The 60948-nt window shown below is 37.4% G+C and overlaps 1 protein-coding gene across 1 annotated transcript; it reads right to left on the reverse strand.

The window, feature by feature from the left end:
- Positions 1-51215: 51215 nt before the first annotated feature.
- Positions 51216-59235, reverse strand: LOC146761544 (uncharacterized). Its single transcript, XM_085542616.1, has 3 exons — positions 59173-59235; positions 53745-54014; positions 51216-52488 (listed from the first exon to the last, which is right to left on the reverse strand). The coding sequence occupies exons 1-3, from the start codon at positions 59233-59235 to the stop codon at positions 51316-51318; spliced, it is 1506 nt and encodes a 501-aa protein (XP_085398742.1). The 3' UTR covers positions 51216-51315.
- Positions 59236-60948: the final 1713 nt, after the last annotated feature.

A 60948-nucleotide genomic window follows, 5' to 3' on the forward strand; every position in this document is an offset into this window, starting at 1 on the left:
CTTCCTCTTAATATTACAGGTGAAAGCAAAGGTAGTAAGTAAATAATCAGGCTGTGGTGAGACTTCAGATAAGTTTGTAGCTGTTAAAAGTGAGGGTGGCAAAAATTAACCTAGACGTTATTGGAGCATTAGTAACTATTTTGAGCCACTGTTTCAAAGGAATTTACCAGTCTTCTCTTAACTCTCATGGGAATCATGACAGTGATTCTTCTACTCAATGACCATTTCATAAGCACCTTTCACAGCTTAAGGTGAAAAACATAGTCATTGAAAACAAAATATTCCTACATTTTTCACCTCAAAATGTGGGATCTTTAACAAGTTCTGCTATGAAGTAATGTACAGATAGAGGTGGATTTTATTTTAATTATTTTGTTGTTACAGCTCTTGTCTAAAGATACCAATAAAGATACCAACAGCTCAATGGAACTGCAAATATTGCACATCCAAGCAAGGGCTTCTAATTGAATCTCCGATCTAAAATGCTAATTTCTATGCTAAGTAGCTCAAAAATAGTAGGTATTTTTTGTGACTGAGGGTTTTTATATTTAACAGGGGAAAATAAATGTCATTTTATTATAAAGACAGGCTGAGAATTTTGTTTTAAATAGTATATATAGGGATACTGCTAGACTGTGTAGGGACTGGGACAGAAAGGGCAAGACCCAGCTAGTGCTGTCAGAAGTGTGGAAGGAAAGCACTGGGCCTGATGCAAGGGATACATGGGACTCCCAGGCCTGGTAAAGCAGCACAAGACAGGCCTGGTAAAGCAGCACAAGACCATACAGCTAAGGTCTGGCCAGCATGCCCTGTCACAACACCTGTAGTAGTGCAGAACTGATCCCAGAAAACCTACCTTGTCAGACAGATGTTGAAGAGTTGCATGTCAGCAATGGTCCAGTATCAGTGTTATTTCAGGCATTGGACTTAATGATCCTTATAGGTCCCCTCCAACATGTGGTATTCTACAACTCTATAGCTCTATCATATGCTGTTTTTCGTGAAATAGTCTTTCAACATCGAAGGGCAATGCTCCATTTTAACCCAAATATCTCCAGCTATGGCTAGTCTTTGCTGATTGGAAGGAAGCAAAACAGAATAACATCAATCTAGCAAATTAGGAACTAAGAAGAAAAACACCTCCATTAATTACAGAAGTAGCCTAAGGTGACAGGCTCAGATACAGATGAATAAATGTTGTAGGTGGATGAAATCTATCCACTATGACTAAAGAATTTATACAAAACATTTCAAAATTCTGTTTTAATGCAGTTTATTTCATACTTGACTATGTTCATATTAATACCTCAAAGACTTTGTGTAAAGGATCTCATAGAGAAATCAGTCCCACAGTCATAGTGGGTGTTGTTCATGTTCTTGCATAGAAAAGAAAAAATGCAGGCAAGGAAACTCCAGCTTTTTATTATTATTGTTCCATGTGGTTTCTGTAATAAACTGCAAGATTTAGACAGACTACATCATCTTCTGGAGTGAAGAAAGTGGGGCTTCCTCTTTCTATTGAAGGAGTCTAGGCTGACTGAGTCCTTGATTGAATGCATTTTATTTAAATGCCTTCAGTGAGAGAGGAATATATATATAAACCTGTATATTTGTATAAATCTGTGAACTGCTTTCGAAGAAGTGAGGTGAAAGAACAAATGAGCCTTGCAAATTCAGTAAGACGTTAACTATATATTGTGGAAATATAATACCAGTGCTTGCAGCCAAATTGCAAAAATCCTTTCCAGAAAAAAAAATAAAAATAAAAGAATTTAGAGGAAACAGACCAATAAAAGCTCATTTGAATGAATGAACTACCACCAATTTAACAGTATGTAGAGCAAGAAAATAAACCAAAATGTGGTCAGTTCATATGACTGAAAATAGTACATCAGAATGAGATATAACTATAAAAATAAAATTTCCTTTTGAAATAAATTGAAAGGCTAGTAATTATTACTAAGGTTAGTAATTATTACTAATCCATACAGTCTGACTAGACTTACCTTGAATTTGTTGATGGGCAAGGCACAGAGGCTGGGTATGCTGATTCTGGTATTGGTAGTGCTAAATCAGTTCTTCTACGAAAACACAGTTTTATTCTCTGAAAAAACTCTCTATCAAAGACAGCAATTTTATTTATTTATTTATTTGTTTGTTTGTTTATTTTTGTTTATTTATTTATTTTTGTGATACAGATCATAATTCAGTGTCAGTTCTTTCAGGTTTGGAAGGAAAATAGAACTGTTTTTTTTATTCCCATTATTTACTTAGCCTACACAGTACTACCTGCAGTGGTAATAGAAAGCTGTCACCATTCTTAAGAACCTTACAAAGAATTGCTGACAAAACCATTCGTGGTCTAAAGCAGACACTGCAGATTACACAGCACCTTTTGCTGTTTCCATCAGGAAACTGTTGCATAGAGAAATTGTTGTCTGAAAACTACATCAAGATGGAATTTTTTTCTAAGATCATGACTAAATGGAGCAAAATTCCAGTTCCAATAAGTACCTCAAATCCAAGAATGAATCACAGAATCACCAAAGTTAGAAAAGGCCCACAAGATCATCCAGTCCAACTGACCACCTAAAATAGGTATCGTGAAAGTACTTCCAATATATCTAATTGAAATTTCTCTCACTGTAAGTTGCGACCATCGCTTGTTGGCTGGACATTTCTGAGGAAATTATGGCTTCTTGATCTTTCTAATGCCCCATTAAGTATGACTTTCATCCACAGAACAAACTCTTCTCCCTCCCTCTTCTCCCTCCCTTCCTCCCTCCCTCCCTCCCTCCCTCCCTCCCTCCCTCCCTCCCTCCCTCCCTCCCTCCCTCCCTCCCTCCCTCCCTCCCTTCCTTCCTTCCTTCCTTCCTTCCTTCCTTCCTTCCTTCCTTCCTTCCTTCCTTCCTTCCTTCCTTCCTTCCTTCCTTCCTTCCTTCCTTCCTTCCTTCCTTCCTTCCTTCCTTCCTTCCTTCCTTCCTTCCTTCCTTCCTTCCTTCCTTCCTTCCTTCCTTCCTTCCTTCCTTCCTTCCTTCCTTCCTTCCTTCCTTCCTTCCTTCCTTCCTTCCTTCCTTCCTTCCTTCCTTCCTTCCTTCCTTCCTTCCTTCCTTCCTTCCTTCCTTCCTTCCTTCCTTCCTTCCTTCCTTCCTTCCTTCCTTCCTTCCTTCCTTCCTTCCTTCCTTCCTTCCTTCCTTCCTTCCTTCCTTCCTTCCTTCCTTCCTTCCTTCCTTCCTTCCTTCCTTCCTTCCTTCCTTCCTTCCTTCCTTCCTTCCTTCCTTCCTTCCTTCCTTCCTTCCTTCCTTCCTTCCTTCCTTCCTTCCTTCCTTCCTTCCTTCCTTCCTTCCTTCCTTCCTTCCTTCCTTCCTTCCTTCCTTCCTCCCTCCCTCCCTCCCTCCCTCCCTCCCTCCCTCCCTCCCTCCCTCCCTCCCTCCCTCCCTCCCTCACTCCCTCACTCCCTCCATGCCCCCCTTCCTCCATACCTCCCTCCCTCCATACCTCCATACTTCCCTCCATCCTTCCCTCTCTCCCTTCATTTTTCCTTGTAAATGTATTTATGAATATCTTTCTTGGACACTAAAAAACTGAATATGAGTCCTATGTTGAAAATGAATACAGGTTGAAAAATATATAGCAGAGTGAAAAGTGAAGTAGTATCCTTGTTCTGTTCTTATCTTTTTCTGGGCAGTTATTTTTGGTCACCGTGGAAGAAATATTGGTCTAGGTGGGCCTTGTATTGACCCAATACATCTGTCCTTATGTTCGTTATTATGAATTTAACAGTTTTTATGAGTTGCCTTTAGTTATTGTTTTTATTATCTCAGTGCTTTTCTCAGAGTTTTCTTGCACTAAACAATAGAGCTCAAAGTAAAGTATGACTTGTTCTGAAGGCATTTATTCTGTCTCACCTCATACCACGACTTCTATTTGTTTTTGTTTTTTTTTTCTCATGGTTTTTGTTGGTGGTGGTGTTGTTTGTTTTTTTTTTTAATTTCAATCACTTTATTCAAATTATATTTAGCCTGGCAGAAAGTTAATAATCAAAGAATTCTCTTTTTACTTTATTTGTTAAAGACAAAAAATACTGCTTCATAGCCTTTTTGTTTGAAATATGTCTCTAGAGAAATAAAATGTGTAAATGTTCAATTTCTGTTAAGTGAGTGTATAAACTTTCTTATTCACATTTAATATTTTAAATGAATAAATACATTTTTAAAATATTACTGAATTAATCTATTATTTTTTAGACTTCACATTAAAGTATGCCTTGTGTAATGCTAATCAGAATAGAAAATAATTATCAAGTGGTACAATATTTGCCTGGGATAAGATTAATTTTCATTAAAAGAATAATATTTTCTATTCAAAATATGTTCACAACTTTTCCAATAAAATGAAATCTAAAATGCTACGTTTTTTGTTTTTTGTTTTTTATCTCTGCTATTCTTATTCCCTTTTGCTGCAACACAAACAATGAAATTTTATTGCCTCTTGAAGTTTATTTAAATTTCTAGAAATATTCAACAACTGTGCTTTGAAATGTTCTGTATTAGACCAAATGCTTAGCCAAGGTCACTTTCGATTTGGAAAGTACATCATTCTGGATCTCACCCAACTTCTTCCACCCACAGCAGATAATTATATTTCTTATTTCAGGAACATTAAAAGAATAACACAAAGTTGACACATAATTTAATGAAAGACTGTATACTGTCTAGAGTTTGAAATAATAGTATACTGTGAATCTTCCCTCCACAAGGCATCTTTCTCTGTCTGTCTCTCTGTTATCATGATTTTGCTCTACTGCTTCCAATATCTTGTTCCATTTGCTATATTAATTTAATTCTAATCACTACTAAGTTCAATGTCTTGTTTTGTTCTTCTTCCTGTCATTGAAGTTTTCTTCCTTATACACTGCATTAATTCTCTCTTTCGAATAATCACAGAATCATAGAATAATACAGTGCTTTGGGCTAGAAGGCATCCTAAAGATCAGCTAGTTCCAATCCCACTGTCATGAGCAGGGCCACCTTTCATCAGGTTTCTCAAAGCCTTGACCACTTCCAGGTGTGGGTCAGCGCCCACTTCTCTGTGCAATTTGTTCCTGCACCTTACCACTCTCTGAGCCCCATGTCTCTGAGCACTGAAGAAGTCCTGGGCCAATGTGATTGAAAAATGTAGCCTCATGTCTTACCTCATTTAACAGCATAAACTATATGACAACATCTGAATGACTAGAAATTGAAGTGTTTCTGATTTCTTATATCAAGGAGCTTATTATGACCACAATGAGTAGTATTAGATTCAGATAAAACTCATATCTTCCACTTTTACTGTATGCTCTAGATCCTAGCGAAAGATGGATGTATGTTTGGGATTTAAAGCACACTGCATGGCTGCCTTTTCTATATAGATTATCAAGATGGCAAGATAAACTATCAGGATGTTCACAACCAGCAAGGGGTAGGATGTCAAATAGAATCTGTATATCCTTGGTGCACAAGTAGAAACATAGAATCATAGGATCATTAAGGTTGGAAAGGACCATAAGATCATCTAGTCCAACTATCAATTCACCACCACCGTGGCCACTAAGCTATGTCTCTCAGTGCCACATCAACCTTTTTCTTAAAAATCTCCAGGGATGTTGACTCCACAAATTCCCTAGGGTGGTAGATTATGTTCTCCTCTTGGCAAGTATATGTTCAGAAAATTATAGCACACATAGGTGAGGATGCCCTTCCCAGATGATGGTATAAAATCACTCAAAAATTTTCATTAACTCCAGCATATTTTTTGTTCCAAGGATTACTTTCTGCACAGGGAAGTTAAATACAGCCATTCAGAACAAAGGTTCAGACTACTGTTCATGTAGTTCATGAACTTATATGCTGATGTTACATGCTGGTAATAAATATATACTCTCTAAAAGTCAGTGTCAGTGCTGCAGCTCCAGTTGTTCCTCTTTTTTCAAGATATATTTTTATATAAAAATAAAAGCAAAAATAAAATAAAATAAAATATAAAAAATATAAAAAATATAAAAAATATTTTAAAATATATAAAAATATATAAAAAAATAAAACAAAAGCAAAGCGCTATACTTTATGGATGCTATATTATTCCTCCCCTCTCCCCCCCCCCCCCCCACACACACACACACAGAAAAAAATCAGTATCACCGCCTATCAAGAGATATGACATTTACTGAAGTTAAAGGATTCTTAAAAGACAAACGTAGTGTGGTATTGGGACACAGCATTTCTAAGGAAGCAGACTTCTATCATATGGAAGGCTTAGAGAGCATATTAAGTAAAAAACAGAACAGAAGAGATGAAAACAGTGGATCATTCTCATTATTTTAAAACTAGAATAGAGAATTTTCTCCAACCCAATATCTGAGTGTACACACGGATCACACAGTCATATCCTGATTCCGCATAGAACTTAGTTCTGCATACACACCATCACTTTTGCAAGAATATATATATTTTTAAGAAAATTATGTTCATAGGTTAGACAGAACTGAGCAAATGTCTCTTCCTTGCAATCAGGGGGCATATGCTCAGAAATCAAAGGAGAAGAAATCTTTGTTCCTCTGCTCCCTTCTTAGTGAGTGAAGCAGGCAGGTTTTAGCACTAGTCACTTGTCTTGAGGAAATGGTAAGTTGGATGTGATGAAATGCATAGAACAGCCATTGTGCTGTACAAGCAAAAGGCTAGAAGAACTGCATATATCTTGCCCATATATTAGCTAGCTCACATCATTTCTATTCCCAGAATTAACACTTTCCTAACAATAAGATTTCCTGATAGTCTCAAGCAGTGTTTGTAGAAGATGCCAGGACAAGACTAAGCCCAGTGAATGTTGCATGACAGTCAGTGATGAGCCTTAAAAGCTTCCAAAAGAATTCCTGGCCTTCACCTCCAGTATTCTTTCTTAAAGAGTGTGTTCTCCCTGTTCTTGTGGCCACTGTTGAGTGTAAGGAATAGCTCAATCTCCAGAGGCTCAATCAGGGGTTATGGCTGAGTCATCACACAGGAAATTCTGATTCCTTGCTCACATAGGACTAAGCAAAGTCTGACTTAAAAAATGTAAGTTTTTGTCTCTGTTCTGGTCAGAACCCTCAGCAAGAGCTAAATCGGTTACCAATTTCACTGGCATTTAACTTCTTTCTAAAATTTCCTGGGGGTGCTTAGAAGTATTTTCTCAGCAACATTTTCTTTGATAGATATATCTTTCTTGCCCTGATCCTTTAATTAAAAATATATTTCTGTTTCAATCCTTTCCATGATAGTTAAAAAATAATAATAACTTTTATAACAATCTACAATGTATATTCAGCTTTCCACATGGACATCAAAGGCTAAAATATCTTTCAGTGTGTTTCACTTTCAAAGATTTTACCTTTTCAAATACACATGGGCCTGATTAGAGCCCTTGAGTTAAATATCCCTAATGGCAGAATGGGCACATTTAAAGGGTTGAAGTACCATAATCTGGAGGAAGGAATCACAAAGGAATCTGAAAGTAATCTGTAATATAACAACAGTGAATATTGTTCTTGAAGAGTGAGTCTACTGAAATATTTCCCCTTACTTGAAGGCAAAACATTTTTATAAAAGAAGTCGTGAATACCAAGGCTATCTTGAATTTGAGCTGAAAAACAACTTCCTCCGTCACGGAAGTATCCTTCACATTTACACTGTCTCATTCTCTGCATTCATAGGGAGGCTGTAAGAAAGAAGTGGACAGACTCTTCAGCAGCGTCTGTTGTGACAGGAAAAGGGGAAATGGTTTCAAACTAAAAGAGGGAAGATAAGGAGGAAGTTTTTTTGCAATAAGAGTGGAGAAGCACTGCAATAGGTTGCCCATGGACGTTGTGGGTGCCTCGTCCCTGGAGGTCAGACTGAACGAGCTCCGAGCAATCTGATCTAGGTGTAGGTGTCCTTGTTCATTGCAGGGGAGATGGATTGCATTGCCTTTAGAGGTCCCTATCCAACTCCAACAACTCTATGATTGTAAGATTTTATAAAGTTCATCTCCTAATGCAGTCTCTTACATTTTGTGTTATTGCCTGCATCTTATGGTGACAAAACAGAGATCCTGCTGTTCAGCAAACAGACCCTTTGTAACACCTGCATTTCTCTACGACCTGCCACAGTGATTGATTACACTCTGCTGAAGTAAGCTCTATTTATTCTAGAACTAAGGACATTGCTATACTGTACCTCAACAGCCTCCATCCTTTACAGCTCTGTCTTAGCAATTCCAGAAAGTTAAAGTGTTTCTATAAATACATTGATCATTAACCCCGACAAAGGTTTCAGTGACTAGATCTCATCAAAGCAGGTAAACGAAGAAACAGTAAGTGTCAGATACTGTATACTTTTGTATGAATACTGCCAAGTGGTGACCTGAACCAGAGGCTGAGCAGCAGCTTTATAAGGCGTGGCTAACCCAGGAGCTGAGGTGCAAGCAATGCACCTGAATGCAAGGGGGTGGGGAGAAGGAGGGGGAGGGGAGGGAGGTGGGGGGGTGAACTCTCCTTCCCTATCATTTAAGGGTTAGCAGGCAAAAGAGTAGCTTCTGTGGACAGAGGTTGCAGTATTTCCAAGCTGCCTCTGGTTACTGGAATGGGTGAGCTACTTTTTCTTCTTTCTTATCTTCCTTTGTTCTATAGAACTTGTATCTCAGTAAAACATGCTTTCTTCACTTTTCTTTGCTCTATAACTTTCTTATATGTTATGATATGATGTAATGATATGAAAGTAATTTTTCTTTTACCTGGACACTATACTTTTTGACATGTGTTAGTCTCTTTTTAGTTTTGATATTTTTAAAGTTCTAATTAATGAGAAGAAAGTTATCAAAAATACAAAGTAAAAATTTCTCAGTAAAACTAGTGGAAATTCTTTCACAGTACCATGTAAAAACATGGTTAACAATGGCAATGTTAAGCCAGCAATCCACTTGATTACTGCAGCTCCACTGTGATGACACTTTTAATAGATGATCCCTTCCCTTGATGTCCTTCATTTATAATGATATAGTTCCAGTTAAGATTGATGAACATAATTTCTCAGAATTAAGAAATGCTTTTTCTTTCATGTAAAACACTCAAAGATGTTCTCCAAAACATTTGAACATTGAAAATGAGAACTGATATATCTGTAAAATTCATAGTGACTAATTCAGAGTTTGAAAAAATATTCTCAAATAGCAGTCCATGCTGCTGATGTTAAGAATAATCTTTTCAAAGCAGACAATTTACCAATGATTTAGTGAGAAAAATTCTCATGGCTAGTTAGCTTCAAAATAAATTTTCCCTAGAGACTTATTCACCAAGGGTTTCTCAGTCCTGAAGCTAGTGTCATTTGCCAGTAGCATATGAAGGTCAATCCTAATAGAATGATTTTGTTTTATTCTGTTAGTTAGAATGATACTTTTTGAGGCTGACAATCAATCTGAGACAGTTTTTGACTAATAAAGAGTTTCCTAGATGTATGGCTTCCCAATTTTAATAAGGCAAGGGGGCACTTTGTTTTTATTACAGATACTTATTGTCTGGTATGTTAATGAACCTGCTTTGAATCTATTGGATCTGTCCACTTGACTGGTAAAAGGACTGAAGCTTTCAGAGTTCAGTTTTGGAGATCAGAGAAGATGGTATAGTAGCCAGTGTCTACCAACTGGATGATTTTTATGTGTGCAAAAATGTATCCATAAAGAAGATTGTCTAAATTCTTGCAGAATCTAAACTTAGATTCAGCAGTTAATTCAAAGAGTAATAGAATCATACTTAAGAACTCATCAGACTGATGAAAGATAAAGATTAAGCAATTTCATAAAATCAGTTCTTCTTGTTGTATTTCAGAATGAGACTAAAAGTAGTTCGTGAATGGGAGAGAACAAGTGTGAACTGATACTGATGCAAGGGATGCTGGACAGATGGGTGAAGCACTTATGCACGTCTAAAACAAGCAGTCTTGATATGACACCTCAGATTTTCTTGTGTAGGAAAGAAAGGAGTAATACAGGGCTAATACCTCCCCTTCTTTTCCTTGTCTATCTAGACAAAGGTTCCAACTCAGTATTTCTTAAACTCTGCAGTTAGGGTATAATGTAAGTTTACAAGCAGTATGAGCAGATGAACAATTATCACTGCATAAAACTGGAATAGCAGTTATAGTTATCATCTATTCTATATTGTCCATGAGTAGGTTTTGCTTCTACAGTAAATATGCAATAACTTACTCCAAAACCCTATGGGCAGGAATAAACTGAGATTCCAGGTGTCACTACCTGTCAGAAGCACAAGTCAAAGCTATTTTTGGAGCTATTCAGAGAATAAAATATCAGCAGGAAGGTAGAATTTCAGTGAGACAAGCTGAAATAAAAAAAAAAAACTTCACTTTCCTTTCTAAGACTTCAGATAAGCCAAGGAAAAGCAAGATGAGACTTATCTGTGGTGGCTTGTTTAGGGCTGAATCTGTGTTGGTCTTTGAGCTGTCTGACACACAAGCCTCCATTTGTCTCAGACCCTTGTCCAATACACATGCTGACTGTGCAAATGGGTCATAGCATCTTCAGCAGGAGCAAGCAATCCTGTAATAACTCCAAGTAAACAAAAACAAAATAATACTATATCTTAAGAATGCATCTGATGTCTGTGTTGCCTTTCAGAACAATTGTAGGAAAATGTTATTCAGCCATCAGTGAAGAGCAACAATAACTTAGCAAAATATAATTGCTTCAAAGCATTAGAACAATATTACACCACAGCCGGAATAGATGAGATATCTTTTAGAGTTGACATTACTGCTAAACTTAAAGGAAATTCACTTCTAACTTAGTTAAAGATATAAATACTGTAGGGTATTGGGTAGGAGGTGCCTGTGTGCACCAGGGGTGGAGTCAGGGAGGTCACAAGTATCTGGGGTGGTCACATGTACCAGTCAGTATATAAGGTTTGTTGTGCAGCATTAAATTTGGACTTTTGACGTTACACACTGTGTGTGAGTCCCATCTGCTCCCCATGCACGGAGGCATGGTACTTTCACTCGGCAGCCTTAATTTGTCACCAGATCGACAGGCAACAAATACTTTGTGCTACTAATTTAAAAAATATGTCTTGAAATGTTTCATAGTTTCATAGCCTCGTGCGGGTTGGAAGGGACCTTAGAAATCATCGAGTCCAACCCCCGGGATTCGAGCCTCTGTGTAGTAGAGCGGCACTTCTACCACTTGCACCACAGGGGGGATTCGAACCCCGGGCCCCAGTGTTGCAAGGCGGCATTCCTACCACTGCGCCACCGAGGCACAATGTTGCTCTTGAGTATTCAAAAATCTAGTAGTGAACTGAGAGACAATGCTTTCAGCAGTTTGTGTATAGTACAAGGGCTGCCCTAAAGTGTTGCCTCTAATTTTATTATGTTGGCCCATGACATCAGAGGCAGATGTTGGTGGTATGAACCTTCCTGCCAACATTCCACTACATTTTGCTGCTGTGTGACAGATGGCAGCAGAGGAGCTGTCTGACAAAATGGAATCTTGATTGGAAGTGCACGTGAGGAAAAGGTGTGGAACTAAATTCCTCCACACATTGTAGCTGACATTTTTTTCCTACTAAATAGTATTATTGTGTCCTTTCTATCTGTCATAATTTCCATGGAAATAAATAGGAGGCATATTACTGATTAGGCTTTAAGTGGTCTAGAAGTCTCACTAGATTATACTTGTAGGTCCCTTCCAACTGAACTATTCCATTATATTAAAATTCCTTCTTCACAAAATAACCTCAACCTCCTCATTCTGTCAGATGACCCCATGGGTAGCTCCCAGTCAGTACCTGCGGAGAAAAGATCAGATTGATCTAAGCTGTATCTAAAAGCACTGCAAGAAATTCTCATATAAGCGTCCTTTAAGAATGCTTCTAATGAAAAAAATTATTAACTTGAATGAACAACAGGGAAAGCTCCCCATGGCCAGGGTCTGCTCTAGGGAAATAACCTCTGGACTTCTTCCATAGCTGCACAAATGCGAGGTGTTCAGAATCAGAAGATTTACTCACTACATTTGTTTTCTTATTCTATTGTATTGAAACAGTTATCTTATTAAGCCACTTGTTTCAAAACCTTCTCAGCAGGTTCCAGATGGAACCTATTCCACCTCTTTTCCTGTCTTTGTCTTCACCTCACACTCCACTCTGTAGTGATGCAGAATGGAAGCATTCTATTCAGATCAAGGAAATAGATGGACAATTGCAAGGTCAGTTGCTGGAATTTATCTTTTGCTCTTCTTTTACTAATTCTTACTGGATGTCTCTACCAGTACTTTCTGGGTGTGCTCTTCTCTCAGACGATCAAAGAACTCAGCAACCAACAGGTGTTCACATCCTTTCCAGTGACAAGAAACTGAACAAAGAGACGTGCTTCCAGATGACCCCTGCTTTTGTGCCTTCTCTCATCACAAAGAAGTGCTTCAAGAGCCATTCATCCATGCAAACTGGTACCCAAGACATGACTCCATTTCAGAGCATCTGACAATAGACATTGTTGCCTTTAGCTGTCACCAGGTGCTTTCTCTCAGGTAGAGGTAAAAATGAATAAAAACTGAACTGGAAAAAACAAACAAACAAAAAAAAAACAACAAAAAAAAAACTTCTACTTTGTATGTCCACCTTGATACAACATGAGAAGCTGTATCTCTGGACTCTGAGCATACAGGATGTCTGAGAAAGAGTCACAGACTTTATTTCAGAAGAGAACAACAGCAATCCTGGTCCTCTTAAAGGCAGTATGAACAGCCCCACACTTCCCTGGAAGGAAGTGAAGGAGAGAAAGAAGTAAGAAATCAGAAAAAAAGAGATCAGAAAAGTTGTTTTAATGTTTTTCTTACTGTTTCCCAATACCTGGATCTGTCATTAAACACTTATCTTTATTAATATAAAATATAGTCTGAACCACGATACAGTCCAAGGCATGTTCCTAACACAGTCTGATGATAAATCCGGTGAATGTATGCAATCGGGCATTTACACAAAACAGTAAGTCAATACCATGTTCTGACTCCCTTTTTTTGTGCAAAATTTGGAAAAAGTAACACTAATCACAAAAACTGTTGTTCCTGTTTTTCAAAACATTATGCACATTAATCCCAAACTACATTCTGATATCTGATATTGATGTTCTTTCCCTATTTATATCACACAGTCTCTCCTTGTGTTTAACATACTTTACCTAATTCTACTTTGCCATGGCTGCATACCAACATTCTGCCTTTCCTAAGTGCTCTTTTATGATTAAGATCAGCTTTTGGTCACATGATGCAGGAATTCTTTAAAGGCTCTTGCTTTAATAAAACATTTCTACACTATGAATGCAAGATGTCCATTGTGTCAGGTTTTGTTTTTTTCTAACATTTTATATAAGAAAGGTCATTTGTTTTTTGACTTTGTTTGTTTGTTTTCCTGTAGGTTTTGTGTCTATCTCAGTGGAATGATAAAAAAATCATCCTAAGAGATTTTACACAAGTTACAGTGCTGCCTCCCAGATTCACAAGACTAGCTTCAAGAGAAGAAGGTGTTCCATGCTTGGATATTTAATTATAAAAATAGGAGAGTTCTGTTTCTACAGATTCAGTATTCTCATCCCTGACTCACCCTTAGCTATGCTCAAGATCTCTTCCTTCATGTCTTCTTGCTAAGAAATCAGGTCTGAGTGTCTGAGAGAAAGGATAAGAGAGTTTTAACGTACATGATACCTTCCAAGTCCTAGGCATAAATTAAACTCTGTAATTTCAGAAATAACTCATTCTATCAAAAGAAAAAATATTAGCACTATCAAACTTGTGTTGATATGCAGCCACGTAAATTCAAATAGAAAAATGAATAACAGTTTAAGCTATCATCAAAGGTATTCATGGCCATTTTAGTGAAGAATTTATCTTTAGGAATCACGGGGTATTCTAAATTTGCAATATGTAATGGGAGAAGCAGATTTCAGTAAATAAGATCATTTATAAGTGATAATAACTTTAAAATCTGGTTTCTTGGAAGGTATGAAATGTTTCTGCTTCTTGTTTGATAAATGTTACAGCAGTTAAATTAGTCTGCAAATTTATATGCAGGAACCGCAGTCACTAATTGGAAGCTGAAAACATCAGACACTGCTAGCGGTAGCCTATTTCTGTACTAAGTAATAGGATTTTTGAAAACTCTGTCCTTATGTATTGTATTCAAGGAGAAATGCCATGAAAAATTCAAAGGCTTAATTTAGGCATAGTTAGAAATATGTTGCAATTCTTGGGCTATTTTTGTAGATCAGTAAAATGAGCTATTGATAAGTGAGTAACAAATGGGGCATAAAGAGAAAAAAATGAAATGAGACTAGCCTTTAGTTTATTGCACTGCATAGCAAGTACATTTTATTCTGCATATATACATTTTGGTTCATAAAATTCAACAGTAAAAAGTGGATATATAACATACGTAGCATGTTCAATTTAAGTCAATAGAATAGACTTTTTAATGGAGAGGTACTAATATGAACTATTTGCTTCAGAGATATTCCCAAAATAAAACATTATAACAATTGTTTCTAGCTAGATAATAAAAAAAAAATAGACTCTTAGAGGTCAACATGTTGGTTGATATAAACTTGACCAGTTCACTTGCTAAAAGGATGCTTTAAGTTTCGTCAAGCTAAAGTAATGCTTTATTTAAAAGATTCTAGGAGGTCATCTATCCCACAGTTTTAATTCGCATACATTTACAAAGTAGGCTATTTGGGCAATAGTGCTTTTATTATCCACTCCTAACAAAAAAGTATGAAGGCTTGCTCACTACTCACATGCAAGAATGAGTATTCTTTAGTACATATGTAAAATTTCCCTCTGTTCACTTTAGTGGGTTTGAAGAATCAGTGACCTTAATAAAAATTTAATCTTCAGCTCAACTGGAGATTGTAAGACTCACTTTAAATTTACAGATTGCTTAACTTCTGTTTTTCTTCTTTCTGCATTTCACACCTATAATAACATGAAGGATAACTGTGCCTATGAACAGTTGAGCTATTGAAATGATCTAATTTTATCTCAAAGGGATTTTTTTTTCATCATATTTCATTCACAGAGTTACTCAAAATCAAGATGAGTATTTAAATATTGTTATTCTTTTCAAATGCATACCAAGACCTGAATGCTAGAGAAATATGAAACAGTTCCACTTCACAGTTCACTTCCACTGGGACAGAGTTCCTACTTCAGGAGTTGTGAATAATGGCCCGGTCTTATGAGATGTTAATTGCAGGTACTCCACACAATACAACATATCAACATAATGATGGTTTTTTGTTTCCTCAAAGAAAATCCTTTTTTTTTAATTTTTATTTTTTAATTTTATTGTTTAAATATAAAATTGTGTTGGTGTTCTCTTTTGGAAAACAGAAAGTTTCCAACAAGATAGCTTTGAAATGATAATTTTGATCATATTCTTTCTAACAAAGTAGTCCACATTCCTTTCTGTGTTTGCAACATAGAATAACAATACTGAAGAATTCTTGGAATACAGAGAAATTCTTCAAGGAGCATAGATACTGTAATTTTAAAACTTGATATTGAAAAATAGTAACAACGGGATCAAGAACTTTTTCATGACTTAAAGTGAAATTTTTATTTCTGATTGATTTATAGAATATAACTTTAGCAAGTAACCCTATCTGAAGATGATTTTATACTGAAAAAATTTCATTAAAAGCAATAACATCACTTAGCAAATAAGATTCTAAGACTCAAACAATATTTTTTTTTTAGACAGAAGAAAAGATTACTAAAATAAAGTACAGAAAAGGATTAGTGGTTCTTTATAGGATGTGAAATCTCGTGCATTAATAACAAAACAGATATACTGGGACAAGTTTCAGACCAAAAAGGCCAACTAGATATTACAATTCACTATTTTACAGAATATATTTGAGCGGGATTCTGCGTAAGTGAATTAATAACACTTTGCATTTATTAAGAATGACTAGAAGATATTTTAAAATAGAAATAATTATTTATAATAATAAAGTAAACTCAACCCATTTTAGGTGTAAAGTGTTTCTGAGATAGAAATACATAATACACGGATTAATTTCCAGTATTTGTCATTGTGAAAGTTGGCCTTACTATTTCTTTTTCCTTTAGTCATAACTCCAGAGAAATTTTAAATTTCATCTGGATGGGCTATGATAAAATCAAATAGTTCTAGAAGCTCCTGAGTCTCCTCTTTCATCATCCAGCTTCCTAAGGTAATATATTTGCTTACCTGTAAAGTCATGATGATATACACGGGGAAATGTTTTCAAAAAATATTCTGAAAGCCTTGATTATTCTGGAGGCTAGATGACTTCAATCTTTAGAAAAAAGTGTTAGCAAAAATGACTGACTATATATTGTTTTTTCTCTGTTTCCCTGGTTTATACGTGTACCTCTCCTTCACGGGTGATCCAGCATATATACTCCTCTGAATAAGAGCTCAAGGAGCCACAGTACACCATTTGATCTCAGTGAAAAAACAAGCCGGTCCACGGCCCACAAGGAACATAACACAGAAACAACTCAGGTAAAATTCAGCTTTGCCTGTTCAGATTCCAGCATTATTATCAATTTGGTGATTATCCCTGGTTATTGTGCATATCTTGTCTCATCAACTATTGCACAGGGTAGTTATGTTACAGACCACCAATTGTCAAGGACATTTACTAGCTGCATGCCAACCAAGAAGCTGAATTTCTATGTCAGGTCTTGCAATTAATTTGATCCTCTTGTATGGTTTCTTTAATGATAAATGGTAAGGGTAAATCCTGATTTAACACATTCTTGTTGTAAATAAGTGCTTTTATTGGCTTGCTGGACCCCTAAATCATATGAATAGTTGTAGAAATTATTAGCACTATTTTATCGTGGACAGAGACGCAATTTATTTCCCTTATTTCCATTTTAGCAACATTTATCGTCCTATTCAAGTTGGAAGTGCTTATCCAAAGAGCATATGAAAAGAAAAGCTGGAAAGATGAGTTATTAAAATAAGAAAGATGATCTCTATTTTCAGGACAAACAATATAAACATACTTATGAAGAACACGGAAGATTTAATTAAAACTAGAAAGTTGATTAGAAAATTGAATGACTTTTTTTATTAGCATTCAGTGAAGCTGACAGTTCAAATGCAAGATTCATTCTAAGTTTAAATAAATAAATAGACATACCAGTGTCTCAGTTTGGTATAAATCCTGGTGGTACAGCAGGGTTGAAAAGGCCTTCCTAATTAAGCAGCCAATAATACAATTCACAACTAGTGAGATGAATAAGCTGCTCCCCTTTGCTGCATCATATGCTTCAACACTGAACAGGCTATGACTGCAACAAAAGATAATAGATTTGGTTCCACCAGTTGCATGAGATGTTCACGTTTATTAGTGCATGCAGTGTTGATGCACAGGGCCTCTCTGAGTATAAAATAAGCACAATTATTTTCTACTTTATTGTTGAATGCTTTGTTGTTGTTTTTTTTTTCATATTAAAACTAAGTAAAAGAAATGAAAAAGAACTTCAAATGGAGAAAAGATACGATGCTAGCTGACAAAAACTCAAGATATATGTTTATTTAAGGCCTTACTTGCTAACTGCAAACAATCCATTACTTCTGCTTTTTCATGTTAATTGTGAAATACTACTGTGTTTTTTTCCAGATAATGCTCATGGTCTTAAACTAGTCATCTCCCCCATCATTTTATTCATTGATAATGAGATTTAAAGGGGTGACTCATTCCATCATTTAATTAGAAATCTATCTTAAAATGGGATTAACCTCTTCTTCAAAATGCTTCTTGCTCCTACAGACACCAGTGGTTATGTTTATGTATCTACTGACTTCCGAGGTGAAAACGAGATAGAGCTGGGCACATTTTCTACATGTTCCTCTCAAACAAATGTCTCAATAATGGACCCGAACTCCAGAAAACATTTTATTTTGATGTGAATTTGAAAAACTATTAACATTATTGCTTTTTCCCAGCACGTACCTGACAAACCTTGAAGATCCATGATGTCATGGTTCAAGAGGCAGTGCTAGAATTGTGGGTAGACAAATACAATCAACTAACTTTTGCTAATGCTTATTATTATGATTAGTTATCTTTTATGAAGGCATGCCATGTGAGTGGAGATGTATGACATCAAGCTCAGAAAATGTGAAATATCTTTACTGGTCTCTTACGGATTATCTTATTGTTGGCTTTCTACAAAATGCTTACTGTTGTGGTTTATATTAATGGAATATAAGAAATTTTCACCACCTTTGATTGCCTGTACCAAATTATAAAGGAGGCAGTTTAATGCCTACTCTCTTCTAGCTAGTTGTTTCAGCCCAAAAGACAAAATCAAAGAATCACAGAATTGTACGGGTTGGAAGGGACCTCTAGAGATCATCTAGTCCAACCCTCCTGCCAAAGCAGGCTCCCTACACCATGTCGCACAGGTAGGCGTCCAGGCAGGTCTTGAATATCTCCAGAGAAGCAGACTCCACCACCTCCCTGGGCAGCCTGTTCCAGTGCTCCGTCACCCGCACTGTAAAGAAGTTCTTCCACACATTCGTGCGGAACTTCCTATGCTGTACTTTCATCCCATTACCCCTAGTCCTATCCCCACGCACTACTGAAAAGAGTCCAGCCTCAAAACTATGGCTCCCACACCTCAGGTATTTATAAACCTAGATCAAGTCCCCTCTCAGCCTTCTTTTCTCAAGGCTAAACAGACCCAGTTCCCTAAGTCTCTCCTCACAGGGGAGATGCTCCAGGCCCTTCACCATCTTAGTGGCCCTCCGCTGGACTCTTTCCAAGAGATCCCTGTCTTTTTCATACTGGGGAGCCCAGAACTGGACACAATATTCCAGATGAGGCCTCACCAGGGTAGAGTAGAGGGGGAGGATCACCTCCTTCAACCTGCTGGACGCGCTTTTTTTAGTACACCCCAGTATGCCATTGGCTTTTTTGGCTACAAGGGCACACTGCTGTCTCATGGTCAATCTGTCGTCCACCAGGACGCCCAGGTCCCTCTCTGCAGAGCTCCTCTCCAGCAGGTCTTCCCCCATCCTGTACTGGTGCATGCAATTATTTTTACCCAGGTGCAAGACTCTACACTTGCTTTTGTTAAACCTCATCCGGTTTCTTACTGCCCAGCTCTGCAGCCTGTCCAGGTCTCGCTTAATGGCAGCACAGCCTTCAGGCATGTCAGCCAATCCTCCCAACTTCGTGTCATCAGCAAACTTGCTGAGGGTGGTCACTATCCCCTCATCAAGGTCGTTGATGAAGATGTTGAACAAGACCGGACCCAGTACAGACCCCTGGGGGACGCCGCTAGTTACAGGCCTCCAGCAAGACACCGCACCGCCAACGACAACCCTCTGCAGTCTGCCAGTCAGCCAATTCTCAACCCACTTCACTGTCCACTCATCTATCCCATACTTCCTCAGCTTTGTTATAAGGGTGTCATGGGGGACAGTATCAAAAGCCTTACTGAAATCAAGGTAGACTACATCTACCGCCCTCCCCCTGTACACCCAACTAGTGACATCTTCATAAAAGGCCACCAGGTTGGTCGAGCACGACCTCCCCTTGGTGAACCCATGCTGGGTACTCCTGATAACCTCCTTTTCTCCCAGTTGTCTGGAGATGGCTTCCAGCACAAGCTGTTCCATCACCTTCCCTGGGACAGAGGTGAGGATGACTGGCCTATAATTACCCGGGTCTTCCTTCATGCTCTTTTTGAAGACTGGAGTGACATTGTCCGCCCTCCAGTCTTCAGGCAAGAAAATTACAAGAAAATTCAAAATGAGGATGCATAGAGTCCTTGGACTCAAGGTATTCTTATTCAAATTATGTATGTACATATTTACATGATAGACATATCTAATAAGTATTATTCTGCCTGTCTTCCATGCAGGAATTCTTTGGTTTTCAGCCATGATGCTAGCTGTTTCCTGTGCTGTTTTATTCACCAATTTAAATTCAAATTATGTATTCTTTTGAATGAAAATTATCTCATTATTATGCATTACCACATTTGGTACAATGGATCTTTGAACTTCAGATCACTTTCCTAGCCAATCCCTGAAAACCGAATGCTCTTAATGAATCTCTGAATTCCATTAAAAATGTAATTGTCTGTAATGTCAAATCATTTAGCAATTTTTCTATGGACGAATTAAGCAGAATTCATGTTGTTCTCAAAATATGCTAAGAAATAACTAGACATACTGATAACATGGAAATGGTTAAGAAATACAAATGTTGAAATGATACTCTATACTCATCAGCAGAAATCTTAGAATCTAATATAACTGCTAAGCTGATTGATTTACTGCTCTCTAAGTGATATCTCAGTGTAACCCAGCCATGTCCCTTTTGAACCATAGCAAGGCAGAATTAGGCAGTTGTATAAAGTGATGTGAGCCTGAGTAATGTCTTCAGAGTGGAGCAATAACAAGTGAAAAGGACAGGGTACAGTGTTTAAAATACTGCTAAGATCTAGAAACAGGGCAGGAGCATCTTCTACTAGACCAAATTGCCCAAGATTCCATCCAATTTGACCCTGAACATCTCCAGGAATGGGGCATCAAAAATTTACCTAGGTATCTCCAGTGTCTCCTTATCCTCATACTAGGAAATATTTTATCCACCACAAAAATAATGAGAGCACAAATACAAAAAATGCAATAACAGGACACTGTTAATTAAGGTGCAGAGGCAGGAGGCCTATTTAATTGTACAGAATCAGGAGTCAAAATGTTTGACTCCTGTGCAGTCAGCCAACAGCTTTACTTTCATCAATAACATAGGCTATCAGTCTGTCCGGTTTATGCATATCAACAAAGTTATACTTCCTCTACAGTCAACTGCAACAAAGCCCACTTCAGTTCAAAATTAATTTTGATAAATAACTGCAGGAAATGGTGGTCTGCTGAAATCCAGTATCTATGCATTTATTTTTTAGATGTCTGTGATGTGTGAGTAGCCTTTTCTCTAAATATTAGGTCACTGAGTAAGTGGCAATAATTTATTTTTCTATTGAAAGAATTTCTGAAGTGAAATTCTGTATAAGAGGATTTTCTATTAACAGAGCTAAAATCACAATATTTCTCAGTTCAGTGGAATGAAAATGGCAGTGAAGGGGAACATTTTTCACAGTATACTCCAAGTCATCCTATTCTGACATGACAGCAAGAGCTGAGAGTGATTTGAGAGTGAAGCTGTCTCAGACCTGAGGCTTTGAAGTGTATGATAAAATACCTTCTCTGAGTCTTAGCACTGTCTATTCATCTCCCTAAGCTAAGCTTTTGAGACACTGTGAATTCAGCTTGTTCCTCTCCTGTGAGCTGTGTTAAATCAATTCTTCAGGTTTACTGTGGAAGTACATTTGTAGATTTGCTATAGATTTAGTTTTAACCCTAACCTACTAAGATACTTGTTTTACATGTTTGCCTGAAAAAGACCATGGAACTGTGATCACAGAACAAGTCAATAACAAATCTTCTGACCAGGTCTTCTTTCTCCTGGAAAGATGTACTGAACTGTGCCTTTAACCATACAAATACCATGGTCATAGTTCACTGAGTTTCACTCATTCTCCCACTGAGAATGAGGGGGGAAAAAAAAAAGAAAAGAAAGAAAAAGAAAGAAAAGCAAGATTACTTTTGTAGTCAGACTGAGAGCCTGGTGATACTTTCATAAGGTTGATCTGCTTGATTTAACACTGCTAATGACATTTTATTTTAACCGTGCTTTTTAAGGTCAGGTCAATGTAGTGTAAAGTTTCTATTCCTTTGTGGTATTTCATTCATAGAATATGATTAGGCAATAAAAATGATAACTTTTTCATACAAAAAGGAAAAATATTTCCAACTCACTTAAATACACCATTGTTGGTGTATTACCTATTTAATAAGATTAAAAATCTCAATCTTATGATCTAAGTCATCAAACTCCTAGTACAAAAATCTTCCTTGAAAGATTTTTGAAAGATCTCTAAAAATAATGTATCTGTAGCATTAGAACATCCTTTGCTGATCTCTTCAGTGTATGACAGTGACTAATACTCAGATTTCTGAGAGGTAAATTTTAGAGTTCACAGCCCTTCCTACCAAAGCGAAAAGCAGTTTCTGCTGTTTCTGTTGCACTCTTTCCCTGTTTCCAAAATGTACTTATTCCCATACTGCTTGCATAACTCTGATCAATGTGAATGTATGTACCACCAGACATCAGCTCTTGCTGCTTCCAGTACAAAAGCAAAGTGGAAAGCTAAACATAATGTTTAATACTCTATCAAAAAGGTGTATCTGTGTTTAGCCCAATTCTTTTTGGCAGGTTTTTTCCACAATTAAGTATGTAGGAAAGCGAGCTAAATAGATGGGATAAGATCTCTTGAGCTAGCAGAGATATACAGTTGCAAGGCCATTCAGGACAGCTGTCTAGGCAGAGCAGAACGTGTTCAGAAATTGAGTGAGTTCTTTCTTATTCTGTGAAGTCTTTCTAGAACCCCAGAGTGTTTTGCATTGTGAAAAGTTAGACTGCTAAGTAGCATAAGCATTAAATCATAGCTCACATTTGTCAAATTCAATTTCATCCAGATGACTGCGTGGATCACAGGGTAAAATAGATGATAAAAGCAAAGTAAATACCTTAAACCTCCACAATTCATTCATCAGAAGAATTAAGGAATCACTTTTTAATAAAATCAACAGAATGGGGAAAAAAAAAAAAAAAGAAAGAAAAAAAAAAAAGCCACCATGGTTGTCATGGTATTTAATATAAAATACATGGTAAGATAGATGGCTGACTTTTAATGAATAGATCACTGTAATGCCACATATTTAGGCTCTAAAGCCAGAAAGCCAGGTAGCATACACAGCAAATTGTCTGGATCAAAGACTTTGCTCCTGGAATTATAATTAGCCTGTCTTCAATTCCATCTGCACAATGACTCCTAGTCAAATCATAAAGAGCTTCTCTTGCGGCAGCAAAGAAAATGCATAAATATTGGTAAGACTGACACAATATGGAAATACTTTTACGCAAGGGAAAAAATATGTTAATCCTTAAGCAAACTCCTAACAAATAAAATGCATAACTGCTGAAAAAGTAAAAAACATATCAATAACATAAACTGTTGAGCAGGAAAACATATCTAGTTATTCCTTAGAAGTTCACGGGAAAATTATTCTTGTTCCCAATTCACCTGCAATCACAGGATCTTAGAAACACACCTTGGTTTAGGCTTGAAGGGACATTAAGGATCCAACTCCAACCAGACCAGGCTGCACAAAGCCACATCCAGCATGGCCTTGAACTCTTCCAGGGATGGGGCATTGATCTTCCAAGATGGGGCATATCTTCTCTGGGTAACATTCTAGCACCTCATCACCTCTACAGTAAGCAATTTACTATAAAATTTACATTCTTTTTAGTTTGGTCACTATCCCTCATCTGTCCAGACACAATGAGTTGAGTTTGCGACAATCTTCAATGCTTTCCACCAGTAACAGGGAAGCTATCCATGTTTGTTACATTTCTGTCCTTTTGGTTGGGTCTCCTAATGATCTTGCTCAAGACTCAGATGCACCAAAGTGTATTTGCAGCAATGGCTTTACCCTGATGGGCAAGTAAGCTCCATCATATCACTCTATCATTCCCACTCCTCAAAAGAACAGTGGACGAAAATTTGATGAAAAATGGGTCATGAAATAGGATAAGTACAGGAAGGTAACTCACCAGTTACTAACATGGCTGAAACAGAATCACCACAGAGAGATTAACTTAATTTATTACCTATTGCTAACAGACTAGAACAGTAAGAAAGAAAAGCAAATTAAAACACCTTTAGTGCAGGTAAACAGAGAATAGGGAGCTGCAGTCAGCCCATAAAGCTTAAACTCTGCCATTCCTCCATCGCCACTCTCTGCCCCTGCACCACATTGGCTCCCTCCCATGGGATGCTGTCCTTCCCCAGGTGATCGCATGTGGGCTTCCCCAGGCTGCAGCTCTCCCATGCATCTCCTACTGCAGGAATAGTAAGGATCTCAGACAGCCAGTGTTACAGAGCACTCCATCTATGCCTGTGTCATGGTTTTCGCTTAACCCCTGACAGCCTACCAAAGAATTCAGGCATGCTTAACTATCTATCTGAACAGATTTAGTTCAAACTGATATAAAAGGAATAAAAACTGGCTAAAGCCAACTTCTTCACATGAATTTTGGTGAAAAAAGAATGATAAGGTAAAAAAATTCAGACAGAAAACATTTTATTTAGAGTTCTAACTCTAAACAATTACTGAATGACCAGTACTTTGATCAGAATCAGTACATAATTTAGATCAAAACACTGAATTCAGAAAGGGAATCTTACCTAATCTCCACTTCACTGAAGTGTGGATTGTTTTCTGAATTAAGATGTTTCTTAAAACACAACTTGTATTTTGCCATTGGAAATGCCCCAGGTATTTCCTAATCTCCTTTCAGAAGGTTTGTTCTGTACGCAGACCGCAGCCTTACAATAAAGTGGATGCATGGCCTTCCTCTCCTCCCTGGACACTTATTTTTTTCTCTGTGCACTGAGATGGGACACCAAGCTCAACAGAAGGCAAATAATGGGAATAACAACAGGAACTGCAACATTAATTCACTAATTTAGGGTTCATTTCATGTAAAGTGTCCAAGCATAAGTAATGGAATATAAAAGAGACAGAGAATTAAGAAAATTCCACTTTCTCTATTATATTGTAATACAAGCAGTATTATGTGATAGTTAATATAATAATATGATTATTTTAAGATTTTTTTTAAAGTTGAGAAGCACATGCTTTGATTAATTACAGTGAATCTAATGTAGATTATAAAGAAAAATAGTACTCATACTGTTTTTCAGGATGTTCTCAACAGTAAAAATAAAATAAAATAAAATAAAATAAAATAAAATAAAATAAAATAAAATAAAATAAAATAAAATAAAATAAAATAAAAAATCCTGAATGCACAAAACAGCTATCTGCCTATTTATTTATTTATTTATTTATGAACAAATTTGATCACTGAACTGCTTCTGCTTCACTGGTTACTGGTGACAGGATGAGAGGAAATGGCCTCGAATTTCACCAAGGTAAGTTTAAGTTGGACGTTAGGAAACACTTCTTTACATAAAGGGTAGTTAAACACTGGAATAGGCTCCCCAGGGAGATGATTGAGTCAACGTCCCTGGATATGTTTAAGAGCCATTTGGATGTGGTGCTCAGAGTGGTTTGTTAGAGTTAGGGTACTATGGTTAGGCTGTGGTTGGACTTGGTATCTTTGAGGTCTTTTTCAACCTGAGTAATTCTATGATTCTATGATTCTATAATTCTTCAAGTACCTTTTCCAGGTAGCTGTCAAAGATCACTGAGATAAAAAACAGTGTAAAGGAAGGGATTAGGCACTGTCTGACCCCAGGTTTCACCATCTGCTTGTTTGAGATAGTCATCTAGATGTTCAGAAATACATTCATAAGTACATATTGTATACACACTGATGGCAAAAGAGAAACAAATATTCTACTTTGAAGTTCTCTTGATCAGCTTTCACTACAGGCAAGCACATAGTAAAACTCCATTACAAGCTTGTCATCCATGTTCTAAAGCTGCCACATGGGGACAATTCTCAAAAGCAGTGTTTCCTAAAGAAATATAAACTAGGTTATAGTAAGACATATCTAGCTTTTAAGCATGAGTTTCCAATAAAGACAATCATAAATATTTAAATACTTTTTGTAGGAACAAGTTAGCAGTACTAGTTGATAGCCAGTCTGACTTGCAGTACATTTTTTCAGAAGACAATTCAACACCTGCAATTTCGGGGCCACAGAATAAATGTTTGAGACCAAAAATAACGCCACAGTGAAGCTGCAATTTACTAATACAGATGACATTCACTTGTAGTTAAGAGTTTATATTCATACTATCTCTTTCCTCTCTGGATGGACAAAAAGCACTAAGAAATAAATGTCTCCATATTAGAACTCATTTTGAATAGTCTTTGATTCTTCATGATTTCAGCACAAGCTGAGGACATCATTAGCAGGGACCTGATGTTAAAGCAGTTAAGCTAATATTAGCATTTTATTCTGAACAGCTGGTGTTTGTTGAGCCCAATCTTTTTATGGAACCTCTGTTAAGGTTTGCCTCTATTATGTTTGTCATCTGTGTGGTTTAGACTATATTCTCATCTGTTTTTAACCCTTAGGTTCTGGATTTTCTTTTCCTCTTACCTTATTAGTATTAAATGTGAAGCTAGCACTATTAACTGCACTTCATGGTCACACGCTTTAAAAAAATTTGCAGGTGTTTTAATTCTTGAGCTAGAAGTTCCTAAGCCGAGTGGTTTTGGTTTTCTCTGCTTACTGATTAAATCTTGTGGGGTTTGATTTAAACATTTTAGTCACAACCTTCCATCGTTAGTAATAACTAAATGAATTCACACAAGACAATGCCTACTAAAAGCTTGGTAATTTCTCTCAGCAGTCCTGTCACACTCGCCTAAACTGTCATCAGTAATCATTGTGATTTAAGGGGGGGAAAATGGACATTAAAAGTAGTATTTAGAGTATCGTTTTCAGAAAATGAACATTGATTCAAAATCTTCAGAGATTACCTCTAAACACTGTGGCAAGGACTTTCTATGAAAACGAGTTTCTTTTTCCATTACTACCACACTTTCATCTTTTTTATCAGTGGAGAAAAAGAGGAAGAAAATTCACAAACCAGCAAACATATTCACATGCCAAAGCTAACTTGCTGTGTCTCTCTCTTACTATATATATTTGCCTTCCATCTGCTCTGTGATACCTGTCATTTTTTTGTAGATGAGCCATATGTTTCAGAGCCTTCTCTGAAGCATCCAGCTTATATTTGAACACTGAAATACCAGGTATCACACTTAAATTGAGCAAAAAAGCTCTGATAATTAGTGTGGCTGGGAATACTAAGAAATTAACAGTTTATAACACAATAAATAAATAAATAGAGACTACTAAAACTTTTCTATCTCTGATAAAAATCATGACTGTGTAACATAAAAGTGCTATCTACTTTCATTACTAAATAAAATATATGACAGGGCTGTGACGTTTACACTTCCTGTCTTGTGAGCTATTTATTGAAACTTCACGATTCATGGTTCTTAATTTGATATAACATAGAAACACTCCATTTGTATGGAATGTTCATATACAGTCTCTGATTTCCATATCCACTGTTCTAAATAAAAAACAGTTTTCTTCAGAAAGTAAAACTGGTTATCAGGCTAAACCCCAATTTAATTCATACAGTTATACTCTTGAAGAAGCTAACAGAATATCTGTAAAGGTTGAACAGCCAGGCTTCTGGATGTGGCCTCACAACTGACTAATCCTACTCACTGAATTCTGCGAATATCTCTGAATAAGAGCTGAGGAGAACTTACCTCCTCATATATTTATGTGAGAATTTAATCAGTTTTAAAAACAGTTCACTAACAGTATCACATCATGACAACTAACAACTGCTGTGGTAAACTTCGTCCTTCTTATGATTCTTTTGACAACATAGAGTGCAACACCGGGGCCCGGGTGTTCGAATCCCCTGTGGCGCAAGTGGTAGAAGTGCTGCTCTGCAGCACAGAGGCTCGAATCCCGGGGGTTGGACTCGATGATCTCTAAGGTCCCTTCCAACCCACACGAGACTATTACTATTACTATTACTATTACTATTACTATTACTATTACTATTACTATTACTATTACTATTACTATTATAGAGTGTAGTGCTAGTTTTAAATTAAGCTCCTTACCAGATTATCAGTATTTAAAGATCTACATAAACTAAGAAACTTGTGTATTAAATGCTTTATTATTTGCTATTGTTTATACTCAATTGAAAACAAGTTTGCATGTTCATAGATTTTTTTCTTCCAGGCTGAGTGCATCTGTATACCAAAAACCCATTGGAGCATTCTTAGCCTTTTGACTGAGGCTATCGTTTTATTAAGTTTTAGTTTGCACAGAAGGTAAGCTCTCTACTGGCACAGAAACCTAAATCTAAAGGTAGGCACAAAGATGAGAGATGAACAAAGATGTCAGATACACAAATAAGGTTATTTAGAGATAAAGTTTAAATAAAAGAAGAGAATGGAGGACATGACCTTACGGGCACACACAGGAAGCAGAGATACAGAACGGCTTGTAAAATGTAAGTCAAATGAATGATTAGACAGGTAGGAAGAAAGACATGGATGAGATCAGTCACCGAAGCAAAGACAGAAAACGTTTCAAACAAAATAAAAGGCAGCATAGAGGTCACAGAAGATGAAGATGTATTTGAGAAGTTTCAGACTTTGCTAAAAAGTCACTAAAGATTGTGGAAAAAGCTGTTCTCTTGTAATGCAAAGGAGAAGTAAAGTATAAATAGGTGGGAAATCCAGACTGCAGTGATAAATCCTGTGTTTAATGAGCTTGAAGTAAAAGGGAGGGACAGGATTGGGCAATAAATGAGATGAGACATTTTTAAAAGTGCAAGAACTGCCATGCTATTATTGTGAAGTAATAGATCCAGAAAGTAGTGAGAAGTTTCATAGAGAATGAAAGAATTTACAGCAATGAGAAACTGAGAGAAAGGTGAGGGGAAGAATGATATAGAAAAAAAAAATAAAATATGGAGATTATGATCAAAAATACAAGAGGAAACATTGGAGAAAACTTGTAGAAAATAATCAGATCAGCAGTAAGAAAGGGGGATAATTGTATTTCAGAAGGAAAACAGGGAAAAAAAAAAATGCTACTTTTCAACAATGTAATCTTAAAGAGTCCCATAAAAGGAAGCAGGAAAGAGAGGGAGAAAGGGAGGAATAGAGAAAGGGAGGAAAGATCAGAGGGAGTAGGGGAGGCAGAAGAGTTCATAGAATTGCTCAGGTTGGAAATGATCTTAAAGATCATCAAGTCCCACCTCAGCCTAACCATAGCACCCTAACTCTAACAACCCTCCGCTAAATCATGTCCCTGAGCACCACATCCAAACGGTTTTAAGCACATCCAGGGATAGTGACTCAAACACCTCCCTCGGGAGCCTATTCCAGTTCTTAACAACCCTTCCTGTAATGAATTTTTTCCTGATATCCAACCTAAACCTCCCCCGGCATATTTGAGGCCCATCCTGTCACCAGTGAGAAGAGAACAACCCCGTTCTAGATGCAATCACCTTTCAGGTACTAGATGATGACAATAATGTCTCCCCTCAGTCCCCCTTTCCCCAGACTAAACAGCCCCGGTTCCTTCAGCTGCTCCTTATTGGGAGCTGAGTTTGAAGTCTGAGGTAATGACCAGAAAATTGGATGGGTCTATAGAGATTTAAACTAGGTATGAAGATAGTTATTTAGTTAGACAGATGGCCAAACTGAATGGAAAGAGTAGGTTTCTAGAGAAGAAAGACTAACTTCAAAATTAGTTCAGAAAATAATCTACTGTGTGGAGGTAAAGAGTAAAAGATGTAGATTCAAAATGAGTAAATGATAATGATTGAATGAAGTGGTGGAAATCCTGAGCAAGAAACGCTGTGAAAGTAGAAGAGAAAATAAAGAAGAGAAAAATGCTAACTCAAATGTAAGCTGAAAACTCGTTACATTTTTTAAGAGAAGGGAATTGTATGATAGAAAAAGAAAAAAAAAAGAAGAAAAAAAAAAAAAGCATTTCTTGGATAAGGAAACTCAGTTCTCAGTGACACCCGGAAGCCAGTGGGAGGGCAGTGTGGTAAGACTCTGGGTATTGGTGATATTTGAGAACAGAACTGCTACTAATAAATAACATCTGGAAAATTAATCCCCCTGGTACACTGATCCTTACTCAGAAACTTCTTCATCTTCTAAGTGAAACTCAAAGTTCTTTTATTCATTTCAAAAAATCCACAGGATTTGAATGGATCTCAAAAACAAAAACAAACAAAAAAGGTGAAAATCTCTGATTTTCTTCAAAAATAGGTTTTGTTCTGTTGATTTTTTTTTTAAATGCTTCAAGCTTATAAAAGTTCAACATATGAGGAAGATGACTGTCTACACACTTTCTCGCAGCTCCTCATTACTATAAACTCTTCCATTCCTCTTTGTCATTGTTCTCATTGTTCTCTCTGTGCATACAAGTGTAACTAAATCCCTCCAAGTTGTCTTGCCATGTTGAGCTTTCCTCTCACCTATTTAAATTCCTAAAACAATTTATTATCCATTCCTAAGGGTCATGTCATAGTGCTAAAATGTGCTTTATTTAGCTTACCTCCAAAAAGCACTGATAGCTTTCTCCCTCTCACTTTTGAAATAGAAATGACAAGACTTCCTTATTCTTTGATTTCAAGACAGATATTTAGAATACCCACTGTCACCAGCTGTGCAGCCATTCTTTCACTGAGAAAATACAAAGCTGAAAAACCAAGAAATATTGCCTTTTTACTTTATGTTTCACCCTAACCTCATGCTGACTTACTAGAATCTTAATGTTTTTAAGGGAATGACAAAGTATTTCCATTGTTCTGATATAACTTCTTAAGAAAAAAAAAAATTAAAAAAAAAAGCAGTGACTTCCATATGACAGTTTCTGCAACCTGTAAAATTGAGCAGCACAAAATCACTATAAATCTAACATCTGAACTCCTGAAACAGATAAAAGTTAGGAGAGATCTGAATATTCAAGCCAGAATAACTCCCATATACCCTTGCATTTCAACAGTGACCTTGGTCCTAATCAAGAATTTAGGAAAAAATAAAAACTAACTCTGGAGAGGTTTTTAAATGTATGCCTCATCAAGTTATCATAATTAAATCATCATTTTCATCAAGCAGCAAAATGTGACCAAATTACCATGCAAAACTATTAATCACAGCACATATACATTTCAATTGCAAACAGTTTAGGTTGCAGTTATAAGTCCTCTTAAAATAATCACTAACTAAAGTTACATTAATTTTTTTGCCATTGAAGGAGGAGCTAAAAGTGATATAAGAAGATTCTTATTAAAAATACTTAAATTCCAATCCTGAAAAGTGTTGATATGAATAAGGGATCCATTTCAATATATTAACAGTATTGTTGTATCTGCCATTAGAAGACTGAAGAAGTACAGCATGTTCCTTGTTTTTATGCTCCAGTTTTAGTACATTACACTTAAAATTAGCATCAAAGCCAGCTAGAAATCATAAGACGTAAGTGTAAGCATTCACTATTTAAAATATTCACAACTTTTAAAAGGTTTGATTGCTTACTTATTAAAATCAGAGCTGTATTAATGCACAACATCTGAATTCCCAGATGTAAGATCTGGGATTTCGCCACTCTGATTCTTGTTTACATTTCTGAACTTAGTTTCCAGTGGTGGCAAGGTAATATCACATTGAGCTCAGGGAAACAGGTGGGTAAAACATCCTATTCTCCACATGCTGTGTGTAGGACTACACTATATCTTTGCTGGGAAGTCACAGTGCAGTCTGAAGGTTAACAGAGCCCAGCTTCACACATTCTTAACCAGGTTTGTGAGCAGCAAAGACACCAGCTGCCTCTGCCTCAGCCAGTGCCAAGGCCACTTTGTCTATTCAAAATCAGCCAGCAAAACGTCACCTCAGAGATGTGGCATGTAGCAGAAGACTGCAGTCCCAATGAGCTTTGCACCTTCAGTATTTCAAAACATGAAGTAATACAATGCAAGTTATGCAAAGAACTACTTATGTAACAAGGAAGTATGAAAGTCAGAGTGATTTAGCACAGAAAATATACCTGAAACCTCTCTCCCCAAGAATACAAACAGGTTTACCTCAGTATCAGCATCAGAACTTCTTTACAGAAAGGGTTGTTAAGCACTGCAATAGGCTCCCCAGGGAGGTGGTTGAGTCACCATCTCTGGTTGTGTTTAAAAAGTGTTTGGATGTGGTGCTCAGAGACACGATTTAGCGGAGGGTTGTTAGGGTAGCATGGCGTCTCGCTCCAATTTACAGGAGGGAGGCAAGGTTCTTTGATATGTGTAAATACCTGGCGTGAGATCAAGAAGCAACAGTTCAAATGTTGGTCCAACCAGTTTATTAAAGTCCTGGCCGTTTTTAGGGAGGTGGGGAAGGGAAGGTAGGCGATAGGAAAAGTAGAAAATATAAGCAAGGAGTCTTTGCAGAGAGCAAAAGAGATAGTCACCACCGTGGGTCCAGCGAGGTACACAGTAGATCCGTTGATCTCAGGAACTAATCTGATCACCCTGATCACCGCAGAGGATGGGAGATAGCCAGGGAGCTCCGCAGCAAGCCAGCCTCGGGGGTTCTTCCGACGAAGTTTTCCCCTCAGGGAATTCTCCCTCAAAGGTGTCTTTGGGAGTTTGTCTCCAAAGTCCCCAGTTTAGTGAGGGCCTTTTATCCCCCATTTCTGAGGGGTCTCTCTTTCTGAAGTTTGAGGATTACAGCTCTGAATTCTTGGCAACGTATCTCGAGCAAACACTGAACTTCCAAACAAAACAGGCAAACACACTTTTTAAAAGGGTTTAAAACCAGCTTTTGTGACATTCCTGGCCCACAGATAAGCCAGCAAGGAGGGGGGGGGGGGGGGGGGCTCTGTTGCCAGACACAATCATTATCGCCTTCTGCAGTGGTCAGCTCCTTCGAGCAGCACCCCTGGAGAAGACTGCTCGTCCTGCTTCTGCTTATCTTTGCAATCATAAGCAGAGGTACTGTGGCACAATAACACCCACCATTCACCCTCCTAGATAGTTAACAGTCGCCAGTCAGAGTCTTCTCAAAGACTCTCAAAGAAAGGCCTCAGGAAGCAAGCTTTGAGACAACAAAAGAAAAACAGTCCTGTCCTTTACACATGGTTAGGTTGTGTTTGGATTCAATGATCTTTAATGTCTTTTCCAACCTGAGTGATTCCAGGATTCAATGATTCCATGAGGATTCCAGCCTCAAGATGACTGAGTGGTCTGAAAGTTTCTTTCTTTTTGGTGGAGGGTTGGGTGGGGGGGAACGTGGGAGTGGAGAAAGGACACTGATAAAATAAAGCCTAGCTAAAAACCAAAGGAATAATTTTAAAACTGCCTTCTATGTCAGTAAAGGACCAGGTGAAGACTTATTTGATCTGTGCTACTCTGGCATAGTTAGTCCTGTGCTTTTTGTTTGAAAGATAAAAAAGTAGATTATATCATGGTGAAAGTAACTGCCCAGGAGGACAAGCCAGAGGCTCATCTACTATTTAAACAAATTTCTTGAATGAAGTGATATTCATGTAATATTAGGGTCTCATAACTTTTCTGTCATTTAGAATAGAGACCACAAGAGTGATTTTTTTTGTTTTTGTGAAAAGTGGGAGAAGTAGGCATCAGGATTCTTTTCACAATGACAGGAACTGATTCTAACTCAATTTTTCAGATTTTAGCTAATATGCATTTATTTAAAAGTTGTTTTTCTAGCAGACTTAAGTTATGGAAATTGTTTTATTTGAGAGGACTAGTTTTGTTTGCTTTGTTCTTGTCCTTATTTTACTGCATAAGTAATATAAGGAGCTTGAGGAGCTATGAAGGCTGTTGTTGCACTTGATGAAGATTGTATTTCATACCGTAGGCTTTGATTAAAAAATATATTCCCTTTACTCCTGTTTAGTGGACAGGCAAAATAAAAGTTAGAGAGCTTTATCTCTGTGGTATAAGGAACAAGATATTGTTTATATTAGGAAGTCTCTGCTGTGTTTTTTACTAAGCTACTAATCCATAAAACATCATTTCTATTAAATTAGTTAAGACGGTTAATCAGAAGAACAGCCAGCTGTTGTTTCTAACATATGGAACTTGGTTGACAGTAACTATATGGCTGAGGTACATGTCTTCATGAACTGTAATACAGCTTGAGTAACTGAAATTAGATTTGGGGCCTGGAGAATTAATTAGTAATAATCTCTGTTCACTGGGGAAGGAGTCAATTAGAGAAATACATACCCAAAAGTAATCAAAAGCCTAAAAGGAAAGTCAAAAGGAACAGGGCTAAATATTCAAAATCTAATAGCAATTTTTAAAATATGCTAAGTACAATCTAGCCTTATTTTCTTCCCTGACTTTCATTACATTACAATATCCCTTTTTATGTAGTAGCAATAGGGAAGGAAACATCACCTAAAGCAAAGCAATCTGAATAAATGCTTTCAGACAATTCATTGTGATCTTGTTCTTACTTCTGTGTTAGTAAACAAATTACACATGGGCATGATCTTGATCACTGGTCCAGGATCATCAAAGAAATCACAGACTGGCTGACTTTGGAAAAGTTGCCTGCAGATCACATACGTAGTCCAACTTTTCTTCTAAAAATAAAGTCAGCCAGAACAGATTGCTCCGTGCTATGTCCTACCACATTTTGAATATCTCAGAGAATGAAAGCTCCAAAATCTCTATGGGCAATCTGTTCCAGTGCTTGGTCACCCTAAAAGAATAGTAATGATATTCAGAGGAATACTTCAGCACTAGAGAGCTAAGAGGTGCCCCTGTTGCTCTCCACAAATTCCTGAAGAGCAGAAATAGAGGGGGAGGTGCCATTCTCTTCTCTCTGGTAGCTAATGACAGGAAGCACAAGAATAGCAGAGAGCTGCACCAGGGGAGGTTCAGAGTAGATATTAGAAAAAAAAAAAAAAGAATTCTTTACTGTGAAAGTTATCAAACAGTGGAATAGGTTTCCGAGAGAGGTAGTTCATGTCCCATGCATATCAGCATTAAAGAGGAATTTGGATAATAACCTCAGTATCATGCTTTATCTTTTGGTTATCACTGAGGTGGTCAGGCAGTTGGACAACATGTTCTTTGTAGTTCTCTTCCAGCTCTCCTCTCCTCTTTTTTCCTCTCCTCCCCTCTCCTCTCCATCTTCAGTGAAGCAGAAAGCAGAAAGTGTCAGTGTCAAAGGAGTAGAAGACAGAAACAGGTGAACAGTTTTTCATACATGAATCAACATGAAAAAATTAATTTGGGACACATTTGATTTATACATTGAGATACAAAGATTAGAGTGACAAGTCTTATATGAACCACAAGGTAAGACTTAAAACTGAATAAGTCATATATTGCAATAATTTGAACAGAAGATGATTCTTTGTTAGGGCGTTATTTGAAAAAAGATAAAATAAAAAAATCTTTCTTAAAGTAGAACAGACTGCGAAAGAGTGTAAAGCAGAAGAAAGAAGACATAAAGAATACTGAAATATGTGTTCAAGATAGAAATGAGATTAATAACAGTAAATTCAGACTGATAGAGGACAATAAAGATGGACATGTGCTCATTAGTGAAGGATTAAAGTCCATGTACTCAAATGCAAGGAACAGAAAAAAAATGAGGAAATCTTCAGCTATCTTCACACAGATAAATTTGTGATGTTAAGAGCCTAAAAGAAATTTACTAAAATAGAATGATAAATTCATATTAATATTATGGGATATAAATTGATACTGAGGCATTTAAGACAGGGAATGAACATTTAACTGATATGTAGGCAGGTAAATGATTTGCTGATATATCTTTCTCTTGTATGCATGTAGGCTGTATTCAGAGAGTAAAAACATGGGCCATTTAGGCAACCACAAGCCTACATGTGTTCCAGATTTAGGGGGATCCTAGGACACAGTAAAATTTTCTCATGTTTTTATCCTAACTGGCAGACAACATGATACCTTCTTTTACATATTCTAGTGTGTATGTAGATCATGGGAGAATGCTATTCCAACTCAGTTTTTATCTGTGGTTTAACATGCCTCTATAAAACCATATTCTCAATATGAAATACTAGAGTACATGAATTTACATGAGTAAATGTTCTTAAATATAAATATATTATTTAAAGTTAAGTCAAGGGAACAGAAACAAACAAATGTCAGTGCCAATGAGCATGGCTAACAAGAAAACACAAACAGCAGAGTTCCAAAATTATGATCCCCTTATCACCTGTGAATGAAATAGCTAACATTTTAAGGAGAAATTTATGTCTTCTTTTGGGAACTGCAATGGAAGAGAACTTATTCTCTGTGATGATTTTAAGTAAAAAGAAGGAAAACATATAATCTGTTGGGACAGAGTATCAGATAAGAAAGAAAATTTTGTTATAGTTGCCCTGCTTTTTCTATGATGGAAACATATCTTCACTCCAGTTTTTTTTTTTTTGTTTTTTTTTTTGCCAAGAAATAATATATACTCTCCTAGCATAGAATGCTTCTGGATGAAGATAGAAATTTGATAGAAAGTTATAAAATGGCTGACATCAGCTTGACAAAATACTTCCAGCATATTATCTGATACTGAAGATTTATACTTTTCACTAAAATTATGCTGTCAGTCGATGCATTCCAGTGGGAACTTGGCTGATTCATTGGTTATTTTTATCAATATGGCATAAATCAAAGATTCAGCTTCAAATAAAATGAGCAAAAAATCCCAGAGTGGAATAGAAAGGACTTAAGTAAACAAACAAATGAAACAAACAAACAAACAAACAAAAACAGATACTTATGGAATAATGAAAGTTATTAGGAAAAAATAAAAATAAAAATTTAAATTTACCATCAAAAGAATCACTTAATCTTATAACTAGTAAGTTTACTCACATGGTGTACTTACATTCAGATCAAATTCTTGCAGTAATTGAGGAAATAAATTTCCATGAAAAAACAAAGGATTCTGCATTCCACAAGAAGAAACATTCTGCCAACACAAATACTAAAAAATGAACTTCAACAAAAGGCAATAAAGGCCTTCAGTACTGCACTGAAGTCAAACCAAAATAAATGTTAGAAATATAAATGAATAACAATTGAAGAGAATTGACAAAAAAAAAAAAAACAATAAGTAAAACCTAAATATGTCATATTTCACAAGTAAATAACATATTCTTAAAAACAAATTTTATATTGTCTAAAGGCAAAAAATCTAGATAAGCTATCTAAAATAAATGCTAAACCACAAAGCTATCCAAATTAAACACTAAAACATCCCATGTAGACAGCTGAAATTAAGCTGCCTTCATGGACTTTGATGCAAGAAATACATGATAAATCAAACATTTTATCACATAGTATTAAAAACAGCTTCATCAGAAAAAGTACAGTGTTTTGTTATGTTTCTGGCTTGAAATTTCTTTGGTCTTAAATTCTTTGTGAAATATTAACTGATAAAAAAGAAAATGTTATCCTTGTAAGTAAAAGCTTGGTCTATTAATTTCAGCCAAATGAGAGTACTCTGTTACTCAAAACTTGGATACACTGTTTGATTCAGATCTATTTTTCATTTCTGTCCCATTACTTCTAAATCACATCACTGACCAGTACATTTACCCATTTTCAGTTAAAGAACATATATCCACTTTAAGCTTGCATATTATTTCAGTGCAAGAACAAGCTCTAAGAGTGCATTATAAAATATTAGACGTAACAGCATATCATTTTATCTGAACAGCAAAACTATGACAGTATATTTTGCAGTGTTTTTATGAATAGTTTTCACCTTTGTATTTAACACAACAAAAATCATCACCAGCAGCTGAAACAGTATTAATACCAACCAAGACCTGAAGAGATGTGTAACAGAAGATCCAGGTCCATTTTCTTTTAAAAATCATCTGCAACACTGTGAAGCTTTGCTTTTTCTGTCTGCTATACGGGATTATCTTCCAGATCCTAAAACAAACAACAATACAAGTTGCTATACATAATCTTAAACTAGTTTATTATTAAAGTTTTGTTTTGTCTTTTAAACTAAGCCATTTGTTATTATTTTTAATTTATACAGTGGTTTTTTTTTTACATTTTAATTGCTACTATATTTTTATTCTCCCCATTATCAGGGCAGACTGAAACTTCCCGTTGTTTTATATCCTATGTGATACCCTGGATGAAAAAAAACTTTGAAGGGCATATTTTAATAACCCTTAAAATTAAATTATATAAACATAATCTTCCCACATTTAGTAAAGAAGTACTTATGCAAATAAAAACATTGTAAGATGCCTGATAAAAAATACCAACAAGCAACAACTACGTGTTTTATTGCTAATGTGAAAGAAGACTTTGATGCCACAATATAGGAGAAGACATTAAAGTAATGCAAAGGAAACCGATTCCCTGATAGAAAGTTGAGGGCAGAACTCGAAGTTGGAGAACTTTAATGAAAATTTTACTCACATGAAAAAGTATCTGATCTCAAACGAAAGCGCTCAACTACAACAAATTGCGAGTGTGATTCAGAATTTGCTGAAAACATGTAACTTTTGTTGAACACCTGAAGCTGAAAAGAAAAAGAGTTTCAATTTTAAAACTGAAGAATTTAGTTTCTAGCATCTTATGTATCAGACCATAAATAGCAGCATGCCAGCTGCCTGCTAAAGAAGATACCATTGTTAAATATCTCCAATAGAAAATACTTCACTTTTCTTCCAAGCCCACTCTGAATACAACAAATTTTTGTGTCATTTAGGCTTTTGTTGAAAACAAGAACAACTGCACTCCAGTTTCGTTATGTTTCACATATTATCTAATCTTTTAACCTTAATCAAAGACATATGTCTCAATTTGTGATCATCACTGGGGTTTTCCAATCCAAACTGTCCCCTGTTTTGGTGATCAACAGGTCTCCAGCTCTCGGAGACAGGCTGCACATGCTGTGCCAGCCTGTGGGATACCCTCACAATCGGCCAAGGTACTTTACAGACAGAACAAAGAATGCCAGTCCCAGACAACTTAAGATGTTGATTTTGATATGCTGGCTCACCACGAGCAATTACTACGGTCAAACAAAAAGATTTTCAAATAAAACTATTTTTTTTATCCTTTGATAGAAGTGTTTGCTAAACCATTAGACAATTTTCTGAGGTTCTTGACACTAACAAGGAAAATTTAACCCATGAAATAACACGTCTTTAAAATTTTCTTTTTATCAGCTCATAGTATGCCACAACAAAAGAACTTCTTGTTAAGGGAAGAAGAAAGTCTAATCATAGACATGACTGTTACAAACAAATTCAGCAGCAGCAGATCAACACTTACTGCTGTAATGCATGCAATCTCTTCCAAAGAGTCATATCTTGGGGGGGGGGGGAGGGAAGAAAACAAGGAGAAGCAAAACTTACGGGTAGGAGAAGCAAAACTTACGGGTAAAACAATATGGCAGTAATACCAGGTACACTATAAAAAGGCTTTTGTCCTTCAAAGCATCCTTAGATTCCTGGAAAATTACATAGTATGCACATCATACAATAATCTCACAGTTAAAATACTCACCATTATTTTGATATACAAAGTGCTTGGTGATTTAAAAGGCATCAGCATTTACTTCTTTACTCTGAGGGTTACCAGAGCACTGGAACAAGCTGCCCGGAGAGGCTATGGGGTCTCCTTCCTCCTATAGAGCCAGCCAAGACCCACCTGGGCACTTTCCTGCGTAACTTACTCTAGGGAAACTGCTTTAGCAAGGGGGGTGGGCTTGATGATCCCCATAGTTTCCTTTCAGCCACTGAGGTTCTGTGATACTTGATTCTTTAACAGAAGCCAATCCACAGAGAAATGAGTGCAAGTATATATGTGTGTGTGTGCATGTGTGTGTACATGTATATATATATGTAATATATTTTCTTGCACACACCAATCTGTTTTTTTCTATCACCTGATAAAAGCATTCAAGGTATAACGGAATCTGGTTTCAAAAGAATATTAAAACTTGAAAATAGTCTTACAGTTCATTGAATATATTAAAAAGTGTAACCTAATCAACATTCAAATAATATGTTCTAATTAGATGATAATCAGTAATCACCATTATCTCTGCCTATATAAGCTAATAAAAATTTCTCCCAAGTGCACAATAATGTGCCACTACATTAACTGAATTACCTAGCAAGCAACTTTTAGTTTTAACATTTTGTAGTAGATTGGGTTATGTTGTTCACAGGGTTGTTTCATTGTGGATTTGGGTTTTTTTGGGGTTTTTTTGGGTTTTTTTGTTTGTTTGTTTGTTTGTTTTTGTTTTTGTTTTTTTCCAATTACAGTGGGTAGGTAGAAATTAGACCAGATGACAGATTAAACACTCATATGCTACTATAGCATACTGAATATATCAGATCAGTCTTTAAGGTATGCTTTTTCTCAAAAATAAAATAACCAAAAACTATTTTCTGAAAGTGAAGGCACCAAGATTCAGCATCTTGTGATCAATTTTAATTTCTATATGGTATAAACACATGTTAATTTTCTGTCATTACAGCAATCTTTTAGTAATTACAATTAAAGTAAATACGTATCTGCAGTTCCTCTGGTGTTGTACCTTGAGCTATTACTGCTATTTCTAGTTCAATATGTGTGAACCTAACTGTAAACATTACATAGAAATTGAACAGCTAGTTTTTGGTACAGCAAACATTGAAACAACAAACATCAGCTGTTCTTACAGTTTGAGATTGGTACTGAATACATCATTGAATTTAATGAAGAGAGAAGAAAGCTTTCAGAGACGGGATACTCTCAGATGAAATCATATTGTTTATATTCTCAGTTTCTACAGGGATTTGTGTTATTTTGGTAGATCTTTACTAAAGGATGAAACAAAATTCTGAATTTGTTTTCTACTGCTTATAAATTTATGCCATATTTAGGAAATAAAACTTGTAATAATGCATGGAACTTTGAGAAATGCAACAGGTTATCTTTTTTATTTTGCTGAAAAGTATATGCTGTAATTTTTTTGTGTTTAAAAGATTTTGGCCACAAAATTCTCTTATATTTAATAAAGTTTTAGATTATCCTTCCAATTAGTGTCAAACACTATTTTGATTTCAATTCAGACTAAATTCTTTGGCTTACCTATAGTCAGCTTTAGGTGTTTTGTTTTGTTTTGTTTTTTGTTTTTTTCAGCATTATGTTGGAGGATGGAAAGAGTTGTTTGGTTTGTTGTTTTTTGTTTGTTTGTTTGTTTGTTTTGTTTTGTTTTGTTTTAAAGCTTGCATACTTTATGATCTAGCACAAGACCTTGGCTGAAGGAGAGCTGCAAAGCATTGCAGAGATGTAGATTCATGCCAGCATTTGCTGCAGCTTTGCAAAAGTGTTCATCAATCTTTCAGGCTGCAGCTGGACTCCCCTGTAAGGGCAACCTTGTACGTTCCAGGACTCTAATTCCCTGACTGCCACAGTACTTGCCTGCTCCCTAGATCAGCCCACAAAATGAAGCTTATACTGCATGAGAGTGAAACTCAGCAATGCTCACTGTTATGCTGGTACCTTCTTAAGCATGAACTAGGCAATTTTAATGAGTCCTCATGGAAATAAACACACTCCTATGTATGTCTGAAGATCACACATCAGTGCTTATTTGACTTTCTGTTTAACATGTCCAATCCTCTCATCTGACCATTACAAACAACACCTGATTTTTTGCCAGAAAGGAAGACACAAAGTTAAAAAACAAACAATCAAACAAACAAAAACAAACAAACAAACAAAACACACAATGTATTAACCTTCACAGGATGCCCGACAATTTCTTTTCTCTGCAGGAAGTCTCCCCTTCTGGCACCTACTTCACTCATAGTAACACAGAGAAAGGACTCCAGTCTGCCTAATGCTCCATACCAGCATCCAAAGCTTCAATGTGATGTGAATCATAGAATCACAGAATCAAAAGGTTGGAAAGGAACTACAAGATCATCCAGTCCAACTGTCCTCGTATTACCATTGCTACCACAAGCCACTAAATCAGATCTCGTAGCTCCTCATCCAGACACCTCTTGAAAACTGACAGGGATGGCGACTCCACCACCTCCCTGGGCAGCCATTCCAGTGCTTGACCACTCTCTGAGAAAAAAAAAGTTTTTCCTTATGTCTAATCTTAATCTCCTCTGGTACAACTTGCAGCCATTTCCTTGGGTCCTGCTTGCTGCTTGGGAGAAGAGGCCAAAACCCTGCTCATCACAACCTCCCTTCAGGAAGTTATAGAGTGCAATGAGGTCTCCCCTGAGCCTCCTCTTCTCCAGACTAATTAATCCCAGCTCCCTCAGCCACTCCTCATAAGACTTGTGCTCCAGACACCTCACCCGTTTCATTGCCCTTCTCCGGATACATTCCAGGGCCTCAATGTCTTTCTTGTAAGTGACGTGCCCAAAATGTGGCAGATTTAGTGTCTACTCTGAGTTTACTGGGCAAAATAAATCTCTCTAGCAATGAAAATCCACATGTGGAGAACAAGTTGTGCTGCTAACAAATACCGTATGCACGCTAGAGTCCATTCTGACTTACAGCATCTACTGCTGCTGAACTCACCTAATGGCTGGTAGGCACATTTCTTTTTCCTGGGAACAACAGAGTTGTTGTCAGATTCTTTGCCTTTTTCTGTACTTTGCACTGTACATTCACAGAAACCACAGGTCACAATCTCTTTTTCAGCCCATTCCCCTCCCCTATTACCAATGTTAGTGCTATACAGAGAGAAAAGACAAATACAAATCCGTATAATGCTAAAAGCAGGGTCTCGGTTCTTTCTCAAGGTCACATTTTTCCTTGCCTTAGGAGCAGATGCTCATAGATTTGGGGAAGAGAGGATGACAATTTTAATCATCTCCCTTCTGTTTTCAAATCACTCACTGGCTTTGCATCGAACAGGAGTGGAAATCAGCTAGGTGGGCTTTCTATTCCCAAACTAGCCACCCTACTAGCAACTCCACCAGCCTGGCCAGGACCTCTGAGATTAGGGCTGTGCTTGTAAAGTAGGTGTTGTCAGGACCACATTGCCAGGCAATTTTTAAGTTCTCAAATCTGCTTGAAACAAAATGGCCATACCCAGTTTACCTACTGGGGGTAGCCTCTGGCCTATGCTATCCTTGTGGCACACCCTGTTGATTGAGATAGTGCTAGCTGGGCCAGGTCAAAACTGTTCCAGTGAGCACTGCAACAATTCAGTAAAAGCAATTCAATTAATGTGCCTGGTACTTTTTAGTATAATAGACTTAGACAACAATTCTAGGTGATGGGATTGTACTGCAGATTCATGGGGAAGTGTTCCTGGATTACCAGTGTTTAGCTGCACTGGAGAGGATCACTTCTCAGAGAAAAGGCACCCAACATCCCCTTGAATCATGCAGCAAAACAGGTTCTTCCTCATCTGCCCTCACAATTAACACACACTAGAAAATGCACCTGAAGGCTGCAGCAAGTGGAGACATGGGCAGAAAACACCAAGCCTTATAAATCCTTATGCAGATAATTAACCCTGCTCTCCTTGCAAGTGTGCTCTTTTTCAGCCCTTCCATATCCATTCCCATTCCCTTCTGCTTCACAACATCCTAATTTTATCCTTGGAGAGATAAGCCTGCACACTCATATTCCTTCAAGCAGACATTTAGAAGAAAGGAAAAATTTAACAAGGATGTACCTCAGTTCTGAAAATTTTCATTTTTCAGTTTCACAGAATCACAGACTGACTGAGGTACATAGACTCTCTGGATCCACCTGGCCCAACCCCTGCTCCAGCAGGGACACTCAGTGCAGGGTGCTCAGCATCATATGGCTTTTGAATATCCCCAGGGAAGAGATTTCACATTCGCTGGGCAACCTGTGCCAGTGCTCTGATGCCTGTACAGCACACAAGTTCTTCCTAATGTTCAAAAAGATCATCCTGTGTTTCAGTTTGTGCCTGCTGCCTCTTGTCCCAGTACTGGGCACAACTGAAAATAGAACAGCTCCTGTAGCTATCAGTTTCATTTATATGTATAAATACTACTTATGACTTGTGATTTCCATTTTAACACTTGCTGCTACCACCCAGTAGTCTTTATCATGTTAGAAAGCCTGTACTTAAAAATAGCACATGCAAGGAGAGTGGTCTGGGAAGTGTCTCCTCCTCACAGGTCCTAACTTTCTTCAAACATGATGGACCTCTGATGATACTGAGTGATCTGGATTGCCTTTAGGAGGCTGAAAAAAAACAAAAAACAAACAAAAAATAAATAAATAAATAAAACACCACCAAAAAAACAACAAACAGTTATTTAAAAACACATTCTATTAATTGATACTTTTGCTCTTTCATTCAGAAGTCAACATACTGGCAGTAGGAAAATACATTAAAGAAGTTAGAACACAATACAGTCTGATATTGTTTAGAAACTGAGAGTTTGCAAGAGATATTTGCTCTGAAAACTGAAGTTACACCAGGTTAAAGGTTCACAGGACAGGAAAAGAGTTCCTGGATAAAATCTAGTCTCCTGTTACCACAGGCAATTCTGTTAACATACTAAACAAGATCAACTTTTGAGTTAATTCATACTTCCTTCACCATCTACAGTATATGTTTCTAGAATCTGCCCTGTGGTGACAAATTTTCTTTTAATTCCCTTGACGTTCTTCACCTTGTCTAAATTTATTCATAACATTTAGAATTTCTTTCCAGTATTATCTAACAAAAGCACTTTTGCTCTTTTACCTTCCTATTACAAAATCTTTTTCTTTTCCTTTACCATCCCAGAATCCTTGAACCATCCTTGCAGAATACACATAATCAGAACTGTCAGATTTTACCAGTGCCTTATGCTAGTAATATTTCTTTACCTTTCCTGAACAGTGCCCATGATCACATTTATGTTTCTCAGATCTACAGCACAGTGATTGCTTCCAGTTATCCTACTACTGATGAATGCACCTTTCTCTCACTCTGTTTTCAGTAGTCCAAAACAGATAAAAGTGCCTATAGTTTAGGTCTCATCTGAGCTGAAATTGCAGTAAGAGAAAAATCACTTTGATAAGCTTATCTGAAACAGCATTACGTAGCAACTCCAGTAGCTAAGATTGCATGACTTTAAGTTTGACGGTGACTTGTTTACACTTGCACTCAAATTTACCAAATTTCTAACATTCAAAATGACATTTGCTACCTCTGCTTTTTGCCTGAGGCATTTCTGTGTTACTTGAGTGAAAACAGTTCAGCAATTTTTTAGTATGGTAAGGAAAATGAATATTATGTTCGTGTTATTTATATGCTTTAGAATAAATTTATTACCTGTAGCTTGCAATAAACTTCTGATATTTGACCAAAAAAATAATAAATAAAACAACAACAACAACAAAAAACACTCCAGGTGTACATATGTGTAAACTATGCAGTATTCTTTATTTTTCTTTTTAGATCCAGATATTCTAAAATTTTTTTGGTTCAAGATGTGTGTCTACAAAAAAAAAATTACTGAAGAGGGGAGGAATCCATTAAAAAAATTATTTGACTATGATTACAGGATAAAAAAGGAACTTCACCTCATTCAGCTGATCTTAACAACTGAAAGACTGGCAGAGAGGCTATGAAGTGCCTTGAGACTATCGTAGAGGAAAGCAGTATAATGAACAGTAGTAAGATTTCATGTACTCTTAGGAGTCTGCTGTTATGTTTGTTCTCATTGGAGCTTCCAAACAGATATTAATTGTGTATTTATTTGTCTCCTTTTTCACAGTCAGAAGACTAGAAAGTGGTAATTCCATCTGCATTTTGTGAGCTTTAAGTAAAGACAAAAGACATGCTTTGAAAATTCAGCTTGAACCATGTTTCTATAGACTCTAGCTTGGAAAAATCACTTAATTCTGTGTCTTCGTTGACAGATGGAATAGGCTGATCTGTCAGCCTAGATCTCTCTGGGATATCATGTAGCATCAAATTCCATTTCTTTAGCCCTTTCTTTTATACATTCTTTCATCACAGTTTGACACCATAACCTTTGACTGGAGAAAGAAAGAAAACAAATGAAAAGAAGTAATTCTTTTTCTTAAGTTCAGTTACTAGCCTCACATACAGATTTCCTTTTTAGGTTCCTATGCTTTAAACCTCCTCTGCTTTCCCAAAACAGGTCATATATAAGCACAGAGGGCAGGATACAAAATAATTTTCTCCACTTCCTTTTATTTTTTTTTCTTGTGCAGCTTTTATGATTTGCAGACTATTCAAGTGCAATAGTTTCTTGGATCAAACTGAGCTGAAAAAACATTAGCAATGACCTAAAGGAACATAAATAAAAAAATAAAGTGATGTGTTTTTTATTCACTCTTTGGCGTTCTTGTTTTCTTTTCCAATGCAGATCCAACCTTCTCAACGAAGAAGACACTGAGTTTTCAGGTCACTTAAGTAATTTCACCCGTGGACTGTGAGCATTAGTTCTACAAAATGTATTTGAAACCCAGTAGAAAACACAAACTAAAAGATCAACTACTTACAAGCACTAATAAATTTTCAATTTGAATTTTGCTGTAAAGAAAATACAGATTTCAACTCATAGACATCAAGTCAGCACCTATTTAAATAAGTCTTCAAGACAACCACATTCTCAGAAAACCTGCTCAAGACTGCAGTAATAGGAGAGAAGTAACACAAGGAGCTCCAGATGCAAGGGCAGTGCTGATGAGGAGGGAGCGTGATTTTTAAAGGAGACATTTCCCAGCTAACGTCTTTACATTACCTATACATCATCTCTAGTACTTATGAAAGATAGGGATTTACAGACAATTTACAGGTCACCCACTGAAAGTATGGTAGTGATTATCTGTCACCGCTCCTCAAGCGATGAACCTTACAAAGTCTGATTTTCACTTTCATCACTTTAATCTCAAGCATGTCTTTGATCTGTGTAAACAGACATTGTGTTGGTATTGTAATTCTTATTTAAATAAAGTGAAAAATGATAATTCCACATATGGCAAAGCAAAGTTAGTGATCTCATTGTCCCACTGTGTTGAAAGCATATTTGTTTATCAGTATGAAGCAGCTTCTTATCTCTTTTCCAAGCCCAAGGCAAAGTTAACATTTAATTAGAAAGCTCAGCTTCTAAACTTATTGATATTGTTTCCTCACAGTGATCTCCCTGCTCATTGACAAACACTCAAACAGGAAAATTTTCTAAAAGCTTGTATCCTACTGATGTAGGAAAAATGCTAATGAGATCACTGATTGCTTTTTCTTATGTAAACTGTTTTATTTCAATGCCTTTATTCTATTTGGAGAGCCATTGATCAAATGTGGGTTGATCATTTAACCTAATAAGCTAGCCACTAGCATTTTAATCCTATGAATGCATATACAAATGGTTAATTATGAGTTGAATGGAAGATTTTTTTACATAAATATTTCCTTCTAATTGTTGGGGAGGGGAGAGGAAAGTGAAGGTGGAGGAAGAGATTCTCAGAGTTTATATTTAGTACTGCCTATGGTTCGTGCTCTTTTTAAAGGAATGTGCCTTATTGTGTTTTTATGTACTACTTCCAGCGCTCCATTGAATTTGAGGCTTCGGGAATCATCAAATCATCTAGGTTTATTTCCTGGATATCTCAGGATTTTTATCTCAGGACATTTATTTTCTTACAGAAACTTTTATTAGTAAAGAAAAACAAACAGAAAAACACAACCATCTTCTTTGTGGAAAAAATCTTTAATCCTCAGAAGCTGGGACAGTTGGACTGTTGTATAACTCAAGCAAAGAAGTAGCAAAGTTCAGGGTACAGCAGAAGGACGTTAGGGCCCCAAAATAACAGACAACTTAACAGTATATGCCTTGATAATTCTAAAGGTGCTTTCTACTTTGTGTTGCCAAGGAGGGGGGAAAAAAAAAAAAAAAAAAGGAGGAACTCTAGAGCCCTGTGAATTTGAGGATATATTTCTTACTGGCTCCAATATTTACAGTTGGTCAGGCTGCATTTTTCTAAAGATGAATGATTGGTTTATTCTCCAGACAGAAGACTCAGTCCACCTAAGGGCACTGCACAACAGTGTCTTTGATACTTCTGAGGTGAGAGGCAGGAAAATAAAATCAAAAATATAAACAAAACACTTGCATAGTTGTGCCTAGAGGAAAATATTCCTTCCAAGCCCTGAAGAAAATATTGGCACCGGGGTTTTCCTATCCATTTTGCCCTAGTGCTGAACTGAACTTATTTGGGCAATATGAATGCTCTCAGAAAATGAATTATTTTTTGTCTTATAGCTATCCAAGCTTATTTATTTTTCCTTGTACAATGGTGAGTCCATCATTTCCTTGATCTTTAATTCCCCTCACTACAGGTTAAATTCATCTTACCTGGAGGCTGATTTTCTATAAACTTAACATCCAGTTATTTATTCCTGTTTTGATTTTTTTAAAGTTTATTTTTTCTTTTTTAAGGAAAGTTAGAATGGTTCCACCCAGCAGAGTCATTTATGTGTGAAATTTTCTTTCAGCCTGCTTTTCAGTAAGTTCAATAGTTGGAGCACCTTAAGTCCCACAGTCCCACATTGTTTTCCAATTCATAGATCATTTTGAGTGTCCTCCTTCAAACTGTCTTTGTACATCCCTTCATATTACAGAGTCAGATGCAGTTGTTTATCATTTCAGCTTTCTCAGTGATGCAGCCAGAGGCAAGCTCATGACCCTATGTCACGGGTTACTTAGATTTACCTATGCCCGTGACAGGGGAAGCCACCCCACGCCCCCCCCCCGGGGCCTGGAAAGGAGGGGGAAAAGGGGAGTGGGATAAAACAGCGACAATCTAAGGAGGAAAAACTTATTTTACTAAATATGATATCGAAATACAAGATAACACAATATAATATAATTAAGGCTAACAAAATCGAACGAAACAGAGAGAGAGAGAGTCTCCGAAAACCGAGAGGCCTACTGTGAACTCTAGGCGACACGGCTGGAACGCTTCCCACCCTCCGAGAAGTTCGAGAGAAGAAGGAGGGCACTCCAGCCTGGGAACGAGATTATATAGAGTCCTGGTCCCGTGACTTATTGTTACTCCTGTTGTTCTCTGGGATATGTAGTCTTCTTCTGTGGACTGCACATTCAACAGAAGTATCCATACTTGACATGATGTTATGATGTGGAATACTGATAGCAAAATTACAAAATTACAAAACCATGACATTCCACCCCTTATTCTACATTATTACATCATGGTTAATATATACATATATATACACATATATACACATATGTAAAATTGTGATAGCTAAATAGTAGAATTGCATGTAACATAACTAAATGTACAACTATAATAACTAAAATACACTACACATGCAAACATATATATATATAGATAGATATATAAAATTATTGACTGCACTCCCCCAGCATCAAATTCCCTTGTGGCACACATTGAACATCCCCATCCCTCTGCATTACCCACCAAGTGCACCCAGGTCCCTGGGCAAAGACAGTTCCACGGATAGGTTTGCCCTTTCCAGAAGCTGGAAGGACCCAAACAGCTTTTACCTCTGCAAACTGACTTGATTCTCCCTTACCTTCGGTGGCCTCTGCAACCTGTCGTGTGGGGCTCCACACAGCAGCTTTCCATTTGCGATGCTTCCCTACAATGCGACATGATCCATCTGTGAATAGGGCATATTTCTTTTCATTTTCTGGTAATTCGTTGTATGGTGGGGCCTCTTTAGCACGTGATACCTCTTCTGCTGGTGATGTTCCAAACCTTTTATCTTCAGGCCAGTCCATGATTACCTCTAGGATTCCTGGACGATTGAGGTTTCCCATTCGCGCTCGCTGTGTAATCAGCGTAATCCACTTGCTCCAGGTGACATCGGTAGCATGATGAGTGGAGGGAACCTGTCCTTTGAACATCCAGTTCAGCACTGGCAGTCGAGGTGCCAAAAGGAGCTGTGTTTCAGTCCCAACTACTTCGGAAGCAGCCCGAACCCCCTCATACGCGGCTAAGATCTCCTTCTCAGTTGGAGTGTAGCACTCTTCAGACCCCTTATATGATCGACTCCAGAATCCCAGGGGTCGGCCTCGGGTCTCTCCTGAGGCTCTTTGCCACAAACTCCAAGTGGGGCCTTTCTCTCCAGCAGCAGTATAGAGGATGTTCTTTACATCCTGTCCAGTCCGTACTGGCCCCAGAGCTACAGCTCGGGCTATTTCTTGTTTAATCTGTTCGAAAGCCTGCTGCTGCTCAGGGCCCCATGCAAAATCATTCTTCTTCCGCGTCACCTGATAAAGGGGGCTTACAATGAGGCTGTAGTTTGGAATGTGCATCCTCCAAAAGCCCACTGCACCCAGGAAAGATTGTGTCTCTTTCTTGCTAGTTGGTGGAGACATGGCAGTGATTTTGTCGATCACATCTGTTGGGATGTGACGACGTCCATCCTGCCACTTTATACCTAAGAACTGAATTTCCTGAGCAGGTCCTTTTACTTTGCTTCGCTTAATAGCAAAGCCGGCTTGTAGAAGAATTTGGATGATCTGCTCTCCTTTTGTGAAAACCTCTTCTGCTGTATCACCCCACACAACAATGTCATCAATGTACTGCAGGTGTTCAGGAGCACCACCCTGTTCCAGTACAGTTTGGACCAACCCGTGGCAAATGGTTGGGCTGTGTTTCCACCCCTGGGGCAAACGGTTCCAAGTATACTGAATGCCCCTCCAGGTGAAGGCAAACTGTGGCTTACATTCTGCAGCCAAAGGAATAGAGAAGAAGGCATTGGCAATGTCAATGGTGGCATACCATTTGGCTGCTTTTGACTCCAGCTCGTACTGGAGTTCCAACATGTCCGGCACAGCAGCGCTCAATGGGGGTGTGACCTCATTCAGGCCACGGTAGTCTACTGTCAGCCTCCATTCTCCACTGGCTTTACGCACTGGCCATATGGGACTGTTAAAAGGTGAGTGAGTTTTACTGATCACTCCCTGATTCTCCAACTGGCGAATCAAATCATGAATGGGGAGCAAGGAATCCCTGTTGGTGCGATACTGCCGTCTGTGCACTGTCTTTGTAGCAATCGGTACCTGCTGCTCTTTTACTCGTAGCAGCCCCACAACAGACGGGTCCTCTGACAGGCCAGGCAAAACAGACAGCTGCTTAATGTTGTCCATATCTACAGCAGCTATCCCAAAGGCCCATCGATACCCCTTAGGATCCTTGAAATGCCCCCTTCTGAGGTAATCAATACCCAGTATACATGGAGCCCCTGGGCCAGTCACAATAGGATGTTTTTGCCAGTCTTTGCCGGTGAGGCTTATTTCAGCCTCCAGCACAGTCAATTCTTGAGAGCCCCCAGTCACTCCAGAAATATGGATTGATTCTGTCCCTTCATGACTGGAGGGCATTAGGGTGCACTGTGCACCGGTATCCACCAGTGCCTTATATTTCTGTGGTTCTGATGTGCCAGGCCATCGAATCCACACAGTCCAATAAACTCTATTATCCCTTTCCCTCCCCTGACTGAGGGCAGGGCCCCTCTATTGGTTACCTGTGATGACTGGAGCAACTCCACTGGTGGTTGGTATGTCTAGTAGTTCTTTCACCCGTGCTCGTAGTGCAGACGTGGGCTGATCATGCCACTTCCTCATGTCTTCTCCACGGTCACGTAGGTAGCGCCACATGGAAACACGCGGTGCAATCGTACTGTTGTTCTTTGCTCGAGCCGGGAAGCGTGTGCGTTTAACAGCTGAGACCTTTGATGATGCAGGTGAGGAGTAGGACTGGACTAGTTTGATCAGATCCTTCATTAGACCTGGTGGCCCGTACGAGGATTGACCTTCATCAGTTGTTTCTGATACTATTACGGGATCATTACGATTAGTTGATGGAAACAATTTCTTGCACATTTCATCTACTCGGTTTTCTAGCCGTGAGATGGCAGAAACTGCGGCATGCAGTTGAGGGAGCTGCTGATCGGTGGTTTGAAGCATTATAATCAGCTCAACAACTCGGGGCCATCTGTCCACGAACCCTTTAGAACCTGATACCAATGACTGTGCAATTCTCTCTGGTGCTGTACTTGTGATTTTCTGCCACATGTCAGGATCGGCCCTCACTCTCTCAGGGTCAAGTTCGCTTGGATCAGGGCTGTACAACATTTTCGCCATGGCCAATTCCCTCAGGCGCTGAATACCTTTTTGGACGGTATTCCAACTATCAAATTTAGGCTTCAAAGCATCCTTATAGGGGTACCTTTCTCTCACGGCTTCTAACAGCCGCAACCAGAGAGTAGCAGCTCCATCCGAACATCTGCTAATCCCTCTGTCGATACCTGCATCTTGGGCAATGCTTCCTAGTTGGCGAGCTTCATTACCATCTAGAGACAAGCTGTTGGCCCCGTTGTCCCAGCAGCGAAGCAACCAAGCAAGGATACCTTCATCTTGACGCCGTGTGAACTCCTTTCTTGAGCCTTGGATTTCAGTCAGCTTCAGAGGTCGACAATAGGTGATTTCCTCCTCATCATCAGTCTCTTCTTCATGCCTCTTGGTTTTTGCCTTTGCTTTTTTCGGTACTGCTCCATGCCCGGCACCTGGGTCTTCTGCAGCCCCCCCCTGTGCTTCTCCTTCTTTTCGTTCTAGACGCGTGGACACCCGTTTCCATTTCTTGCCTTCCACAGGGGCAACTGATATTGCTACTGATGCCTCCTGTGACTGATCAGAATTAACTTGGGCTTGAATCTCAGATCGGAAACTCTCTCTCTCCAGAATAGTATGATACAAAGCACGGTATGCATAAGCCAAACCCCACATAAGGTTTACCTCCTTAGATCTCTGACCCAAATACTCACTGAATTTCTTAGGGTCCCTTAGGTGTTCAAGAGTGAAATCCCATGACACTGCGGGTCCCCATGCTTCTAAGACTTTTCCTAAACCTTTCCATATTCCCTGCCAGTCATCATTCTCTGGTTCTGGAGGAGACTTCCGCATAGAACGAATGCATAGGAACATATATGCGTGCATTGATAGTGATAACATGAATGCAAGTATGAACCCTATCTCAGTTATTGAAAAGCGTGTGGAAATCTGAGAGTACAACCTAAATAAAAAGGGTTTTTTTAGCCTGTACAATGAATTAAACATGGTGGTGTTTGTAAAATTGCCTGTTCCATCTGGGATGCAAGTATTTGTAAAATTGCCTGTTCCATCTGGGATGCAAGTGTTTGTAAGATTCACAATTCCATCTGAGGTGTAGATGCCAAAATTCTGACCATACCACATCTCGTAAAAGTACCAGGCAGGTGTCTCCATCAGTATCCACCTTATTAGGCTATATATCTGCACAATTCCACAACACCAAATTATGGTGTTAATAGTTGACCAATACTTTAAGAAGATCATAATTGCTTTCAATCCCTTAAACAGAGCAACTGGGATGAAGAGTGGATTCATAGCTGGCAGGCTCTGTAAAAGTCAGAGCTAGCTAGCTTTGCTCTAAGGGAGAAAGAAATCCCTTTGTTTTCTACACAAAAGTTAGATAGCAATGCTGAGAATGTGCAGCAGCCCTTAATGTTGACAATTTGTCTGGTATTTCAAGGTCACGTTCTCCGTGAGCAGCTACGGAAAGATAACACTCCCAACACTCCCGTAACGAAGCTCTTTAAGAGCAAAGAGAGAGTTGTTCTAAAAGCTAAAAAGCTCTATGCCCGCATTCTCCACCAAAAATCTGTCACGGGTTACTTAGATTTACCTATGCCCGTGACAGGGGAAGCCACCCCACGCCCCCCCCCCGGGGCCTGGAAAGGAGGGGGAAAAGGGGAGTGGGATAAAACAGCGACAATCTAAGGAGGAAAAACTTATTTTACTAAATATGATATCGAAATACAAGATAACACAATATAATATAATTAAGGCTAACAAAATCGAACGAAACAGAGAGAGAGAGAGTCTCCGAAAACCGAGAGGCCTACTGTGAACTCTAGGCGACACGGCTGGAACGCTTCCCACCCTCCGAGAAGTTCGAGAGAAGAAGGAGGGCACTCCAGCCTGGGAACGAGATTATATAGAGTCCTGGTCCCGTGACTTATTGTTACTCCTGTTGTTCTCTGGGATATGTAGTCTTCTTCTGTGGACTGCACATTCAACAGAAGTATCCATACTTGACATGATGTTATGATGTGGAATACTGATAGCAAAATTACAAAATTACAAAACCATGACACCCTATTTCTACTCTTTACCTATATAAGAATCATATTAGCCCTTCTTGCCCCCATCATTACACTGTGGAGGACGTGGAGAGCTGGCTGTTCCTGGAATCCTGAAGTCCTATTTTCCATGATTTGTGTTCTCCTCTTATAGGTGGCATTTTTTCAAAGTATTTTTTGTTGGCATCTGACCACTCAACTTAGCAATACATATTCCTGTATGAGAATATGCAGTCCTAATTATTTGTTCTCCTGTCAATCATCACGTTATGGCTAATTTTTCAGTTGCTTTGTTCTCACCATCATCAAGAAAATTGCTATATAAATAAGTACTGAGCAAGTAGTCCAAATAGACAGTTCTATAATTTGGAACAAATAGCAAGTAAATTTTGACATTTGTGGTAGACTTGCCTTTAATTAGTCTGATACATTTCCTGTTAATTCTATAGGTCAAATTTTTAATTAATACATCACTGGGTATCATATAACACCACAAAATTTTCAGTATAAATATGTATAATCCATCCAAAAGCAGTTCTTACTGTGTGGCTATAATTATATTTTTAGACACTAAAATTCCTCAGTAAGCTCTAAATCCCAATCATTTTACTGAAGATTAATGTCCAGAAACTGGTCCTCAGCTTAAATTCTTTTAACTCTAGAAATGGCAGTCACAGCTATCCATTTCTACTAAAGTTCCAATATTACTCAAATCAGTATTTTAATTAATTACCTAAAGAAATTTCCTTAAATAGAGCCCCTAATGTTCTCACGTATAATATTTATTCCTGTTTATATCTTGAAATTGAACTGATGCCATATTTTAGTTTTTATAAAAAATTTAACATCTCTTCTACTGAAAACATTTATGAGATGCTTCTTTTTAATTCATTTTAGTACAAAACATTCCAAATTATTAAATGGACAAATATTTCTGCATTTCTACTTATATTTTTTTATTGCCACCAACAGAAAATATGTTTTTAAAATGTTTATTCCTAAAGTGTATCTAAATCCACATAATTAATACTCAAGGATCACCTTGCTGATGTAAAAAGGAAGCATCCAGGATGGCAAAGAAGGGAAATGAACCAAGGGAGATTATAGAGATGCTGTATGATTCTGCAGGCTCTGTTAGAACAAAGAAAGCTCACCTGAACAAATAAAATGCAAAAAATATATGTGCATGGGACCTGACAGATTGCATCCACTTGTTCTGACCAACAAGGCTAATGTCACTGCAAGGCCATACTGAATTACCTTTGAAAATTTATGGCAACCAGGAGATGTTCCCAAAGACTGGATGAGAGCCCTGAGAGGTTGTGGGTGTCCAATCCCTGGAGGTGCTTAAGGCCAGGTTGGATGGGGCCCTGGGCAATCCGATGTAGTACCAGATTTAGCATCTGACAGCTCTGCCTGTGGCAGGAGGGTTGGAACTTGAATGATCCTTGAAAACCCTGCCAACCCGAGCCATGATTCTATGATGATAACCTGCTCTGGATGAGTGTGCTTGAGCAGGGGGGTTGGACCAGATGATCTCCAGAGCTGCCTTCCAATCTCAACTGTTCTGTGATTCTGTGATTCCATAAACATGTCAAACTACCATTTTTCTTCTGTTCAATGTTAATGTTCCATTGGAACTTTCAGCTTTTCTTTTCAGCCACTGACAATAAGAACACATAATTCATTTGTGTTGCTAACTGCTCTAATTTTTTTAGAATCTGATACATTTATATGTACTGCATCCCGTAACAGGAGGAGGGGCCTGACAGTAGATGGCTGCAACATACAAGACTGAAGTGATGAAAAGAATATTTTCTTTAAAAACTAGAGATTGCTGATTGCAATTACTTTTAAGGTTTCCACTGATAATAACTAGGCTGGAGAAAAGGCTAGAGGAAAAGATGTGATTAGAAATGATGCAGTAAGAAAGAGGTGTAGTTTTTACATTTTTTTATCTGAAAAATAAACAGTGGTGGAGCACTCAATGTGCCTACAATCTGAACCAGCCTCTTCAAGTTATACCTTAATTTGTGGCTGTTTGTTTATTTTTATTTTTGTTGTTGATTATGTTGTTGTTTAATTGGTTGGTTGTTTTGAGCACTGGCTCCTTTTCTTCAAAAAACACAATTTCAAGAGACGGTTTTGTTGAAATTCAGCTAAGTAGATAGTCCTGGGCTATAAAAAGAAGAAAACGCTAAACTTGAAGTCAGCTACTTATCACTTAATGCTCAAGTACTTAGAGTTTAAGGAGCAGGACTAAAGGACATGGAGACAAAGCTTTGTTTCCAATCATGACCTTCCTTCTAGCTCCATTAGCTGCAGGCGTGGATCAAGTTCAGAAATTCTTACAAGGGATTGCCAGTGGAGCTTAAAAGTAAAGTTGAGTTCAAAAATGAGTGTACATTGAAGATTCACTACTTCTCAAGAACCTTCTGAAGAGATTATTTGAAGTACGGTCTATATGAATGGAAAAATTACCTTTCTTTGTTTTGCAGTGCATTTACAGGGAAGCTGTTGCTGCCATTCTTTATTTGTGTTTCATTGGTTTCCTGAAACATAATAATCATAGTCCTCAATTTTACACAATGTTCCTAAAGGACATTCATTTTACTGCAAAAACAGAGAGGTCTCATACATCCTCAGATATACTGTGTTCATGAATGTAAAGACTCTAATAAAGCATCTCCTTCAAGCCTTATGGACAGCTGCTGATTCAGAAGCAAATTCAGTAAAACAGATAGGCAACTCAAGAAAGTGGCGATAACAATAACAAACACCCCATAAGAAATGAGAACATCTGGTCATCTCAAGATGTGCAGTAAAATCTATAGTACTTAAAGCCTAGCTCCCATTGTCTTCTGAATATTTTATCGTAAACATACAAACTTACTCAGCTCTATGTGTAATTAACGTCAAAGACAGTATTTCACAGGCCTTTATCACAAGGCAAAAATATAATAGCAAGATAGTGCATTAAGAGTGTAATATATAACTAAAGTGTAAACTAAAAGTGCCACAAGTTCAACTGAGGAATTTTTTTTTTTTTATAGTCAAAGACATCCAACACTCTAAAGAATCCTAAAAAGACAGAAGTACGTTCTTTACCCAAAAGGCTCTTATAAAAACAATACATTCTACCATAAAAATAACACTGCATGATGTAGTTAAAAGCAGACAAACCAAAATGTGAAACATCTTCACATGATTCTTATGAGTTATACATGTCACATTTCATACAAGTCTTGTGAGAAGCAGCTGAGGGAACTGGGATTATTTAGTCTGCAGAAGAGGAGGCTTATCTATCTCTATAACTACTTGAAGGAAGCTTGTGGTGAGGTGGGGATCAGCCTCTTCTCCCATCTAACTAGTGATAGAACTAGAAGGAATGACCACATATTGTTCCAGGGGAGATTCATTTTGAATGTTAGGGAAGAGTTCTTCTCTAAAGAGTGGTCAGACACTGGAACAGGCTGACCAGGGAGGTGATGGAGTCACCATCACTGGAAGTATTCAAGAAATGTTTAGATGTTGTACTGAGGGACGTGGCTTAATGGGAAGCATTGGTGATAGATCAGCGTTTGGATAGGTGATTTTAGAGGTCTTTTTCAACCTTGGTGATTCTATGATTCTATGTTAGAAAGAATGTTACAGTACTATGCAGTTCTGTTGTTTCCTGCTTCCCTTCTCCTGGGGGTAGGAGGTGTATGTCAAGTCCTAATGTTAAATAAATAAATAAATAAATATTTGTTTCAACAGACACTCTATAAGTAGCAAATAGCATGCATTTTCTGTGTACATGAATATAGCTGCTTAGACTGAACAAATATTGAGAACTTATAAAATTCTGAACTAGCTGATCCATATAAAATAAGGACATACAAGATAAGTAAAAACAATTTCTGCTGGTCCTGTCTAAGGTTGGTCAGAGGATTAAGAGCAGATGAGATGTGATAGAATGAAACTCAGATATCATTCATAGCACATACAGCATCTGTGTACTAACATACTCCATCTCTCATTTGAGTAAATTATCCTTCATTTAGCTATGTGTTATGCTGCCAAGTTGATTCCATGCAGTTTGTTTTATCTCTACTTAATCCTGCAATTTAGCTGTTCCACAGAAGCAAACTATGAATGAAGTCTTTAAAGGCACATATTTAGGAAAGAAATTGCATGCTCTAGTGGTAGAAACAATCTGTTTCCACTGTTTGCCACTGTTTGTTCAGCAATGAATGAACAAGCAGAACTGAAGAATCAGGGAGAAAAAAAAAAAAAAAAAAAAAAAAGAGAGAGGAAGTGGCACTCATCAGTTCATGACTGCAAGAGAAGACAAATATAGGAAAGAGCATTCTGGAAGGCTCAAACCATATGTCAGAGGTTATTTCTAGGTGCTAGATATAATAAGCAAACTGTACAGGTAGTTTATTTTTGTGTCTGGACCAGTACATCATTTCTGAGATCAAAATTAAAGAGTAGTTGTCATATAATCCTTATGGCAGCCCTCCTGTTTTGTGATTGTACTACAGATTGATCATGAACCGATTTGTTTGATGACAGACTCCCACACAGCAACCACAGTGAGTACTGGCCTCAGGCTGTAGAGTAACTGGATCATAAAACTGAAGTGCTGTGAAGATTAAATCAGAACCTGTAGAGCACAACAATGAGATTGGAGAAAGGGAAAGTTATGGAACACATTTGGACCACAGGAAACTGAACAGTCCTCCACAGAAAGGCTCAAAAACAGCAGATTTGTGTTTGGGGAGTGGAACTTTTCTGGAAATCTTTCTGATTCTGTGAAGGATAAGCTAAAGGTGCAAGAATATGCAGGAAGCATTAATATATAAGCATACAGATACACAGGAAATGTTCCTATTTCATAAATTAAAACTCAAAGTAAATCAGTACTCTGTGAATACACCTGAAAATCATGTGATTTTTGTATAATGGCATAAAATCTTGTGGAAAACAGGAGGTATTCAGCTACAGTGAGAGATCACAGCTCTAGGAGAAAGGAAAATGCAGGGTTAGAATCAGTATTGAAAATGATACTGAAATCCTCCTCATTCATATCTTCTTTCAAAAACTCTTTAAAATTTTCCCTTGCCGCAATGGCTACAGGAATGTAGATCATATGGCAGCTTCTGTCACACAGAGTAAACACATTTTCTCATTGTCTTCTACACACCTTATTCCTCTGCTGATTCTGAACTACCAGTTCTACAGGGTAAGTACAATTATACTGTGCCATATTTGCAGAAAGCTCCCGTTTCATGCATTTCATTCCTTTATGTTACAAAATAAATATAACAGAGTACAAAACTGTTATTGTTTTATTATTATTATTATTGTTATACATAACATTGCAAAGATCTTACATAAGAAAGATTTTAAAATGTTATACATTGCTATTCTTTATTGTCAACATATGCCTGTATTTCCTATATACCTAGAAATAAACAAACTAGCACTTGGTATCGTTGTAATTAAACTCTGGTTTACTACTGCCTACTTTTATCGTGGAAATAGGTTTATCATTCTTTGTATCAGAATCTAACCCATATTTTAACAACTGAGATGGAACCCGGATTCTTGTAGACTTCCTTTACTTCTAACTAGAGGGCAATTTCCTCTGAGCAATAAAGATGCAGAAAACCTACCTAATCAGCTTGAAAAAAGTGAACTCCAGCAATTAATTGCTCAAGGCACATCAATTCAGACAACAAAAATACACAATCCAATAAAGAAGAGAGAAATTATCTCTCTTTTAAAGACAAGTGTTCCACTTCACTAAATATTTTTTCCAATAAATAAATAAAATAAAATAAGATAAAATAAAATAAATAAAATTAAAAAGAGCAACTTTGTATTCATATCTGAATAGGGCAATTGAAAAATGCTGATATAATTTTTTTTCTTCAGTTTAAACATCTGTAATGAAGAATTCAAATAATTGTATTTATCCTGTAGGAATAAAGAAGTTTGAATGTAAGTTATAGTAAACTCCTTTAAACTTTTAATATCTTTTGAATGTGTTATTAACTACATGATTCCAAGACTGGAAAGGAAAATAAATTGGATCCAGTTTTATTTTTACTATTTTTTGTGTGATCAGTTGTCAACCAAAGTTTTTCATAATATAGAGTACTCTTTTAATTGGTCCTTCAACCAGCAAAATGTAATTAATTGTATATACTTATTTCTGCATCTGTGGAATTTATAGCTGTGATAGAAATGCATGTCATGACTTCAGTCTTTTGAACATTTCTGAATCCCTAGCAACAACAAGATACAAAAGTGCTGATGTTTTGTTCATAGTAATGTCCCTCGCACATTTCTAGTCACTGAATATATTATCCACACACAGAGAATTACACACCATGGCTGAGACTGGAAGGGATCTCTGGAGGTCTCATGTACATGCAAGGTCATCAGCAAGCTAGTCACTCTAGATCATTTCATGATGGTTTTTCAATATCCTGAGGAAGCATGAACTCCATAACCTTCCAGGACAACCTGTGCCTAGTTCAAGCTTATAATCAGGCTTTTTCAATAAGTGTTGATACATACTCATGTCTTATAATGTAACAAATCCATGCTCAGAAGTCTACTAGGAGATGGAAGATATTAGTCAAGAGATCCCAGAATCTCCAAGGTAGTGGGACAACTCATGTGTTTCCTCTTATCTCAACCCCAGACACTGACAACTATACTGTCCAGGACATGTCACCTTCCTTCTCCAGAGAAGTGGTCATTAGCTCATTTCATCTGAAGACTGTAGGTTAGACATCTACACAAGAGACAGACCCTTGAAGTATCTACTGAGGTCAAACTAAAGAAGTCAATGTTTTTTTCTAGGGCTTTGGTTTGTTTTTTGTTTTATGTGAATCTTATTTGAATCCTCTGCAAGCAATGCAAAGAATTATTGATTAGCAAATCACAGTAAAATAATACTTGTAGAATG

Source organism: Coturnix japonica, chromosome 3 (assembly GCF_054131305.1).
Source record: "Coturnix japonica strain WE chromosome 3, WE-NBRP24, whole genome shotgun sequence".
NCBI lineage: Eukaryota > Metazoa > Chordata > Aves > Galliformes > Phasianidae > Coturnix > Coturnix japonica.

Excerpts from the sequence above, each read along its gene's own strand:
- LOC146761544 (XM_085542616.1), bottom strand. The coding sequence starts at position 59,235 with ATGGCACAGTATAATTGTACTTACCCTGTAGAACTGGTAGTTCAGAAT. Across the intron at positions 54,015-59,172 it reads AGAATCAGCAGAGGAATAAG|GTAAAGAGTAGAAATAGGGT; the intron begins GTGTGTAGAAGA and ends ATTCTTATATAG. Across the intron at positions 52,489-53,744 it reads CGTGTCGCCTAGAGTTCACA|TCACAGGAGGCATCAGTAGC; the intron begins GTAGGCCTCTCG and ends AATTCTGATCAG.